The 57,777-nt window shown below is 42.5% G+C and overlaps 5 protein-coding genes across 5 annotated transcripts; all 5 read left to right on the forward strand.

Moving 5' to 3' along the window:
• Positions 1 to 2,485: 2,485 nt before the first annotated feature.
• LOC310990332 (E3 ubiquitin-protein ligase TRIM21-like) lies at positions 2,486 to 4,174 on the forward strand (the record flags this gene model as incomplete). Its single annotated transcript, XM_083977678.1, has 1 exon — positions 2,486 to 4,174. The coding sequence occupies one exon, from the start codon at positions 2,486 to 2,488 to the stop codon at positions 4,172 to 4,174; it is 1,689 nt and encodes a 562-aa protein (XP_083833804.1).
• A 9,928-nt stretch (positions 4,175 to 14,102) lies between these two features.
• On the forward strand, positions 14,103 to 15,813 carry LOC310985070 (E3 ubiquitin-protein ligase TRIM21-like; the record flags this gene model as incomplete). Its single annotated transcript, XM_083970517.1, has 1 exon — positions 14,103 to 15,813. One exon carries the CDS (start codon positions 14,103 to 14,105, stop codon positions 15,789 to 15,791), a length of 1,689 nt encoding a protein of 562 aa, XP_083826643.1. The 3' UTR covers positions 15,792 to 15,813.
• Positions 15,814 to 23,340: 7,527 nt separating this feature from the next.
• Positions 23,341 to 25,023, forward strand: LOC310990432 (E3 ubiquitin-protein ligase TRIM39-like; the record flags this gene model as incomplete). Its single annotated transcript, XM_083977790.1, has 1 exon — positions 23,341 to 25,023. The coding sequence occupies one exon, from the start codon at positions 23,341 to 23,343 to the stop codon at positions 25,021 to 25,023; it is 1,683 nt and encodes a 560-aa protein (XP_083833916.1).
• A 19,460-nt stretch (positions 25,024 to 44,483) lies between these two features.
• On the forward strand, positions 44,484 to 46,169 carry LOC310990511 (E3 ubiquitin-protein ligase TRIM21-like; the record flags this gene model as incomplete). Its single annotated transcript, XM_083977912.1, has 1 exon — positions 44,484 to 46,169. One exon carries the CDS (start codon positions 44,484 to 44,486, stop codon positions 46,167 to 46,169), a length of 1,686 nt encoding a protein of 561 aa, XP_083834038.1.
• Positions 46,170 to 55,025: 8,856 nt separating this feature from the next.
• On the forward strand, positions 55,026 to 56,952 carry LOC310985080 (E3 ubiquitin-protein ligase TRIM21-like; the record flags this gene model as incomplete). The annotated part of the gene is made up of 1 exon (XM_083970528.1): positions 55,026 to 56,952. The coding sequence occupies one exon, from the start codon at positions 55,026 to 55,028 to the stop codon at positions 56,712 to 56,714; it is 1,689 nt and encodes a 562-aa protein (XP_083826654.1). The 3' UTR covers positions 56,715 to 56,952.
• Between the last annotated feature and the right edge of the window lie 825 nt (positions 56,953 to 57,777).

The raw sequence follows: 57,777 nt of genomic DNA on the forward strand, positions 1-57,777 counted from the left end.
AAATATGCCGAATTGTGATATTAGTTATTATTGTTCAGATGATTTAGCTAAGCTAGCTAACAGCTGCTAACGTCAGCAGTCTCTTGTTGCCGTAGCAACAGTAAACATTCACGTGGAAGCTGAGATACTTGAATTTTAGCACAAAATACAAGTAAACCTATAGGAAATAATAGTTTAACAATATTTACCATTAAGTTTATTGTAATCTTTCAATTCATTTATAGTTTACTGAGTAATAGGTATAATTTGTGTGTAAATGTGTTACTTTTACTGTACTTCTCTAATGGCTGTGCTGTCTTGAGCATGTTCAGGTCACAAAGATCTGACTTTTTTGCATTGGAAAACACTAAAGTGTCCTAATGAAAACACGACAAAGCCATTTGACTATCTTGTTCATAAATGATGGTGACAGGACTTTTTTTTTTTATGATACACACACTTTCATTGATACGAATACTTGGTTTTGAGCATGTGACATGCTTTTGCAGGTTAAAAGGTTTTGCAGTTTGCACAAAAAGTATACTTGGCTACATATACTTGTCAGTACACAGATGCTGAGTACAAGTTCTGTTTGCTGTTTCTTGCAGGTCACAAATTTGGTGAGGAGTGGAGCTGGCTGGCTGCGGACGAGGAAGTAGGGCAATACATACTTGTGCACATACACATAGAATGCATATATTCAGACCTGTAATTCTTAGACTTTTTTTTCAATTCTCTATGGTTTCATAATGACTGAGTCACCTTTAATACAAGTGTTCCAGCTCTAATGCTGCTACTGTCTGTAATATGTTTCTATTTAGATTATTTGTCAGGATATTTTGTTATTATTGTCCCTGTTTGTCCTTATCTCCCCGTCTCTCTTTGCCCCCCCCCCCCCCCCCCCCCCCCCCCCCTTCACCCAATTGAGGTAGCGCCCACCTCTAGTCATGACATAATTTCTGTTGTGATTTGACACTAATGAATAAAGATTTATTGATTGATCAATTTTAGTCCTTGAGTTCATAGCTACGTGTTTTATTTGTTAACTGCTATCAAGGAATATGACTCTCCTTTGTCTTGTGCAAATCCAATTTCCCTCGGGATATGAATAAAACTGAACTCCTTTGTAGTATACGTTAGAGAAGACGCCGCAAGATTTGTGGACTTCTACGCTGTGTCCGCTGATCAGTAGCCTAGTGGGCCGGTCTGGACAGAAAATGCCCGGGCTGAATTTTTGTCCCAGTCCAGCCCTGGGAGAGAGTTGCAGTAGTCTAGCCTAGAAGTGATAAATGCATGCACCAGTTTCTCAGCATCACTCTGGGAAAGGATATTCCTAATCTTAGTGATACTACGCAGATGGAAGAAGGCGGTCCTAGTCACGTGTTTTATGTGGGAGCTGAAGGAAAGGTCTTGGTCAAAAATAACTCCAAGGCTCCTCGCAGTTGTACTCGGGGTCAGGGTGATGCCATCTAGCGATCTGATTAGAGAATGTGTCCCTGAGGTGTTTAGGTCCAAACACAATGACCTCAGTTTTATCTGAATTCAGTAGCACGAAGTTAGAGGACATCCAGGATCTAATGTCTTTCAGGCAGTCTTGCAGACTGATGAGGCGGCTTCTGTCATCTGGCTCCATGGACAAGTAGAGTTGGGTATCATCCGCATAACAGTGAAAATTGAGAGTGAGAGTGCTTCCGGATAATGTAATAATAACACATTATCTGCAGAGAAACTTGTACATTTCACCAATATTTATGCTAGTGCTATTCCCCTGAGTCCGGGGTTAGCTGTTATCAACAGCGGCTTGTTGCTACTGCTGATGCTACGGTTCGTTTCTGCGTGTCAGAAGAAAATGAGCAGCTGGATGAAGTTCAGCTTCCACAGGCTTCCTCTCCTCAACCTGGACTCACTAAAGCTTCGGCTAGTTGAGATAAAAATGGACCCGAATGCCGAAGTGGAATGATTATTATCAGAATGAGCTGTGTTGCGCTCAGAGATGACATCATCCAGGTCAGAGGTCAGTAGGTCAACCTACAGACCCCGGAAGTTGATAACAGCTAACCCCGGACTCAGAGGGGAATAGCACTAGCCTATCAGAACTAAATATTGGTGAAATGAAGGAGTTTCTCTGCAGATAATGTGTTATTTAGAGGCTGCATTCTGCTGCCCTGTAGACTCCATTATACGGATATACGCGGCTCTCGGCTGGAGCTAATTTCATCAGAACGACTTGTAATGACACCAAAGTTATCTGGGTGAGTAAATGATTGTAGTTTATGCTAGAAATAAGGTAATGTAAAAACGGTAATTATCCTTTACAGCACTGATAGTTTCAGAGAGGTAGATGCCAACAGTACAAACCTGTTTTGTTTTTTTCTTTTTTTAGTCTCCAAACTGATGATTGTAACAAGATTTGGTCAAAACGACAAAATTATTAATTAGGTTATTAGATAAGTATTTTTTATTAGCCATTTTTTCTCACTTTGACCTTTGTCCTCAGTGTGTAGACATGTCTGCTGCCAGCAACCTGAGGTCTGAAGATCAGTTCCTGTGCTCCATCTGTCTGGATGTCTTCACTGATCCAGTCACTACACCATGTGGACACAACTTCTGTCAGAGTTGTATCACTCAGCACTGGGACGTTAATGTACCATGTCAGTGTCCAATGTGTAACAAGGTTTTCTATGTGAGACCTGAGCTGCATGTCAACACGTTCATCTCTGAGGTTGTTGCTCAGTTCAGACGTGAAGCTCAACAGAAAACCAGCAGCAGCAGCTCAGAGCAACACGTTTCCAAACCAGGAGAAGTTCCCTGTGACGTCTGCACTGGAACCAAACTGAAGGCCCTGAAGTCCTGCCTGGTGTGTCTGACCTCCTACTGTGAGACTCACCTGGAGCCTCATCTGACACTGTCAGGTCTGAGGAGACATCAGCTGATGGAGCCTGTGGAGAACCTGGAGGACAGGATGTGTAGGAAGCATGATAAACCTCTGGAGCTGTTCTGTCAGACGGACCAGACATGTGTCTGTGTGCTCTGCTCTGTTTTAGACCACAAGACTCATGAGTTTGTTCCTCTGAGAGAAGAATATGAAGGAAAGAAGGCAGAGCTGCAGAAGACAGAGGCTGAAACTCAGCTGATGATCCAGAAGAGACGACTGAAGATTGAGGAGATGAAACAGTCAGTGAAGACCAGTAAAGCTGCTGCAGACAGAGAGAAAGCAGAAGGTGTTGAGGTCTTCACTGCTCTGAAGGAGTCTGTTGACAGAGGCCTGAAGCAGCTCATCAAGGAGATCGAAGAGAAACAGAAAAGCTCAGAGAAACAGGCTGAAGACTTCATCACAGAGATGGAACAGGAAATCTCTGAGCTGGAGAAGAGAAGCACTGAGGTGGAGCAGCTCTCACTCTCTGAAGACCACCTCCACCTCCTCCAAAGCTTCCCATCCCTGAAAGCTGCTCCACCCACCAAGGACTGGACACAGGTCAGAGTCCGTCCACCATTATATGAGGGGACTGTGGTGAGAGCTGTGTCTCAGCTGGAGGAGACACTCCGTGGACAGATGGAGAAGATGAAGCTGAAGATGAAGCTGAAGAGGGTCCAGCAGTTTGCAGTAGATGTGACTCTGGATCCTGATACAGCAAGTCCCTGGCTCATCCTGTCTGATGATGGAAAACAAGTTCACTGTGGTGATGTGTGGAAGGAACTCCCAGACAACCCAGAGAGATTTGATGAATGTGTTAATGTCTTAGGAAAACAGAGTTTCTCTTCAGGCAGATTTTACTTTGAGGTTCAGGTTAAAGGAAAAACCAACTGGGATGTGGGAGTGGCCAGAGAGTCGATCAACAGGAAGGGAAACATCACACTAAGTCCTCAGAACGGTCTCTGGATGATATGGTTGAGAAATGGAAATGAGTATGAAGCTCTTGATGACCCCCGAGTCGATCTCAATCTGAGGTCTGGTCTTGAGAAGGTGGGGGTGTTTGTGGATTATGAGGAGGGTCTGGTCTCCTTTTATGACATAGATGCTGCAGCTCTCATCTACTCCTTCACTGGCTGCTGCTTCACTGACAAACTACACCCATTCTTAAGTCCTTATCCTAATGATGGAGGTAAAAACTCTGCCCCTTTGATCATCTGTCCTGTCAATCAAACTGTGCAGATCAAAACATCTCATTCTTTGCAGGACTTGAATAATTTTTAATTCTGGTAACATGTAAATATTTAATGTCAATACTAAACAATGTAAAAAAACAAGAAAAAAAAAGGTGGTGACTGCCAGGGGCGTTTTTGGTCCTGGGAACATTGGGGGCTGAGCCCAGACCCTTCAGGGAGTTTGAGGGAATCCCACCTGGAAAAAAGAACTGTCTTTATGCTTTCTTGGCCTTGTCCACAGCCAAATACTGCAACATGTACTTCAAAATGTGTTTAAAAAATTTAATCATGAATAATGTAAATCATGTGACATGTTTTAGTGGAGCTCTGTCTCTGCAGCTCTCTTCTCTTCTCTTCTCTTCTCTTGGTTGGTTGGTTGGTTGGTTTACTTTATTCATTCCTCTGAAGGGAAATTGATTGTCACTCTGTACGCACAACATCCAACACACAATACTACAACATGACAAGCATTGACAACTCAGGCAGTACAATAAGTGCAATGCAATGCATTACTTAGCATAGCACACAACAGAAAACAACAATGTTCATTAAAAAACTTCACTGCACCAGGTACAAAAGACCTCCTGAATCTTTCTGAGGAACATCTCGGCATCACCAGTCTGTTGCTAAAAGAACTCTTCAGTTCATGGAAGAAAACATAGAGTGGGTGGCTCTTATTGTGCAGAATGCACCAGAGTTTCCTCCCCACCCTCTTCTCCATGACCACCTCTAAGGAGTCAGGAGGCAAACCAATGATAGAACCTGCTTTTTTGATCACTTTGTTAATCCTGTGTCTGTCCTCAGACTTCAACCCCCACCCCCAGCAGACAACAGCATAAAAAAGCACACTAGCTGTAATATTTAGTAGTCAATGAGGAGCCATCTTGAATCAGACTGAACAGTGTTTACTAGTGCTGCTTCAACATATACAACACAGTCCTTGTAACCGTATAGCCCCACCTAGTGGTGACTCCAGTACTACAACATAATACATGACATCTCCCTTTCTTTAGCTTTTGTCTTTTTTTCTTTTTCACAGTTCTGCTCAATAACCAGGTTAGAACTTACAGACACATTTCTGCTTTCTTTACTTTTTTTTTTTTTTTTTTAACACAAGTATTCTCAATAAACATATTTGAACATTACACAGTTTCTGCTATTATTCCCTGTACCTAAAAGGAACTCTAATAGGTCTACCAAAACGTGAAGTTCTTTCACGATGATCAGTGCTCACAGCCTCTGTTATCACTGATGATTTTGGTGTTTTCGGTGGAGACTTTGCAGGCATGATGTGACTTTCTTGGTAGTCCATCTGTCCTGGTTCAGTTCCTGCCGGCTGCTGTCCGCTTTCCATCAGTGGCAACGAATCGTGAACACTTTCCACAGTCTCATGTCGTGTTTGTTGTGGGGGACTTGACATTTCCTTGGTTTTCAGAATGTGTCTCCTGTTTCTTCTGTAGATTTGCTCGTTGTCAGTTTGTACAATGTACGACCTTGGCTGATCATGTCTCTTCAGTATGACAGCAGGTTGCCAATGTTTTTGCTGTCTGATTCTTACTCTTTCTCCTACGTCCACCAGAGGGAGTTTCCTTGTTCCACGGTCAAAGTAGCGTCTCTGCTTTTCTTGTCTGTACATCAATCTGCTCCGTACGTGTCTGTACACTCCTGGCTTTAACAGATTCCTTGACACAGGTATTTTTGATTTCAGCCTTCTTCCCATTAGGAGCTGTGCGGGGGAGTACCCCACCCCGTCCAATGGCGTGTTTCTGTACTCTAAAAGAGCAATGTAAGGGTCTCTGAAACTCTCCTGAGCTTTTTTCAGCAGATTTTTTACTGTTTGTATGGCTCTTTCGGCTTGTCCATTCGATTGTGGAAACTCTGGACTCGAGGTCGTGTGTTTGAACTCCCAGCTGGTTGCAAAGTCTCGCATTTCTGCACTTATCAGCTGAGTCCCATTGTCAGAAAACAGTTCATCAGGTACACCGTGTCTGGCAAAAATAGACTTGAGCGCTGTAATGATGTGTTTACTTGTAGTACCACTTAATTTTGAAATCTCTGGGTACTTTGAGTAATAGTCTACACACATGATGTACTCTGCGTTGTTGAAATGGAAAAGATCAATTCCTACTTTCGACCACGCTCTTGAAGGAACTGTATGTGGTACCAAGGGCTCTCTGGGATTGTTGTTTTTATGTTTGTTGCACACTGCACATTTCTGCACAACTTCTTCAATTTGTTTTGCCATTCCTGGCCAAAACAAGATGTCTCTTGCACGTTCCTTACTTTTCACAATTCCCATATGTGCCTCATGAATTTTTTCGAGCATCTCCTCTCTCATCTTTGTAGGAACAACCAATTTGGAGTTTTTGAACAGTAGACCATCTGAGTACGTCAACTCCTCTCTGAAAGTCCAGTACTTTTGGATTGTCTTTGGAACCTGGCTCCGTGACTCAGGCCATCCATTTTGTACTGCTTGTCTTACAAGATTAAGTTCCTCATCCTCTTTCGTTGCATTTTTGAACTGCTGACTTTTTTCTTCTGACACAGGTAACTGTTTGACTACATAGCTCACATCCAGCTCGTCCTCCTGTCCGTCCTGTGTGTGGTGTCTCAAACTGGCTCTGCTTAATGCATCCGCAATGTGCATTTCTTTACCAGGCTTGTATGACACTTGCAGGCTGTATTTCTGTAGTCTCATTAACATTTTCTGAAGCCTTGCAGGAGCTTTGTGGAGTGGCTTTTTGAATATAGTCTCTAGTGGTTTGTGATCCGACTCAACTTGAACACATCTGCCAAACAGATATTGATGAAATTTTTCACACCCATACACGATTGCCAGCAGCTCTTTTTCTATTTGAGCGTATCTTTGTTCACACTCTGTTAGTGTCCTTGAGCCGTATGCCACTGGATGTTGTTCTTGTAGGATCACTCCTCCCAGTCCACCTGAACTGGCATCAACTGACAGTGTGACAGGCTTGACAGGCACAGGAGTGTTACTCACCAGTTCCTGTAGTCGTGTGAAGCTTTTTTGTTGTTCACTCTCCCAATGCCATGTGGTTTCTCCTTCCAGCAGCTTTCGGAGTGGTGCAGATACTTCTGAGAGGTTTGGAATGAATTTTGCTAAGTACTGCACCATGCCCATGAATCTCTGAAGCTCTGTTTTGTCTTTTGGCTGAGGCATTTCTTGTATGGCTCGCACTTTATCCATGTCCGGTTTCAGTCCGTCTTTGCTTAGCACATGTCCTATGTAGCTGATTTCACTCAGTCCAATTTTGCATTTGTTTCGGTTTAGTTTCAAGTTTATACTCCTCAGTCGATCTAACAGCTTCCTTAGTCTGTTGTCATGTGACTCTCTATCTTCACCCCACACCAGAATGTCATCCATCACGTTGACGACTCCGTCAAGTCCTTCTAGATGCTGTGACAGGCATCTCTGGAATACTTCTGGTGCAGAAGATATTCCGAAGGGAAGCCTCTTAAACCTGTACCTTCCTGATGGTGAGTTAAAGGTACATAGTTTTTAGCTCTCATCATCCAATTGGATCTGCCAGTAGCCTTGGTTAGCATCCACAACTGAGAAGACCTTTGCTCTTGGCATTTCAGCCACAACTTCCTCCACAGTTTTCAGAGGATAGTGTTCTCGTTGTATTGCTTTGTTTAAGTTCTGAGGGTCAAGGCATATTCTTATTTTGTTTGGTTTCACAACCGTCACCATGCTGCTGACCCATTCCGTAGGCTCAGTTTGTTTTTCAATGACACCCAGGTTTTCCATCCTTTTTAATTCCTTTTCCACATCTTTTCTCAGGGCTACTGGGACCTTTCTAGGAGGATGAATCACTGGTGTAACAGCTGGGTTTACCTGAATACGGTGAACTCCCGGAACACAACCTAGTCCGCTGAATAAATCTTCATATTCACTCAATATGTCCGTCTGTGTTCTTTCTTCCACTGCATAGATCCTCTTCACCATCCCAAATGCAACACTAGACTCTTTTCCCAAGACTGCTTTTGTATCATGCTTTATGACTTGAAAGTCTATAATTTCTTCTAATTTAGTATAATTTCTGAACCGGTACTTCAGTTTCTTCATGTAGCTTTTTTAGTTGAGTTTGGCTCACCTCGCTAGCACGGCAAATGTCCACTGCTCTCTGTAGCGACAGCTCCAGCTCTCTCAACAGTCTGCCTCGGATCTGGTCATTTGTGATTCCACACACAACTCTGTCTTTTATTAATGACTCGGTTAATTCTCCAAACTCGCAGTCTTTTGCCTTGTTTTTTAAATCTGTGACGTACGCATCAATAGACTCTGTATTCCCTTGCGCTCTCGTGAAAAACAAATGTCTCTGGTACGTCAGATTTTTTCGAGGCTCACAGTAGTTTTTAAACAGATCTTTCAATACTTCCAGATCATCAACATCGTCGTCAAACTGAAACGTGTTGAATACCTTGATGGCGTCGTCTCCGGCAACATGGAGAAATGTGGCGCATTTTACGTTCTCCGACTTCTCTGCTATTCCGCTAGCGATGAGATATATGTCGAACTTTTGAATCCAGACTCTCCAGTTTTCAGACAGATTACCTTCTAGGCTCAATGTTCCTGGGGGTTTTTGAAGTTCCATCTTTCATTTTCTGGGTTCTTTTTGTCTTTTAAATCCCACTTCTGACACCATGTAATATTTAGTAGTCAATGAGGAGCCATCTTGAATCAGACTGAACAGTGTTTACTAGTGCTGCTTCAACATATACAACACAGTCCTTGTAACCGTATAGCCCCACCTAGTGGTGACTCCAGTACTACAACATAATACATGACACTAGCTAAAATACTTCTCTTCTCTTCTCCCATCATCTGATCACTTCTGACAGAAAATAAATATTTAAATCAAAAATAACCTTCTGATATCTTCAAATCTCACTTGTGTGTATGATGGAACATTTAGGCTTGACAAAAATAGTGACTTGAGTCATATCGTAATATATATCGATATCGACTGATATGAAAAAGATTATCGTGATAGGATTTTTTCTCATATCGCCCAGCCCTATATGATATGCTAGTGCTATTCCCCTCTGAGTCCGGGGTTAGCTGTTATCAACAGCGGCTTGTTGCTACTGCTGATGCTACGGTTCGTTTCTGCGTGTCAGAAGAAAATGAGCAGCTGGATGAAGTTCAGCTTCCACAGGCTTCCTCTCCTCAACCTGGACTCACTAAAGCTTCGGCTAGTTGAGATAAAAATGGACCCGAATGCCGAAGTGGAATGATTATTATCAGAATGAGCTGTGTTGCGCTCAGAGATGACATCATCCAGGTCAGAGGTCAGTAGGTCAACCTACAGACCCCATCCATCATGATCACTTCTTCCATCTTCTGCTGCCAGAAAAACAATGAAATGTATACACTGAATGACAACATCAGAAAACATCAAATACAAATATTTCAACAATAATTTAATGAATAACATGCATTAATCAACTCATACATCAACTGAACGCATATGCGGAGTATGAACACACACTAAAAAATCTAATCCAGCAGCTGCAGTGAAACAGTGTGTCCTGGCATGAGAAAAAGATCAATCAATCAATCAATCAATCAATCAATACAAACTTTATTGTCCCCGGAGGGAAATTTGCCTTGGACAGCCAATGCCTCCAGCAGCTGCATATCATAGAAACACAAGATTGACATAACAGTACATTTAAAGCAGAAGTAAGCAGAATATTTGTGTTATATTTGTGTCAATATAAGTCTTAAATAGTTGTATCTTCCGACAGCAATCACTTACATAGAGTGTTTGGTCTGAAACACGGGTCTGTCAGTCACTCTGCTCTGCTGTAAGCCGAGGAGAAAACTTTCCTTGTATCCTACAACCTTTATCCAATGAAGAGAGAGAACGGCATAAAGGGGCGGTCCTCTCTGTGTGTGCAGCCAAGGGATGCGCGTGAATTTGGTGACGTAGGGACGAGGGCGGGGACTGCTAACTCCATCTGCTGACAAGAAGTTAGCCAAAACGACCGAATCGCTTACTTCTGCTTTAAATAACATCAAAACATTTTCCATTCACTCCTGAGTGAGTACAGTTCATAGACCAGATATTGCACAGCCCTTGTTGCCTTGATTGCAACCAAGAAAGGAATCTACAATAAATATGAAAATAAATAAGTACTGATAAGAGTCAATAAAGTGCAGAGTGTCTTGGGGACTTCTCTTGTTAACATTTCCATGTTTCCCACACTCTGTGTCATAAACTATAAACTGTTTTCTTGTCTGTAACAACATCTATTGCACGTCTGCCCGTCCTGGGTGAGGGATCCCTCTGTTGCTCACCCTGAGGTTTCTCCAATTTTTCCCTGTTAAAAGGGTTTTCTATGGAGTTTTTCCTCAGTGGATGTGAGGGTGTAAGGGCAGAGGATGTTGTTGTGATGCCATGTAAAGCCCTTTGAGACAAACTGTTTGTAAAAACGGGCTATACAAATAAAATTGCCTTGCCTTGTCTAGCCTTGCCTTCTAAAAAATCCTAAAAACCAATGGATAAACTGTCTCCAAAAGAATAAAATCTATTTCAGATTTAGCAGGTGGTTTGTTTAAAGGGATAGTTCAACATTTTGGCAAATTGGCCCATTGCCATAATTGCTATAGTCATAGCAGTAGGTTCGTTACCTTTAATTGTAGGTGTAAGCTATTTTTAGTACAGCGGAGCGCAGCAGCAGGCTGCTCAGAGCTACGCTATGGAGGCTAAGGGAATTTCTTGGTTTCCCTTATCAAACTCATCAAATACAAAATCCCAAAACTCCACAGTGCTTTTGTAGACAAGTTGTGAGCTGCACAACCACCACGCTATGAGATAATGATGGAACGATACGAAACGGAGCCGTTTTCGAGGTAAATTCATACAAAACCGCTGATGCGCGTTGCGTTCAGGGACAGTTTTTCAGCAAGCAGTCTCCGTATTTACCCTGTATTTACCTCGAAAACGGCTCCGTTTCGTATCGTTCCGTCATTATCTCATAGCGTGGTGGTTGTGCAGGTCACAACTTGTCTACAAAAGCGCTGTGGAGTTTTGGGATGTTGAATTTGATGAGTTTAATGAGGGAAACCAAGAAATTCCATTAGCCTCCATAGCGTAGCTCTGAGCAGCCAGCTGCTGCGCTCCGCCGTACTGAAAATAGCTTACACCTACAACTAAAGGTAATGAACCTACTGCTATGACTATAGCGATTATGGCAATGGGCCAATTTGCCAAAATGTTGAACTATCCCTTTAAGAGGTGGATCGATGTTGGTTGGGAGGAAAGAGAGCTTATAGCGGTTGCTTTTACATCTGCTTGCTCTGTATCGTCTCCCCGAGGGCAATAATTCATATTCTTGATACAGAATATGTAAAGGATCGTTTAAAATGTTATGTGTTTTTTATCTGCTGACTGAATGGTTCACATAATGCAGTCATAATGCTAATGTCATCAACTCTGTGGAAACACTGTGTATGGTTGTGTAAAATGTATGTGTGTTGTTTGTCCAAAATTTATGGAGCCTTTTGATCCTGATTCAAATTTCTTTAACTCACTAAATCCAAAGGCTCTATCTTGTGATTATTTGTTGTTTGACGTTTGAGCTTCTCAGCTTCGTCACAAATTCGTTATTTGGATCTGCCTGACTAAACAGTTTTTTATCTTATAAAGTCACAGAAAGGACAGGAGAACACAAAATGCATTTCATTCTCCACCTCTTGGATGTCTTGTATTGTAACTTCTGTCAAATGGAGCATGAGTCTGCAATAAAGACATGAATGAATGAATGAATGAATGAATGAATGTTATTGATATCAGGGGCGTCACCAGACCTTTTTCTGGAGAATGAGTCCCAGTTTAAATGTCATAGACTATAAACTATATTTAATGTTTAACGAATAAGTAAAGTCAGTTCAGACTGAGTTGTGGCCCATTAGAGCTTCATGGCTGGAAGCGACCCTGATCGATATTGACCAAACGTGATCATGATTAGGATTCTTGTCATAGCTCCAGTCCCTTGTATTCTACTTTGTGTTTTATTTTGAAAGTCATCCCCTTCCTTGAGGTTTGTCCCAGTCAGATGTGATTCCTCCCTGAGTCCAGTAGAGGTCAGTATGACATCACACACCAGAGACCAGTGAGTCAGGCGGGTGGAGCAACAACAGAAACTTAAACGGGTTCTGAATCGAAAGTAAAATAGTTTCAGAGCAACAACCGAGACAGATCTCTGTGTTTCTGTCCCAAGACAAATAAAATAAAGTTCATCAGGATTTTGCTCTGATACTGGTGAGTAGAACTGAGAATATTTACTGTGATTCAACAAAGAGAAGTGAGTCAATCTCTGTTGGTTTGTGATTTAGTCAAAAAGCAACAAGATGTTTCCTCATTTTGTAGCTACATTTGCATTCAGGATAACTTATATAACTACGACCAGACAGCCAAGCTCAGTCTGTTCAGAGGTTGTTCTTTAAATGTGGGATTTCTTTTGGAAAATGTCCAAATTGATGCAGTGAAAGTTATTGATTTCTAGTGGCTCTGGACTCAGATTATCAAACACTATGGATCCATATTTGTTTACAGCAACTCAGTGTTTAGAAACGTAACTATAAGGCATAAAGGTGAGGACATTTGAAACGTCTACTTTGAAAATGATTGATTTTTATTACTTCTGTTATCTGAACTCAAAGTCCAGGGGGTGGAGTCATTTAAAGGGTAATTGCCGTTTTTTACAATCTGGACCTTATTTCTAGCATAAAATATGATCATTTCCTCCCCCAGATAACTTTGGTGTCATTACAAGTCGTTGTGATGAAATGAGCTCCAGCCGAGAGCCGCGTATATCCGTATAATGGAGTCTACAGGGCAGCAGAATGCAGCCTCTAAATAACACATTATCTGCAGAGAAACTCCTTCATTTCACCAATATTTAGTTCTGATAGGCTAGTGCTATTCCCCTCTGAGTCCGGGGTTAGCTGTTATCAACATCCGGGGTCTGTAGGTTGACCTACTGACCTCTGACCTGGATGATGTCATCTCTGAGCGCCGCCCGGCTCATTCTGATAATAATCATTCTGCTTCGGCATTCGGGTCCATTTTTATCTCAACTAGCCGGAGCTTTAGTGAGTCCAGGTTGAGGAGAGGAAGCCTGTGGAAGCTGAACTTCATCCAGCTGCTCATTTTGTTCTGACAAGTCGGAAACACGCAGAAACGAACCGTAGCATTAGCGGTAGCAACAAGCGTGGCGCTCAGAGATGACATCATCCAGGTCAGAGGTCAGTAGGTCAACCTACAGACCCCGGATGTTGATAACAGCTAACCCCGGACTCAGAGGGGAATAGCACTAGCCTATCAGAACTAAATATTGGTGAAATGAATTGATTGATGGATTGATATCTTTATTTCGATCATGTAAACGACAATGTAAAAAAATAAGATAAAATAATAATATAATAAGGAAATAAGTGAACAGCAAAATTGTATACACAAAAAAGTAACATCTTAGAAGCAACGCAGTTTACATTAGCGAAAAGGAGTAGGAAGAAGTATAAACTTATCTAATCCTACCCCTATATGAAGGAGTTTCTCTGCAGATAATGTGTTATTTAGAGGCTGCATTCTGCTGCCCTGTAGACTCCATTATACGGATATACGCGACTCTCGGCTGGAGCTCATTTCATCACAACGACATGTAATGACACCCAAGTTATCTGGGTGAGTAAATGATCGTATTTTATGCTAGAAATAAGGTCCAGGTTGTAAAAAAAACGGCAATAACCCTTGACAGCACTGATAGTTTCAAGGTAGATGCCAACAGTAGACACCTGTTTTTCTTTTGTTTTGTTTTTTGTCTCCAAACTGATGATTGTAACAAGATTTGGTCTAAACCACAAAATGATTAATTAGGTTTTTGGTATGTATTTTTTATTAGCCATTTTTTCTCACTTTGATCTCTGTCCTCAGTGTGTAGACATGTCTGCTGCCAGCAACCTGAGGTCTGAAGATCAGTTCCTGTGCTCCATCTGTCTGGATGTCTTCACTGATCCAGTCAGTACACCATGTGGACACAACTACTGTCAGAGCTGCATCACTCACCACTGGGACGTTAGTGACAGGTGTCAGTGTCCATTGTGTAATAAAGTTTTCAAAATAAGACCTGAGTTGCATGTGAACACATTCATCTCCGAGATGTTTGCTCAGTTCAGACATGAAGCTCAACAGAAAACCAGCAGCAGCAGCTCAGAGCAACACGTTTCCAAACCAGGAGAAGTTCCCTGTGACGTCTGCACTGGAACCAAACTGAAGGCCCTGAAGTCCTGCCTGGTGTGTCTGACCTCCTACTGTGAGACTCACCTGGAGCCTCATCTGACACTGTCAGGTCTGAGGAGACATCAGCTGATGGAGCCTGTGGAGAACCTGGAGGACAGGATGTGTAGGAAGCACGATAAACCTCTGGAGCTGTTCTGTCAGACCGACCAGACATGTGTCTGCATGCTCTGCTCTGTTTTAGACCACAAGACTCATGAGTTTGTTTCTCTGAGAGAAGAATATGAAGGAAAGAAGGCAGAGCTGCAGAAGACAGAGGCTGAAACTCAGCAGATGATCCAGAAGAGACGACTGAAGATTGAGGAGATGAAACAGTCAGTGAAGATCAGTAAAGCTGCTGCAGACAGAGAGAAAGCAGAAGGTGTTGAGGTCTTCACTGCTCTGCAGGAGTCTGTTGACAGAGGCCTGAAGCAGCTCATCAAGGAGATCGAAGAGAAACAGAAAAGCTCAGAGAAACAGGCTGAAGACTTCATCACAGAGCTGGAACAGGAAATCTCTGAGCTGGAGAAGAGAAGCACTGAGGTGGAGCAGCTCTCACTCTCTGAAGACCACCTCCACCTCCTCCAAAGCTTCCCATCCCTGAAAGCTGCTCCACCCACCAAGGACTGGACACAGGTCAGAGTCCGTCCACCATCATATGAGGGGACTGTGGTGAGAGCTGTGTCTCAGCTGGAGGAGACGCTCCGTGAACAGATGGAGGAGGTGAAGATGAAGGCTGAGATGAAGAGGGTCCAGCAGTTTGCAGTGGATGTGACTCTGGATCCTGATACAGCACATCCTTATCTCATCCTGTCTGATGATGGAAAACAAGTTCATCATGGTGATGTGAGGAAGAAACTCCCAGACAACCCAGAGAGGTTTAATCCTAGTCTATGTGTTTTAGGAAAACAGAGTTTCTCTTCAGGCAGATTTTACTTTGAGGTTCAGGTTAAAGGAAAAACTGACTGGGATGTGGGAGTGGCCGGAGAGTCGATCAACAGAAAGGGAAACATCAAACTGAGTCCTCAGAGAGGTTACTGGACGATATGTTTGAGAAATGGAAATGAGTACAAAGCTCTTGCTCGCCCCCCAGTCCGTCTCAGTCTGAGATCTGGTCTTGAGAAGGTGGGGGTGTTTGTGGATTATGAGGAGGGTCTGGTCTCCTTTTATGACATAGATGCTGCAGCTCTCATCTACTCCTTCACTGGCTGCTGCTTCACTGACAAACTACACCCATACTTCAGTCCTTATCTTAATGATGGAGGTAAAAACTCTGTCCCTCTGATCATCTGTCCTGTCAATCAAACTGTTCAGATCAAAACATCTAGTTCTTTGCAGGAGTTGAATGATTTTTAATTCAGGTGACAAATGTAAATATTTAATGTCAATACTGAACAATAAAAAAATACCCTTGTAGGGAAGTTTGAGAGAATCCTACCTGGAAAAAAGAACTCTGCCTTTATGCTTTCTTGACCTTGTCTACAGCCAAATACTGCAACATGTACTTCACTTGTTTAATTTCAAGTTTAATCATCAATAATGTAAATAATGTGTCTTAGTGGAATTCTGTCTCTTCTCTTCTCTTCTCTTCTCTTCTCTTCTCTTCTCTTCTCTTCTCTTCTCTTCTCTTCCCCCGTCATCTGATCACTTCTTCCATCTTCTGCTGCCAGAAAAACAATTAAATGTATACACTGAATGACAACATCAGAAAATATCAAATAAAAATATTTCAACAATAATTTAATGAATAACATGCATTAATCAACTCATACATCAACTGAACGCATATGCGGAGTATGAACACATACAAAAAAATCTAATCCAGCAGCTGCAGTGAAACAGTGTGACGTGGCACGAGAAAAAGATCGATCAATCAATCAATCAATCAATATAAACTTCATTGTCCGCGGAGGGAAATTTGCCTTGGACAGTCAATGCCTCCAGCAGTTGCATATCATAAAAACACAAGATAGACATAACAGTACATTTAAATAACACCAAAACATTTCCATTCACTCCTGAGTGGGTACAGTTCATAGACTAGATATTGCACAGCCCTTGTTGCCTTCATTGCAACCAAGAAAGGAATCTACAATAAATATGAAAATAAATAAGTACTGATAAGGGTCAATAAAGTGCAGAGTGTCTTGGTGACTTCTCTTGTTAACATTTCCATGTTTCCCACACTCTGTGTCATGAACTATAAACTGTTTTCTTGTCTGTAACAACATCTATTGCACGTCTGCCCGTCCTGGGTGAGGGATCCCTCTGTTGCTCACCCTGAGGTTTCTCCAATTTTTCCCTGTTAGAAGGGTTTTCTATGGAGTTTTTCCTCAGTTGATGTGAGGGTCTAAGGGCAGATCTGTTGTTGTGATGCCATGTAAAGGCCTTTGAGACAAACTGTTTGTAAAAACGGGCTATACAAATAAAATTGCCTTGCCTTGTCTAACCTTGCCTTCTAAAAAATCCTAAAAACCAATGGATAAATTATCTCCAAAAGAATAAAATCTATTTCAGATTTAGCAGGTGGTTTGTTTAAGAGGTGGATGGATGTTGGGAGGAAAGAGAGTTTATAGCGGTTGCTTTTACATCTGCTTGCTCTGTATCGTCTCCCCGGGGGCAATAATTCATATTCTTGATACAGAATATGTCAAGGATCGTTTAAAATGCTATGTGCCAGATTTACCACTGTGCCTTCATAAATTGACTGAAGGGTCGGGTACTCTTTAGTGCTAATTATTTTCATAGCTGTTTTCACCGGTTTCAGAGCGTGTTAATGTGAAGTCATGTTATGTAATGTGATGTGGTAATTCGTGTCAAATAAACATTAAATATAAAACATATTATCTAGATATCATTTTAATTTGATTATTCAGCTGTAATCCACATGGTACCAATTTAAAGAGGAACTAAGATGGATTTTTCCTGTGGTTATGCCACATTTTTACATTAATTAAAAAGGCCGGCAGAGGTTTAGTCAAAATAATAGTCCAACCTGCTTTTTGTCATTCTCATATTTATTTTTAGAAACATGTTTTTGTATAACTTTTTTTTAAAGTTTTATGTTGGTGCACTTTTTGAGCTCCTTCTCCAGATTTTTCCACAATTGCACCCACAGACTGTAATGCACATACTTTTCAGAGCTGTTCTGACATCAATTCTCTTGAAATTCAATTCCCCTCTCAGATTATACCCACCCCTTGTTTAAAGGTAGAGTTAGTAAGTTTGTTCACTGCAGTTTGCAAACACGACACCAGGCCCCTCTGCTCAGGCTCAACTGTGCACACCCTGGTGTTTACCAATCTCTTAGGACCAACTGACCCGTGTTCAACTGCTTTTTACATGGAACCCCTCTCCACTTCAACTTTTAAAGTTTTAATTTAAATATTTTCTGCTTCCACCAACATCTGAATCCGCTGCGGGTGAGCATGGAAGCTTCCCCGGTGATATTGGCCGGCTCTGACTGGGGGATCCTGAGGCATTCCCAGACCAGGCTGAGGATATAAACTCTCCACCTACTCCTTGGTCTGCCCCGTGACCTCCTCCCAGCTGGACATACCAGGGCCATCCTCACCAGATGCCCAAACCACCTCAACTGGTTCCAATGGGTCTACTCTCAGTGTCTCATAGATGACTGAACTTCTCACCTTATCTCTACGGCAGGGTGGGGTCTGAGCAAAACCCATTTTGGCCGATTTCAATGACCTCGTTCTTTGGGTCATGACCCATTGCTTATAATCAAAGGTAAGGGTAGGAAGACCAGTAGTTTGTGGCAATACCACTCTTGCCGCGCTGATTCTCCGGCCAGTCTCACGCTCCAGTGTTCCCTCACTCGTGAACAAAGCTCCAAGATACTTGAACTACATCACTTGGGGCAAAACCTCATTCCCAACCAGAGTAGACAGTCCACCTGTTTGCTGCTGAGAACCATGGCCTCAGACTCAGAGGTGCTCGTCCTCATCTTATCCGCTTCCCAAAAGGGTGCAAATCAGTCCATTGAGTGCTGAAGGTCATAGGCTGATGATGCTATCAGGATGATGTCCAAACAGGATCCTTTGAAGAACATGAACCACATAATGATAGTCCCACAACTACTACCAGTGACCAAGGGATCGATATTGTTCGGAGAAGTTTCGTTCAGATAGAGGACTTCAACTTCCCACAGAGCCAAACACACCTTTACCAAGGACAGATATGAGGATGAAAAATGGAGAAAAAATATGCATACGGTTATTGTATTCAAAATCATCTGGCGCAGTTTTATGCTTTGGCTATACCATATTTGGCAAGCGACATCACAGTCTCACTGCACCACTAAGCACCTTGTTGCCTTCCAAAAGTCCTTCTCCGTAGTTTCTCTGAACTCCTCCTACATCAACTGCTTTGCCTCCCTCATGGCTGAGTTTGCCGATCTTCAGGCCTGTCAGTACCCTGCAACTGCCTCCAGAGTCTCCTAGGACAACAACTCCATCTTCATCCATCTCCTTCTTCAGTTGGGTGGCTTCCCTGACCACCAGTGTCGGCCACAATGTTCGATAGTTACCGTTCCTTGAGGTATATGGCCCTAAGACCACAGCTCACAGCTGCAGCTACTTTGGCTTTGAACATTGACCATTCTGATTCGGAGTCCCTTGCCTCCACAGGGATGACAGAGAAGCTCTGTTGGAGATAGGAGTTGAAGTTCTCTTGGGTAGAGGCCTCCTCCAGATGTTCTGTTTACCCGCACTACCACCAGGTCTGTCTAGAGGATTCCCCTTCCACCTGAACCAAATCATAACCAGTTATCAATCAATTGAAAACTCAGTTCCTTTATTCACCTGAGTGTCCAGAGCATGTGGCCTCAGGTCAGATGATACGATAACAAAATTAACCATTGACTTTTTTCCTAGGGTACTCTGGTACTGTGTTAATGTCTTAGGAAAACAGAGTTTCTCTTCAGGTAAATTTTACTTTGAGGTTCAGGTTGAAGGAAAAACGGACTGGTTTGTGGGAGTGGCCAGAGAGTCAATCAACAGGAAGGGAGACACCCCACTTAGTCCCGTGGATGGTAACTGGACAATATGGTTGATAAATGGAAATGAGTATGTAGCTCTTGTTGATTCCCCAGTTGTTCTCAATCTGCGGTCTGGTCTTGAGAAGGCGGGGGTGTTTGTGGATTATGAGGAGGGCCTGGTCTCCTTTTATGACGTGGATGCTGCAGCTCTCATCTACTCCTTCACTGGCTGCTGCTTCACTGACAAACTACACCCATACTTCAGTCCCTCTGATAATTATGGAGGTATAAACTCAGCCCCTCTGATCATTTGTCATATCAAAGTTCCTGATCACTGACAATAGTCTACATTGCTGAATGTGTGTGAACAAAAAAAATACATAATAGACACAGTCTTTACATTACAGCAGTGTCACAGGCGTAAATATAGTTTCTAAATGCAACATTTTAAAATTAATGTTGTTTTTACTTCAAGTTTTCTGTTTCCTGTCATGATGTCATGATGCAGTGAAATTGCATGCTCACATCACTGGACACTATCCACTAAATATCTTTTGAATCCTACGTTTTTTTCTGGCATATATATTCTTTTAAGCAATTTAAGCAAAGGATTCACAAAATTATTCATCAATTTTGGCCAGAAGATCTCTTTTTGAGGTGTATATCTGCTTGGCTTGCATCAGCCAGGCTTCCGGCCTTGCAAACTCAATCCTCACCTGATTCTATTTTACCATGCCGCCTAAAGGAAGCTCCAACAACAGCTCAGAGGAGACCATCTACATGGCTCAGGTGCGTGAATTACTTGAGCAGCAAAAGGACTTCTATAAAACACTCATTGAACAACAGGAGAAAAATTTCAGATCATGTGTTGAAATTTTTATTGACTCATCAAACAAAAGAGTCGGGGAGTTGCTGAAAGAAGTCCAAGACCTCAAGGTTAGCCTGGAATTCACCCAAAAGGAATTTCAGGACTACAAAAATTATTGCAAGACATGGTGTGATACCTGTAAAGAAACTAAGAGTGATGTTGAAACAGTCTGCAAAAGCCTCATCTCACTCAATGACAAAAGTGATTACCTGGAAGGACAGTCAAGGCGTAACAATATTGTCATTGATGGCATTATTGAGTCAGCTAACGAAAAATGGTCTGATTCTGAGGACAAAGTGAAGAAACTACTATCTGAGAAGCTCCAGATTGACCCACGCAAGATTGAGCTGGAGAGGGTCCACAGATCGGGGAAGCCGTCACCATCCTCCACCAGGCCTAGGCCTATCATTGTCAAATTTCTACGTTATAAGGACAAATTGGAAGTCATGAGCAAAGCCAAAGCCCTGAAAGGTACGAACATTTTTATCAATGAAGATTTTCCTGAAGCTGTCCGACAGAAGCGAAACCTGCACCAGGTCAAAGAAGTAACAATGCCCTAGCATCAAAGCATTAGAAGCCATGTACTGTATGCATACACATTTACATATATTCACATCCAGAGTACGCTTACACTTGCCCTGACATGCATACACACATACACTCACAACACCCCCCCCCCCCTCTCTCTTTCATTTTATTTATTAACCTCAACATGTTGTTCAGTATTGTTTTGTACCCATTAGCACTCTCACTCTCATGTCCATAATGCACCAAAGCTCTATTTGTTATCACTGTCAGACTCAAACTTCCTCCTCCATCATCCATTGCTCTTGTTGTAAAATGTGTTACCACCTGAGATGCACACCTGTCAGTGAACATGAAATGGACAAATGGAGTTCTTGGACTTGTGTAAACTGCGTTTCTATGTTTCCTTATCATGATGTCAATGATGATGGTCTGATGGCTGATATAAATCCTGATTACAGAAGGACAATTACTTTTGATCATATGGTCTTTAATCCTTTTGAATTGAACCCACAGAGTGATACAACATTTATGGAGCCTTTTGATCCTGATTCAAATTTCTTTAACTCACTAAATCCAAAGGCTCTATCTTGTGATTATTTGTTGTTTGATGTTTTAGCTTCTCAGCATCGTCACAAATTCGTTATTTGGATCTACCTGACTAAACAGTTTTTGTCAGTCACAGAAAGGACAGGAGAACACAAAATGCATTTCATTCTCCACCTCTTGGATGTCTTGTATTGTAACTTCTGTCAAATGGACCATGAGTCTGCAATAAAGACATGAATGAATGAATGAATGAATGAATGAATGAATGAATGAATGAATGAATGAATGAATGAATGAATGAATGAATGAATGTTATTGGTATCAGGGGCGTCACCAGACCTTTTTCTGGAGCATGAGTCCCAGTTTAAATGTCATAGACTATAAACTATATTTAATGCTTAAAGAATAAGTAAAGTCAGTTCAGACTGAGTTGTGGCCCATTAGAGCTTAGTGGCTGGAAGCGACCCAGATCGATATTGACCAAACGTGATCATGATAAAGATTCTTGTCATAGCTCCAGTCCCTTGTATTCTACTTTGTGTTTTATTTTGAAAGTGGAGTCACCTCCTTCCTTGTGGTTTGTCCCAGTCAGATGTGATTCCTCCCTGAGTCCAGTAGAGGTCAGTATGACATCACACACCAGAGACCAGTGACAGGTGAGTCAGGCGGGTGGAGCAACAACAGAAACTTAAACAGGTTCTGAATCGAAAGTAAAATAGTTTCAGAGCAACAACCGAGACAGATCTCTGTGTTTGTGTCCGAAGACAAATAAAATAAAGTTCATCAGGATTTTGCTCTGATACTGGTGAGTAGAGCTGAGAATATTTACTGTGATTTAACTAAGAGAAGTGAGTCGACCTCTGTTGGTTTGTGATTTAGTCAAAAAGCAACAAGACGTTTCCTCATTTTGTAGCTACATTTGCATTCGGGATAACTTATATAACTACACCCAGACCTACAGCCACGCTCAGTCTGTTCAGAGGTTGTTCTTTAAATGTGGGATTTATTTTTGAAAATGTCCAAATTGATGCAGTGAAAGTTCTTGATTTCTAGTCACTCTGGACTGAGATTATCAAACACTATGGATCCATATTTGTTTACAGCAACCAGTATTTAGAAACGTACCGGTAACGATAAGGCATGAAGGTGAGGACATTTGAAATGTGTACTTTGAAAATGATTGATTTTTATTACGTATGTTATCTGAACTCAAAGTCCAGTGGAGTCATTTAAAGGGTAATTGCCGTTTTTTACAATCTGGACCTTATTTCTAGCATAAAATACGATCATTTATTCACCCAGATAACTTTGGTGTCATTACAAGTCGTTCTGATGAATTATCTCCAGCCGAGAGCCACGTATATCCGTATAATGGAGTCTACAGGGCAGCAGAATGCAGCCTCTAAATAACACATTATCTGCAGAGAAACTCCTTCATTTCACCAATATTTAGTTCTGATACACTAGTGCTATTCCCCTCTGAGTCCGGGGTTAGCTGTTATCAACATCCGGGGTCTGTAGGTTGACCTACTGACCTCTGACCTGGATGATGTCATCTCCGAGCGCTGCCCGGAAGTATAAACTTATCTAATCCTACCCCTATATGAAGGAGTTTCTCTGCAGATAATGTGTTATTTAGAGGCTGCATTCTGCTGCCCTGTAGACTCCATTATACGGATATACGCGCCTCTCGGCTGGAGCTCATTTCATCACAACGACTTGTAATGACACCAAAGTTATCTGGGTGAGGAAATGATCGTATTTTATTATAGAAATAAGGTCCAGATTGTAAAAAACGGCAATTACTGCCAACAGTAGACACCTGTTTTTCTTTTGTTTTGTTTTTTGTCTCCAAACTGATGATTGTAACAAGATTTGGTCAAAACCACAAAATGATTAATTAGGTTTTTGGTAGGTATTTTTTATTAGCCATTTGTTCTCACTTTGATCTTTGTCCTCAGTGTGTAGACATGTCTGCTGCCAGCAACCTGAGGTCTGAAGATCAGTTCCTGTGCTCCATCTGTCTGGGTGTCTTCACTGATCCAGTCAGTACACCATGTGGACACAACTTCTGTCAGAGCTGCATCACTCACCACTGGGACGTTAGTGACAAGTGTCAGTGTCCAATGTGTAACAAGGTTTTCAAAATAAGACCTGAACTGCATGTCAACACTCTGCTCTCCGAGGTTGTTGTTCAGTTCAGACATGCAGCTCAACAGAAAACCAGCAGCAGCAGCTCAGAGCAACACGTTTCCAAACCAGGAGAAGTTCCCTGTGACGTCTGCACTGGAACCAAACTGAAGGCCCTGAAGTCCTGCCTGGTGTGTCTGACTTCCTACTGTGAGACTCACCTGGAGCCTCATCTGACACTGTCACGTCTGAGGAGACATCAGCTGATGGAGCCTGTGGAGAACCTGGAGGACAGGATGTGTAGGAAGCACGATAAACCTCTGGAGCTGTTCTGTCAGACCGACCAGACATGTGTCTGCACGCTCTGCCCTGTTTTAGACCACAAGACTCATGAGTTTGTTCCTCTGAGAGAAGAATATGAAGGAAAGAAGGCAGAGCTGCAGAAGACAGAAGCTGAAACTCAGCAGATGATCCAGAAGAGACGACTGAAGATTGAGGAGATGAAACAGTCAGTGAAGATCAGTAAAGCTGCTGCAGACAGAGAGAAAGCAGAAGGTGTTGAGGTCTTCACTGCTCTGAAGGAGTCTGTTGACAGAGGCCTGAAGCAGCTCATCAAGGAGATCGAAGAGAAACAGAAAAGCTCAGAGAAACAGGCTGAAGACTTCATCACAGAGCTGGAACAGGAAATCTCTGAGCTGGAGAAGAGAAGCACTGAGGTGGAGCAGCTCTCACTCTCTGAAGACCACCTCCACCTCCTCCAAAGCTTCCCATCCCTGAAAGCTGCTGCACCCACCAAGGACTGGACACAGGTCAGAGTCCGTCCATCATATGAGGGGACTGTGGTGAGAGCTGTGTCTCAGCTGGAGGAGACGCTCCGTGGACAGATGGAGAAGATGATGGAGGCTGAGATGAAGAGGGTCCAGCAGTTTGCAGTGGATGTGACTCTGGATCCTGATACTGCACATGCTGCACTCATCCTGTCTGATGATGGAAAACAAGTTCACTGTGGTGATGTGGGGAAGAAACTCCCAGACACCCCAGAGAGATTTGGTTGGTGTGTCTGTGTCTTAGGAAAACAGAGTTTCTCTTCAGGCAGATTTTACTTTGAGGTTCAGGTTAAAGGAAAAACTGACTGGGATGTGGGAGTGGCCAGAGAGTCGATTGACAGGAAGGGACAAATTACCGGCAGTCCTCAGGACGGTTATTGGAGGATATTGTTGAGAAATGGAAATGAGTACAGAGCTTCTGGTGACCCCTCAGTCCGTCTCAATCTGAGGTCTGGTCCTGAGAAGGTGGGGGTGTTTGTGGATTATGAGGAGGGTCTGGTCTCCTTTTATGACGTAGATGCTGCAGCTCTCATCTACTCCTTCACTGGCTGCTGCTTCACTGACAAACTACATCCATACTTCTGTCCCTGGCCTAATCATGGAGGTAAAAACTCTGCCCCTCTGATCATCTGTCCTGTCAATCAAACTGTTCAGATCAAAACATCTAGTTCTTTGCAGGAGTTGAATGATTTTTAGGGGGACCAATGTAAATATTTAATGTCAATACTGAACAATAAAAAAAAAAAGGTTCCTACTGTGGTGACTGCCAGGGGCGTTTCCTGGACCTGGGAACATTGGGGGCCCATACCCTTGTAGGGAAGTCTGAGGGAATCCTAACTGGAAAAAAGAGCTCTGCCTTGCTTTCTTGACCTTGTCTACAACCAAATACTGCAACATGTACTTAATTTGTTTATTTTCAAATTTAATCATCAATAATGTAAATAATGTGTCATAGTGGAACTCTGTCTCTTCTCTTCTCTTCTCTTCTCTTCTCTTCTCTTCTCTTCTCTTCTCTTCTCTTCTCTTCTCTTCCCCCGTCATCTGATCACTTCTTCCATCTTCTGCTTCCAGAAAAACAATGAAATGTATACACTGAATGACAACATTAGAAAATATCAAATAAAAATATTTCAACAATGATTTAATGAATAATGCACTCATACATCAACTGAACGCATGTCCGGAGTATGAACACATACAAAAAAATCTAATCCAGCAGCTGCAGTGAAACAGTGTGACGTGGCATGAGAAAAAGATCAATCAATCAGTCAATCAATCTAAACTTTATTGTCCGCAGAGGGAAATTTGCCTTGGACAGTCAATGCCTCCAGCAGTTGCATATCATAAAAACACAAGATAGACATAACAGTACATTTAAATAACATCAAAACATTTTCCATTCACTCCTGAGTGAGTACAGTTCATAGACCAGATATTGCACAGCCCTTGTTGCCTTCATTGCAACCAAGAAAGGAATCTACAATAAATATGAAAATAAATAAGTACTGATAAGAGTCAATAAAGTGCAGAGTGTCTTGGTGACTTCTCTTGTTAACATTTCCATGTTTCCCACACTCTATGTCATAAACTATAAACTGTTTTCTTGTCTATAACAACATCTATTGCATGTCGTCTGCCCGTCCTGGGTGAGGGATCCCTCCTCTGTTGCTCACCCTGAGGTTTCTCCAATTTTTTCCCTGTTAAAAGGGTTTTCTATGGAGTGTTTCCTCAGTCGATGTGAGGGTCTAAGGGCAGAGGATGTTGTTGTGATGCCATGTAAAGCCATTTGAGGGCTGTTTGTAAAAACGGGATATACAAATAAAATTGCCTTGCCTTGCCTTCTAAAAAATCCTAAAAACCAATAGATAAATTATCTCCAAAAGAATAAAATCTATTTCAGATTTAGCAGGTGGTTTGTTTAAGAGGTGGATGGATTTTGGGAGGAAAGAGAGCTTATAGCGGTTGCTTAAAAAAAACATAAACAACATATTCTAGATATCAACAATGTTGATACATTTTAATTTTATTATTCAGCTGTAATCCACATGGCACCAATTTAAAGAGGATCTAAGAAGGATTTTTCCTGTGGTTATGCCACATTTTTACCTTAATTAAAAAGGTCGGCAGAGGTTTAGTCAAAATAATAGTCCAACCTACTTTTTGTCATTCTCATATTTTTTTTTAGAAACATGTTTTTGTATAATTTTTTTATAAAGTTTTATGTTGGTGCAATTTTTGAGCTCCTTCTCCAGATTGTTCCACAATTGCACCCACAGACTGTAATGCACATACTTTTCAGAGTTGTTCTGACATTAATTCTCTTGAAATTCAATTCCCCTCTCAGATTATACCCACCCTATGTTTAAAGGTAGAGTTAGTAGGTTTGTTCATTGCAGTTTGCAAACACGACACCAGGCCCCTCTGCTCAGGCACAACTGTGCACACCCTGGTGTTTACCAATCTCTTAGGACCAACTGACCCGTGTTCAACTGCTTTTTACATGGAACCCCTCTCCACTTCAACCTTTAAACGTTTTCATTTTAATATTGGTAACACTTTATTTTAAGGGGTCCTTGTTCCTGTGTATCTACCTAATTACAGTGTAATTACCTAAGTAACCGTATGTAATGTACTTACATTGTAAATACATAGTGTATTTTGGTGTGCTTACAGGTCCTTGTTACACTTGTAATAAGAAATGCCAAAGTGGCCTCTCTCTTTGCACAAGCATTTCTTATTACAAGTGTAACAAGGACCTGTAAGTACACCAAAATACACTATGTAATTACAATGTAAGTACATTACATACGGTTACATAGGTAATTACACTGTAATTAATTAGGTAGATACACAGGAACAAGGACCCCTTAAAATAAAGTGTTACCTTAATATTTTCTACTTCCACCAACATCTGAATCCGCCGTGGGTGAGCATGGAAGCTTAGGGCATCCCTTTCCCCGGAGATATTGACTGGCTCTGACTGGGGGATCCTGAGGCATTCCCAGACCAGGCTGGGGATATAAACTCCTTAGTCTGCCCCGTGGCCTCCTCCCAGCTGGATATGCCAGGGCCATCCTCACCAGATGCCCAAACCACCTCAACTGGTTCCATTGGGTCTACTCTCAGTGTCTCATAGATGACTGAACTTCTCACCTTATCTCTACGGCAGACCCCACCCATCCTTCTGAGGAAAACCCATTTTGGCCGATTTCCATGACCTCGTTCTTTGGGTCATGACCCATTGCTTATAATCATAGGTAAGGGTAGGAAGACCAGTAGATCAAGAGCTTTGCCTTTTGGCTCAGCTCTTTGTTTGTGGCAATACCACTCTTGCCGCGCTGATTCTCCGGCCAGTCTCACGCTCTAGTGTTCCCTCACTCGTGAACAAAGCTCCAAGATACTTGAACTCCTGCACTTGGGGCAAAAACTCATTCCCTACCAGAGTAGGCAGTCCACCTGTTTGCTGCTGAGAACCATGGCCTCAGACTTGGAGGTGCTGATCCTCATCCTATCTGCTTCCCAAAAGGGTGCAAATCAGTCCAGTGAGTGCTGAAGGTCACATGCTGATGATGCCATCAGGGTGATGTCCAAACAGGATCCTTTGAAGAACATGAACCACATAATGATAGTCCCACAACTACTACCAGTGACCAAGGGATCGATATTGTTCGGAGAGGTCTCGTTCAGATAGAGGACTTCAACTTCCCACAGAGCCAAACACACATTTACCAAGGACAGATATGAGGATGAAAAATGGAGAAAAAATATGTATACGGTTAGTGTATTCAAAATCATCTGGCGCAGTTTTCTGTTTTGGCTATACCATATTTGGCAAGCGACAGTCTCACTGCACCACTAAGCACCTTGTTGCCTTCCAAAAGTCCTTCTCCGTAGTTTCTCTGAACTACTCCTACAATAACTGCTTTGCCTCCCTCATGGCTGAGTTTGCCGATCTTCAGGCCTGTCAGTACCCTGCAACTGCCTCCAGAGTCTCCTAGGACAACAACTCCATCTTCATCCATCTCCTTCTTCAGTTGGGTGGCTTCCCTGACCACCAGTGTCGGCCACAATGTTCGATAGTTACCGTTCCTTGAGGTATATGGCCCTAAGACCACAGCTCACAGCTGCAGCTACTTTGGCTTTGAAGATTGACCATTCTGATTCGGAGTCCCTTGCCTCCACAGGGATGACAGAGAAGCTCTGTTGGAGATAGGAGTTGAAGTTCTCTTGGGTAGAGGCCTCCTCCAGATGTTCTGTTTACCCGCACTACCACCAGGTCTGTCTAGAGGATTCCCCTTCCACCTGAACCAAATCATCACCAGTTATCAATCAATTGAAAACTCAGCTCCTTTATTCACCTGAGTGTCCAGAGCATGTGGCCTCAGGTCAGATGATACGATAACAAAATTAACCATTGACTTTTTTCCTAGGGTACTCTGGTACTGTGTTAATGTCTTAGGAAAACAGAGTTTCTCTTCAGGTAAATTTTACTTTGAGGTTCAGGTTGAAGGAAAAACGGACTGGTTTGTGGGAGTGGCCAGAGAGTCAATCAACAGGAAGGGAGACACCCCACTGAGTCCCGTGGATGGTAACTGGATAATGTGGTTGATAAATGGAAATGAGTATGTAGCTCTTGTTGATTCCCCAGTTGTTCTCAATCTGCGGTCTGGTCTTGAGAAGGTGGGGGTGTTTGTGGATTATGAGGAGGGTCTGGTCTCCTTTTATGACGTGGATGCTGCAGCTCTCATCTACTCCTTCACTGGCTGCTGCTTCACTGACAAACTACACCCATACTTCAGTCCCTCTGATAATTATGGAGGTATAAACTCAGCCCCTCTGATCATTTGTCATGTCAAAGTTCCTTATCACTGACAATAGTCTACATTGCTGAATGTGTGTGAACAAAAAAAATACATAATAGACACAGTCTTTACATTACAGCAGTGTCACAGGCGTAAATATAGTTTCTAAATGCAACATTTTAAAATTAATGTTGTTTTTACTTCAAGTTTTCTGTTTCCTGTCATGATGTCATGATGCAGTGAGATTGCATGCTCACATCACTGGACACTATCCACTAAATATCTTTTGAATCCTACGTTTTTTTCAGGCATATATATTCTTTTAAGCAATTTAAGCAAAGGATTCACAAAATTATTCATCAATTTTGGCCAGAAGATCTCTTTTTGAGGTGTATATCTGCTTGGCTTGCATCAGCCAGATTTCCGGCCTTGCAAACTCAATCCTCACCTGATTCTATTTTACCATGCCGCCTAAAGGAAGCTCCAACAACAGCTCAGAGGAGACCATCTACATGGCTCAGGTGCGTGAATTACTTGAGCAGCAAAAGGACTTCTATAAAACACTCATTGAACAACAGGAGAAAAATTTCAGATCATGTGTTGAAATTTTTATTGACTCATCAAACAAAAGAGTCGGGGAGTTGCTGAAAGAAGTCCAAGACCTCAGGTTAGCCTGGAATTCACCCAAAAGGAATTTCAGGACTACAAAAATTATTGCAAGACATGGTGTGATACCTGTAAAGAAACTAAGAATGATGTTGAAACAGTCTGCAAAAGCCTCATCTCACTCAATGACAAAAGTGATTACCTGGAAGGACAGTCAAGGCGTAACAATATTGTCATTGATGGCATTATTGAGTCAGCTAACGAAAAATGGTCTGATTCTGAGGACAAAGTGAAGAAACTACTATCTGAGAAGCTCCAGATTGACCCACGCAAGATTGAGCTGGAGAGGGTCCACAGATCGGGGAAGCCGTCACCATCCTCCACCAGGCCTAGGCCTATCATTGTCAAATTTCTACGTTATAAGGACAAATTGGAAGTCATGAGCAAAGCCAAAGCCCTGAAAGGTACGAACATTTTTATCAATGAAGATTTTCCTGAAGCTGTCCGACAGAAGCGAAACCTGCACCATGCAGGTCAAAGAAGTAACAATGCCCCAGCATCAAAGCATTAGAAGCCATGTACTGTATGCATACACATTTAGGTAACCCTTTAATTTCCAGGCCGTTAATTACGTCATAATATCAAGAAATTACCCAGAAATAATGATTAATTGCGTAGTAATGTCAAGAAATAGCCTAGAAATAACGGTCAATTTCATAGTAATGTTGAGAAATATAACCAGGAAATAACTTTTAATTGTGTAGAAATAGCCCAGTAATAATGATCAATTGTGTAGTAATGTTGAGAAATATAGCCCAGAAATAACAATTAATTGCATGGTAATGTCAAGAAATATAGCAAAGAAATGACACTCTAGTAATATAGACAAGTTGTAGTAGTAGAATTGCAGTGAATTACTGCTAAGTATTGGGTAATTACAGAGTAAATAGCCTGTTGTTTCCATGATACAGTCAAGTACTTTCAGTGTGATTAACCTGATGTAATTGTAATTTCCACAGTCTTACCTTATGGTTAGCTGCAATATCTGTTTCCCAAAAGCAAATGGTAGATCTGGCAACTGCTGGAAATGTCACCATAGTTAACCTATAATTACCTTTCTGCTGCCTGCAAAGTGTAGTGGACTTTGTTCCTTAGAAACGTATGGGTAGTTTCAGCATAACTAACATGGTTATGAGAACTTCCACTGTAATAGTCTTGCCCAGTGGAAATGTCACCGTAGTTAACCCATAATTACCTTTCCACTGCCTGTAAAGTGTAGTGAGCTTTGTTCCTTAGAAACGTATGGGTAGTTTCAACATAACTAACATGGTTATGAGAACTTCCACTGTAATAGTCTTGCCCATAACCCATTTGGATGAAAGATGGTAGATGTGGCAACTGCTGGAAATGTCACCGTAGTTAACCCATAATTACCTTTCTGCTGCCTGCAAACTGTAGTGGGCTTTGTTCCTTAGAAACGTATGGGTAGTTTCAACATAACTAACACGGTAATAAGATCTTACACTGTAATAGTCTTTCCCAGTAACCCATTTGGATCAAATGTATAAATATTTTCCAACAAAGATAAGCTACGTACCATGAAATGTCACAACATTAACTCTTTTTAGGAACATAGAAGCCATTTCCAAATAATGGAGGAGATAATTACCTTCACATTTTATATTAAGTGTACAATATTCCTGCTATAACCTATCCACCTTTTTCTGAACTTCATAGAAGAAAGGCAAAGTAGATTAAAGTACATGAATGGGATGTTGTCCTGTTAAATCTCAAAACTCATATTCACATGTTCCCATGAAGAAAATACAATGAAGCTGTTTTCAGTTGTTTTTAATAATTTTTAAAGCGTATTGGAACATTCCCAGTAGAGTTATTCCCTTTCTGATACCAGTATTGGAAATGCCTCCGATACCACCAAAAATGTTGGCATCGGTATCAGCAGTAGGCTACTGGAGTCCAGTTGTAGCCGGGACGGTCTGCAGGCCCCGACTACTGCGTTGTGTTCTGTGAACAATAACACGGGACGCAGGGCTGGGTTCACACTCAGGTTTATTCCTGTATGATGGCAACATAAAACAAAAAGGATGTGAATTAAATGGTCATCTTCTCCATAAAAGTCCTCTCTCAGTCAGGAACAGTGCAGACTGACAAATGCAGCACTATTTCTCCCAAAAAACTATCACATTTCTTCACATGGTAAAACACACAAGTAAACATCTCTAACATAACAATGGAGGCTGAGCAACCACACACATACCTGTATGATGGCCACATAAAACTAAATGGATGTGAATGAAATGGTCATCTTCTCCATAAAAGTCCTACCACACAAAAAATAAAATACATTTAGCATGACGGCTAGTACATGGAGGACGCATTGACACATGCACACCACACACACACACGCACACACACACGCACGCACGCACACTCACGCACACACACAGGGAGAAATCGCGGCAAAATAACTGTCTCTCTCTTGCTCAAAACAGCTCTTAAAACACACTACACGACAGAAAACACCATTCCAAACAGTTTTAGATTAACATTTGTTCATTAAATTGACAATAAAACTCAACAGATATAACTTTTAGGTCCCGGAGCCTCAACAACATACCTCTCGACTTTCACTCAAGAACAGCAGACTGACGAGAGAGAAGGGAGCGACGTGCGTCATATCCGCAGACTTTCAGAATAAAAGATCGGGTTTGTAAAGATGAAAGAAATACAAAAATAAAACCACAAAAATTTGAATGATACAGTATTAACAATAACAATAATCCATATTTGAAGTAAAAAGAAACCAAAACACATCATCTGATGGATTTTGGTGAAATTAATAACAATAAAATAAACACCAAAATGTGTAGTAGTTTCCTTTTTCTGTTTATCTGTGGCCCACAACATCATTTTAATTATTATTTTAATAATTATTATTCTATTCTAGCTGCATGTTGTATTTATAACCCACAGATAAACACACGTGGTATCGGATCGGTGCCTGTAACAAAGGAAACGACACATTTTATTGTTATTAATTTCACCAAAATCCATCTGATGATGTGTTTTAAGTTCTTTTTTACTTTAAATATGGATTATTGTTAATACAATTAAATTTTTGTGGTTTTATTTTTGTATTTCTTTCATTTTTACAAAACCGATCTGCGGATATGACGCACGTCGCTCCCTTTCTCTCCCGTCAGTCTGCGCTGTTCCTGACTGAGAGAGGTATGTTGTTGAGGCTCCGGGACCGAAAAGTTACATTTGTTGAGTTTTATTGCCAATTTAAAGGTGCTTGAGGCAAGAATAAGGAATAAAACTCACTAGCGATACAACGGCCGTAGCGGCCGTCAGGGTTACTGCAGCCATATCAGCCAAGCTGGTGCGGGAGCGCGCATCAACTCTCCACAGCAGCAGCTGATGCTGTGACACTGTGGCTGAATTGGAAACGGCGTAACGTTACTATACCAGTGTTTTACATTAATCAGCCGCCACAGTTTGGTTTGTGTCCGCCGCAGCAGTCTCTCACAGAAAAAAAGAACATTTTTCACTATCCCTCATCTCTGCCAGTCAGCCCCTCTACCTGCTGTCTCACGACACAGACACAGACAGACAGACAGACACACACACACACACACACACACACACACACACACACACACACACACACACACACACACACACACACACACACACACCGCCTGTTAATAAACAGTAAATGCGCCATGCCGCGCTCATTGTACAGTGCTCAATTTACCGCGCCACCCGGAGGTTGACCGCCCGGGCATCAGGTCAGCACCGGCCGCCGCCGCCGCCGCTGCCTCTGTGAGCCGCTGGTGCCGCTCGGCTGCTCTAGTGGCTCTGCACTGCTCCGAACACGTCGGAGAATTTCCTTACAGGCGTTGTTTGGATAAACTGACCACGGATGAATCAATCGGCTCATTGTAAAACTATTTATTTATTTATTGAAGTAGCCTAAATATGGTGATTTTTGTACGTACAGAGCCCCAAGGCTGCGCTGCTCACACACACCTGAAGCTTCACTTTTCATTCAAATGAACTAATCCGACTGCCACAGTGCCACTGTTAGATTTCATCCAGCATTTATCTCCTCAAAACAATTAAACCAGCCGGCAGAAAACCTCTAAAAACCTGTGGGTGAGTTACTCGGCTCGTTTTCTTCCCTGGGAGGAGGAGGACAGAGGACAGAGGCTGCCCAGCCGATGAGCTCAGCTCCCCGGCTGCAGCCTCTGTGACGAGCCGCTGCTGCTGCTGCGTGTGTGTGTGGCTCTGCACTCCTCCGAAAAATGTCGGAGCAAATCTAGTACTTACAGACGTTATTTGGATAAACTGACAACAGATTGGGACACTAAACCGTCACTTTCTCGCATGAAAAAATATTAAAATGTAAGAAAGTGACGTTATTTCTCTACTCGCTGCTCACGTAACTGTTCAGGCTGCAAGACATCCGCCGACCGCTGGTCGCAAGCGGAGGAAAGCCGAAGCTGTCGAGGACGCGCATGCAGCGTCATTTGACGTCACATCCGCGGACAGCGCGGGAAATTCGGACCCAGAATTGCAGCGCATTATGCAGCACACAGCCTGTTCAAGGCAACGGAGAGATACGCGAGTGGGCTCATTCTTTTTGGTTTTTAACGCTTCATCGCCCATCAGCAGTAAAAAACTTAAAACGCATGTGCATTTCTTGCCTCATGAACCTTTAATGAACAAATGTTAATCTAAAACTGTTTGGAATGGTGTTTTCTGTCGTGTAGTGTGTTTTAAGAGCTGTTTTGAGCAAGAGAGAGACAGTTATTTTGCCGCGATTTCTCCCTGTGTGTGTGCGTGAGTGAGTGTGCGTGCGTGCGTGTGTGTGCCTGCGTGTGTGTGTGTGGTGTGCATGTGTCAATGCGTCCTCCATGTACTAGCCGTCATGCTAAATGTATTTTATTTTTTGTGTGGTAGGACTTTTATGGAGAAGATGACCATTTCATTCACATCCATTTAGTTTTATGTCGCCATCATACAGGTATGTGTGTGGTTGCTCAGCCTCCATTGTTATGTTAGAGATGTTTACTGTAATGTAATAGTTTTTTGGGAGAAATAGTGCTGCATTTGTCAGTCTGCACTGTTCCTGACTGAGAGAGGACTTTTATGGAGAAGATGACCATTTAATTCACATCCTTTTTGTTTTATGTTGCCATCATACAGGAATAAACCTGAGTGTGAACCCAGCCCTGCGTCCCGTGTTATTGTTCACAGAACACAACGCAGTAGTCGGGGCCTGCAGACCGTCCCGGCTACAGCTGGACTCCAGTAGCCTACTGCTGATACCGATGCCAACATTTTTGGTGGTATCGGAGGCATTTCCAATACTGGTATCAGAAAGGGAATAACTCTACTGGGAATGTTCCAATACGCTTTAAAAATTATTAAAAACAACTGAAAACAGCTTCATTGTATTTTCTTCATGGGAACATGTGAATATGAGTTTTGAGATTTAACAGGACAACATCCCATTCATGTACTTTAATCTACTTTGCCTTTCTTCTACGAAGTTCAGAAAAAGGTGGATAGGTTATAGCAGGAATATTGTACACTTAATATAAAATGTGAAGGTAATTATCTCCTCCATTATTTGGAAATGGCTTCTATGTTCCTAAAAAGAGTTCATGTTGTGACATTTCATGGTACGTAGCTTATCTTTGTTGGAAAATATTTATACATTTGATCCAAATGGGTTACTGGGAAAGACTAGATCTTATTACCGTGTTAGTTATGTTGAAACTACCCATACGTTTCTAAGGAACAAAGCCCACTACAGTTTGCAGGCAGCAGAAAGGTAATTATGGGTTAACTACGGTGACATTTCCAGCAGTTGCCACATCTACCATCTTTCATCCAAATGGGTTATGGGCAAGACTATTACAGTGGAAGTTCTCATAACCATGTTAGTTATGTTGAAACTACCCATACGTTTCTAAGGAACAAAGCTCACTACACTTTACAGGCAGTGGAAAGGTAATTATGGGTTAACTACGGTGACATTTCCACTGGGCAAGACTATTACAGTGGAAGTTCTCATAACCATGTTAGTTATGCTGAAACTACCCATACGTTTCTAAGGAACAAAGTCCACTACACTTTGCAGGCAGCAGAAAGGTAATTATAGGTTAACTATGGTGACATTTCCAGCAGTTGCCAGATCTACCATTTGCTTTTGGGAAACAGATATTGCAGCTAACCATAAGGTAAGACTGTGGAAATTACAATTACATCAGGTTAATCACACTGAAAGTACTTGACTGTATCATGGAAACAACAGGCTATTTACTCTGTAATTACCCAATACTTAGTGTGACAGTTGAGGTTCCTGTCACTATGCCTCCAATTGATCATGTGCCCTGGCTACTTGGCCAAGGGGATGTCCCTTTGGGTGACTGGCAAGCGCGCGTGACTCTTACCCGGGAGGTGTGGGTTCAATCCCCGCCCGGGCCCTCTTCACCTTGCCACATTCTGGCGTTGTTGGCTCTTTCTCAAAGTTTTTCCCTCGTAGCATTGCCACAACTTGGCGTTGTTGGCAGGATCCATGTAGCACTAGGGGTGGGTCCATGGATTCCTAATGTGTGGCAGCCTGCGCGGAAGCACGAGGACGTGCTTGTGAAAAGAGGGGGAGAGATGTGACAGTTGAGGTTCCTGTCACTATGCCTCCAATTGATCATGTGCCCTGGCTACTTGGCCAAATGGATGTCCCTTTGGGTGACTGGCAAGCGCGCATGACTCTTACCCGGGAGGTGTGGGTTCAATCCCCGCCCGGGCCCTCTTCACCTTGCCACATTCTGGCGTTGTTGGCAGGATCCATGTAGCACTAGGGGTGGGTCCATGGATTCCTAATGTGTGGCAGCCTGCGCGGAAGCACGAGGACGTGCTTGTGAAAAGAGGGGGAGAGATGTGACAGTTGAGGTTCCTGTCACTATGCCTCCAATTGATCATGTGCCCTGGCTACTTGGCCAAGGGGATGTCCCTTTGGGTGACTGGCAAGCGCGCGTGACTCTTACCCGGGAGGTGTGGGTTCAATCCCCGCCCGGGCCCTCTTCACCTTGCCACATTAGCAGTAATTCACTGCAATTCTACTACTACAACTTGTCTATATTACTAGAGTGTCATTTCTTTGCTATATTTCTTGACATTACCATGCAATTAATTGTTATTTCTGGGCTATATTTCTCAACATTACTACACAATTGATCATTATTACTGGGCTATTTCTACACAATTAAAAGTTATTTCCTGGTTATATTTCTCAACATTACTATGAAATTGACCGTTATTTCTAGGCTATTTCTTGACATTACTACGCAATTAATCATTATTTCTGGGTAATTTCTTGATATTATGACGTAATTAACGGCCTGGAAATTAAAGGGTTACCCACATTTACATATATTCACATCCAGAGTACGCTTACACTTGCCCTGACATGCATACACACATACACTCACAACCCCCCCCCCCCCCCTCTCTCTTTCATTTTATTTATTAACCTCAACATGTTGTTCAGTATTGTTTTGTACCCATTAGCACTCTCACTCTCATGTCCATAATGCACCAAAGCTCTATTTGTTATCACTGTCAGACTCAAACTTCCTCCTCCATCATCCATTGCTCTTGTTGTAAAATGTGTTACCACCTGAGATGCACACCTGTCAGTGAACATGAAATGGACAAATGGAGTTCTTGGACTTGTGTAAACTGCGTTTCTATGTTTCCTTATCATGATGTCAATGATGATGGTCTGATGGCTGATATAAATCCTGATTACAGAAGGACAATTACTTTTGATCATATGGTCTTTAATCCTTTTGAATTGAACCCACAGAGTGATACAACATTTATGGAGCCTTTTGATCCTGATTCAAATTTCTTTAACTCACTAAATCCAAAGGCTCTATCTTGTGATTATTTGTTGTTTGATGTTTTAGCTTCTCAGCATCGTCACAAATTCGTTATTTGGATCTACCTGACTAAACAGTTTTTGTCTTATAAAGTCACAGAAAGGACAGTAGAAAACAAAATGCATTTCATTCTCCACCTCTTGGATGTCTTGTATTGTAACTTCTGTCAAATGGACCATGAGTCTGCAATAAAGATATGAATGAATGAATGAATGTTATTGATATCAGGGGCGTCACCAGACCTTTTACTAGAGCACGAGCCCCAGTTTAAATGTCAGTTTATATTTTAATGCTTAAATACTAAGTAAAGTCAGTTCAGACTGAGTTGTGGCCCATTAGAGCTTAGTGGCTGGAAGCGACCCTGATCGATATTGACCAAACGTGATCATGATTAGGATTCTTGTCATAGCTCCAGTCCCTTGTATTCTACTTTGTGTTTTATTTTGAAAGTGGAGTCATCCCCTTCCTTGAGGTTTGTCCCAGTCAGATGTGATTCCTCCCTGAGTCCAGTAGAGGTCAGTATGACATCACACACCAGAGACCAGTGACAGGTGAGTCAGGCGGGTGGAGCAACAACAAAAACTTAAACGGGTTCTGAATCGAAAGTAAAATAGTTTCAGAGCAACAACCGAGACAGATCTCTGTGTTTGTGTCCCAAGACAAATAAAATAAAGTTCATCAGGATTTTGCTCTGATACTGGTGAGTAGAGCTGAGAATATTTACTGTGATTCAACTAAGAGAAGTGAGTCGATCTGTGTTGGTTTGTGATTTAGTCAAAAAGCAACAAGACGTTTCCTCATTTTGTAGCTACATTTGCATTCAGGATAACTTATATAACTACACCCAGTCTGTTCAGAGGTTGTTCTTTAAATGTGGGATTTCTTTTGGAAAATGTCCAAATCGATGCAGTGAAAGTTCTTGATTTCTAGGCAAGGCAAGGCAAGGCAAGGCAATTTTATTTGTATAGCCCGTTTTTACAAACAGTTTGTCTCAAAGGGCTTTACATGGCATCGTAGCAACATCCTCTGTCCTTAGACCCTCACATCGACTGAGGAAAAACTCCATGGAAACCCTTTTAACAGGGAAAAACAGGAGAAACCTCAGGGTGAGCAACAGAGGAGGGATCCCTCACCCAGGACGGACAGACGTGCAATAGATGTTGTTACAGACAAGAAAACAGTTTACAGTTTGTCACAGAATGTGCGGAATATGGAAATGTTAGCAGGGGTTGATGAGGGCAGTCTCTGGTGAGGGGAGGGGGGGGCAGGGAGAGCCGGTCAGCTCGATGGGAGGACTGGGTGGCAGACTGGTCCATGGGAAGGGAGGGGAGGCCGGTCTAACAGCAGGGGAAAGGGTGGGAGGGGGGCGATGCAGGCGGCGGCTGGTGCAGAGAGATGGAGCTCCGGTGGATCTGCGGAAACACAGAGAGAGTGCGAGACACCAAGGCCAAACTACAAAGTACAACAGAAAATGACAGTTCAAAAATATACTGAGGAGAGGAGAGGAGAGGAGAGGAGAGGAGGAGAGAGGAGAGGAGAGGAGAGGAGAGGAGGAGAGAGGAGGGGAGAGGAGGAGAGGGGAGGAGAGGGGAGGAGAGGAGGAGAGAGGAGGGGAGAGGAGGGGAGAGGAGAGGAGAGGAGGAGAGGGGAGGAGAGGAGAGGAGAGGAGAGGAGGGGAGAGGAGGAGAGAGGAGGAGAGGAGAGGGCTCTGTGTATCCAGATGTGTTCCCAGCAGTCTAAGCCTATAGCAGCGTAGCTATAAAATGGTTCAGAGCTACCTGAACCTAGTCTGGGGCCGTTGACCCGCTGTTTTGGGAAGGAAACGGATCCAGGGCGAGAGAGACAGACCTTTCCTTCAAAATAAAAGCACCAAGCTAATAAAATGCGGTAAAACTCTTTAATTTAAGGAATATAATTTACAAGAAAGTCCCCGAGCCATTAAGTTAACATTTTGCTTTTATTGTATTGCAAGTTAATGTTTATTTTATAAGTTTTATGTTGGTGAACACTTTTATTTTGGTGAATCTGGTGATTTCGGTATCCGCTACAGACAGGAACCAGAATGCAGACTAATTCAGAGGTAACAGACACCAGGCTCTTCGCTTGTCTGAAGAGCCTGGTGATGCGAGGCTAACCTGAACCAGCCCTAACTAAAAGCCCTGTCATAAAGGAAGGTCTTAAGTCTAGACTTAAATGTAGTTAGAGTGTCTGCCTCTTTGACCCATGGAGAGAGCTGGTTCCGCAGTAAAGGAGCCCGGTAACTGAAGGCTCTACCTCCCAGTCTGTTTTTAGAGATACTGGGAGTCACTAACAGACCTGCGTTCTGGGAGCGGAGTGCTCTGGTAGGACAGTAAGGAATGATTAGTTCTTTCAGATAGGTTGGAGCTTTATCATTAAGAGCCTTATAAGTCAGCAGAAGGATTTTGAAGTCTATTCTAAATCCTACAGGAAGCCAGTGGAGAGAAGCTAAGGTGGGAGAGATGTGCTCTCTCTTCCTAACTCCTGTCAAAACTCTCGCTGCGGCATTCTGGACTAGCTGGAGACTCTTTAGAGAGTTTTTCGGACATCCTGACAGGAGAGAGTTGCAGTAGTCTAGCCTAGAAGTGATAAATGCATGCACTAGTTTCTCAGCATCACTCTGGGAGAGAATATTCCTAATCTTAGTGATACTGCGCAGATGGAAGAAGGCGGTCCTAGTCACGTGTTTTATGTGGGAGCTGAAGGAAAGGTCCTGGTCAAAAATGACTCCAAGGTTCCGCGCGGTTGTACTCGGGGTCAGGGTGATGCCATCTAGAGTAGCGATCTGATCAGAGAAAGTGTCCCTGAGATGTTTAGGTCCAAACACAATGACCTCAGTTTTATCTGAATTCAGTAGCAAGAAGTTAGAGGACATCCAGGATCTAATGTCTTTCAGACAGTCTTGCAGATTGATGAGCCGGCTTCTGTCATCTGGCTCCATGGACAAGTAGAGTTGCGTATCATCCGCATAACAGTGAAAATTGATTGAATGCTTCCGGATGATGCCACCTAATGGGAGCATGTAAAGAATGAAGAGGATTGGCCCTAAGACTGAACCCTGCGGTACACCATGCGTAACTCTGCTATACTCTGAATGGTCGTTATTAACATTAACAAATTGAAACCTGTCAGATAAGTATGACTTAAACCATTTCAGGGCAGGTCCTTTAATCCCTATTTCATGATCTAGTCTCTGCAGCAGGATGCTGTGGTCGATGGTGTCGAATGCAGCACTGAGGTCCAAAAGTACAAGAACAGAGACGAGACCTCTGTCTGAAGCTATAAGAAGATCATTAGAGACTTTGACAAGTGCTGTTTCAGTGCTATGGTGTTCTCTGAATCCAGATTGGAAGGCTTCAAAGAGCTCGTTGCTGTGCAGGTGTTCATGTAGCTGCTCCAGGACGATCTTCTCAAGGATCTTAGAGATGTAAGGAAGGTTGGATATAGGCCGATAGTTGGCTAGGACATCTGGGTCAAGAGAAGGTTTTTTAAGTAAAGGGTTAATGACAGCCACCTTGAAGGCCTGTGGCACGTAGCCTGTGGCTAAGGAAAGATTGATTTGGTTCAGAAAAGAAATGTTAATTAAGGGAAAGACATCCTTAAGTAGTCTTGTCGGGACTGGATCCAGCAGACATGTGGCTGACTTGGAAGAAGTAATTGCAGAAGTTAAGTCTGACAGGTCGATGGGAGAGAAGCTGTCCAAGTGTGTACCAAGTCTGGGAGGTGCTTCTATGGGTACTGTAATCTGTGGTCCGTTACTAGCAATTTTTGTTCTAATATTAACTATCTTTTCGGTAAAGAAAGTTAGGAAGTCGTTACTGCTGAGAGTTGGAGGGATGGATGGCTCAACGACACTATGATTCTTGGTCAGCCTGGCCACAGTGTTGAAAAGGAACCTGGGGTTGTTCTTATTCTTTTCTATTAAAGATGAATAGTAATTGCTTCTAGTATTACGGAGTTCTTTTTTATATATTAATAAACTATCCTTCCAGGCTTGACGGTCTTCCTCATGTTGGCTGGAATGTGTTTTCCTTTCCAGCTGTCTGGTCTTCTGTTTCAGAGCGCGCAGATTTGGGCTGTACCAGGGAGCTATTCTTTTCTGGTTGATAACTTTCTTTTTCAGGGGAGCTACAGCATCAAATGTCCCAAGGAGTGCTGCTGCAGCGCTATCCACAAGATAGTCCACCTGTGTGGGGGTGAAACCAGCATAACTGCCCATAATATGGTTACAGGATGTGGCACCAAGCTCTGCTGGAATAAGCTCTTTAAATCTAGAAACAGCTGTGTCAGATAGACATCTACTGTAGCGGGATTTTTTCCCAGGTAGGATATAATTTGTCAAAGTAAATTCAAATGTTATTAAAGAATGGTCAGACAAGACGGGGTTCTGAGGAAGAACTGTGACATGGTCAGCTTCTATTCCATAAGTAAGTACTAAGTCAAGGATATGATTAAAAGTGTGAGTGGGTTTGTTTACCCTCTGAGAGAAGCCGACTGAATCCAAAAGTGACTTGAACGCAGTAGCCAGACAATCATCATCGACGTCCACATGAATGTTAAAGTCACCTACTATAATGACTTTGTCTGAGCTCATTGCTAAATTTGACAGAAAGTCAGGGAATTCTTCTAGAAACTCAGAATAAGGTGCAGGAGGACGATACACTACAGCAAGTAAGAGTGGTTTTTCTGCTTTCCAGTCTGGGTGAGAGAGGCTGACAGTAAGGCTTTCAAATGTATTATATGAACTATTATGTCTAGGGTTGATAATCAGATTTGACTGATAAATAGCAGCCACTCCTCCTCCTCGGCCTGTGTTACGAGGCACATGACAGTTAATGTAACTAGGAGGGGTAGATTCATTCAAACTAACATATTCATCTTGCTGCAACCAGGTCTCAGTGAGTGTTAATATGTCAATATGGTGACTTGTAATTAAGTCATTCACTAGGAGAGACTTGGATGGGAGAGAACGAATGTTGAGCAAACCACATTTAATAGTTCTATTAGGTTGGCTTGCTGGAGCAGTGTTTTTGATTTTAACTAAGTTGCTATAAACAACTCCTCTAGATTGGGGTTTAGGCTTAGACAGCCTCGAGGCAGACACAGTTTCTATAGGCTGGGTGGGTGACAACAAGAGGGACCCAGCAGAGGGGCGTGTTAAACTGCGGCTCTGCCTGCTGGTCTGAACTCTGGGTGCTTGTCAGGGATTAGCACGGCTAATAAAGTTCCCTATGTTACTAGATAGGAGGGATGCGCCATCCAGAGTAGGATGGACGCCATCTCTCCGAATCAGACCAGTCTTTCCCCAAAAGGAGGTCCAGTTATCTATGTAAGCCACGTCGTTATCTAAGCACCACCTAGACATCCAGCGATGGAATGAACGCATGCGACTAAACATATCGTCACTCACTAAGTTGGGCAGTGGGCCAGAGAAAATTACGGAGTCCGACATTGTCTTTGCAAAGTTGCACACCGAAGCCATATCTAGTGGCTCAGGACTCAGATTATCAAACACTATGGATCAATATTTGTTTACAGCAACCAGTATTTAGAAACGTACCGGTAACTATATGGTATGAAGGTGAGGACATTTGAAACGTGTACTTTGAAAATGATTGATTTTTATTACGTCTGTTATCTGAACTCAAAGTCCAGTGGAGTCATTTAAAGGGTAATTGCCGTTTTTTACAATCTAGACCTTATTTCTAGCATAAAATCCGATCATTTCCTCACCCAGATAACTTTGGTGTCAGTACAAGTCGTTCTGATGAAATGAGCTCCAGCCGAGAGCCGCGTATATCCGTATAATGGAGTCCACAGGGCAGCAGAATGCAGCCTCTAAATAACACATTATCTGCAGAGAAACTCCTTCATTTCACCAATATTTAGTTCTGATAGGCTAGTGCTATTCCCCTCTGAGTCCGGGGTTAGCTGTTATCAACATCCGGGGTCTGTAGGTTGACCTACTGACCTCTGACCTGGATGATGTCATCTCTGAGCGCCGCGCGGCTCATTCTGATAATAATCATTCCGCTTCGGCATTCGGGTCCATTTTTATCTCAACTAGCCGGAGCTTTAGTGAGTCCAGGTTGAGGAGAGGAAGCCTGTGGAAGCTGAACTTCATCCAGCTGCTCATTTTGTTCTGACAAGTCGGAAACACGCAGAAACGAACCGTAGCATTAGCGGTAGCAACAAGCCGAGATGACATCATCCAGGTCAGAGGTCAGCAGGTCAACCTACAGACCCCGGATGTTGATAACAGCTAACCCCGGACTCAGAGGGGAATAGCACCAGTGTATCAGAACTAAATATTGGTGAAATGAAGGAGTTTCTCTGCAGATAATGTGTTATTTAGAGGCTGCATTCTGCTGCCCTGTAGACTCCATTATACGGATATACGCGCCTCTCGGATGGAGCTCATTTCATCAGAACGACTTGTAATGACACCAAAGTTATCTGGGTGAGTACATTTTTGTATTTTATGCTGAAAATAAGGTCCAGATTGAAAAAAGACGGCAATTACCCTTTACAGCACTGATGAAGAAGTAGATGCCCACAGTACACACCTTTTTTTCTTTTTTTAGTCTCCAAACTGATGATTGTAACAAGATTTGGTCAAAACCACAAAATGATTAATTATTATATTATATTTATATTATATAAGAATTAGTATTAATGGTTAATTAGGTTATTAGATAAGTATTTTTTATTAGCCATTTTTTCTCACTTTGATCTTTGTCCTCAGTGTGTAGACATGTCTGCTGCCAGCAACCTGAGGTCTGAAGATCAGTTCCTGTGCTCCATCTGTCTGGATGTCTTCACTGATCCAGTCACTACACCATGTGGACACAACTTCTGTCAGAGCTGCATCACTCAGCACTGGGACGTTAGTGACAGGTGTCAGTGTCCAATGTGTAAAGAGGTTTTCTATTCAAGACCTCAGATGAAGATCAACACTCTGTTCTCCGAGATGTTTGCTCAGTTCAGACGTGAAGCTCAACAGAAAACCAGCAGCAGCAGCTCAGAGCAACAAGTTTCCAAACCAGGAGAAGTTCCCTGTGACGTCTGCACTGGAACCAAACTGAAGGCCCTGAAGTCCTGCCTGGTGTGTCTGACCTCCTACTGTGAGACTCACCTGGAGCCTCATCTGACACTGTCAGGTCTGAGGAGACATCAGCTGATGGAGCCTGTGGAGAACCTGGAGGACTGGATGTGTAGGAAGCACGATAAACCTCTGGAGCTGTTCTGTCAGACCGACCAGACATGTGTCTGCATGCTCTGCTCTGTTTTAGACCACAAGACCCATGAGGTTGTTCCTCTGAGAGAAGAATATGAGGGAAAGAAGGCAGAGCTGCAGAAGACAGAGGCTGAAACTCAGCAGATGATCCAGAAGAGACGACTGAAGATTGAGGAGATGAAACAGTCAGTGAAGATCAGTAAAGCTGCTGCAGACAGAGAGAAAGCAGAAGGTGTTGAGGTCTTCACTGCTCTGAAGGAGTCTGTTGACAGAGGCCTGAAGCAGCTCATCAAGGAGATCGAAGAGAAACAGAAAAGCTCAGAGAAACAGGCTGAAGACTTCATCACAGAGCTGGAACAGGAAATCTCTGAGCTGGAGAAGAGAAGCACTGAGGTGGAGCAGCTCTCACTCTCTGAAGACCACCTCCACCTCCTCCAAAGCTTCCCATCCCTGAAAGCTGCTCCACCCACCAAGGACTGGACACAGGTCAGAGTCCGTCCACCATCATATGAGGGGACTGTGGTGAGAGCTGTGTCTCAGCTGGAGGAGACGCTCCGTGGACAGATGAAGGAGATGATGGAGGCTGAGATGAAGAGGGTCCAGCAGTTTGCAGTGGATGTGACTCTGGATCCTGATACAGCACATCCAGAACTCATCCTGTCTGATGATGGAAAACAAGTTCATCATTGTGATGTGAGAAAGAAACTCCCAGACAACCCAGAGAGATTTTATAAATGTGTCTGTGTCTTAGGAAAACAGAGTTTCTCTTCAGGCAGATTTTACTTTGAGGTTCAGGTCAAAGGAAAACCTAAGTGGACGGTGGGAGTGGCCAGAGAGTCGATCAACAGGAAGGGAGAAATCAAACTGAGTCCTCAGAATGGACTCTGGACGATATGTTTGAGAAATGGAAATGAGTACAAAGCTGGTGCTGGTCCTGATGTCCCTCTCAGTCTGAGATCTGGTCTTGAGAAGGTGGGGGTGTTTGTGGATTATGAGGAGGGTCTGGTCTCCTTTTATGACGTAGATGCTGCAGCTCTCATCTACTCCTTCAATGGCTGCTGCTTCACTGACAAACTACACCCATACTTCAGTCCTGGTCTTAATGATGAAGGTAAAAACTCTGCCCCTCTGATCATCTGTCCTGTCAATCAAACTGTGCAGATCAAAACATCTAGTTCTTTGCAGGACTTGAATGATTTTTAATTCAGGGGACCAATGTAAATATTTAATGTAAATACTGAACAATAAAAAAAAAAATTGGTTTCTGCTGTGGTGACTGCCAGGTGCGTTTCCTGGACCTGGGAACATCGGGGGCCCAGACCCTTGTAGGGAAGTTTGAGAGAATCCTAACTGGAAAAAAGAACTCCGCCTTTATGCTTTCTTGACCTTGTCTTCAGCCAAATACTGCAACATGTACTTCATTTGTTTAATTTCAAATTGAATCATCAATAATGTAAATAATGTGTCATAGTGGAATTCTCTTCTCTTCTCTTCTCTTCTCTTCTCTTCTCTTCTCTTCTCTTCTCTTCTCTTCCCCCATCGTCTGATCACTTCTTCCATCTTCTGCTGCCAGAAAAACAATGAAATGTATACAGTGAATGACAACATCAGAACATATCAAATAAAAATATTTCAGCAATAATGAATTTTTCTATATATCTATATCCACATGAATAACATGCACTAATCAACTTACACATCAACTGAACGCATGCTGAGTATGAACACATACTAAAAAGTCTAATCCAGCAGTTGCAGTGAATAACACTAATAATAATAAAATACTTTGTATCTCATAAATAATGACATTTTGTAAAATGAGTGACAATACTTTTATACTTTTCTTTCTGTAAGGCAAGGCATCTTTATTTATATAGCGCATTTCATAACAAGGCAACTTAATGTGCTTTACATAAAGACCATTAAAACAATTTAAAAAGAACAGCATAACAGCTACACATCAATTCTCAGGGAGCACTGGCACTTTTTTGTCTTTCATTGTAACTTCTGTTAAATGGACCATGAGTCTGCAATAAAGATATGAATGAATAAATGAATGAATGTTATTGATATCAGGGGCATCACCAGACCTTTTACTAGAGCACGAGCCCCAGTTTAAATGCCATATAGACTATAAACTGATATATTATAATGCTTAAAGAATAAGTAAAGTCAGTTCAGACTGAGTTGTGGCCCATTAGAGCTTAGTGGCTGATCGATATTGACCAAACGTGATCATGATTAGAATTCTTGTCAGTGTCAGGCGTGTTGGTTTATTTGAGAGAGGACAAACAACGACGTTCTAGTTAACTATTTATTGAATTGGATCATTTAAAAAAAAGAAGATGAACCAAAACTGTTACAGACGCATAATATATTTCAAACTACTATGTGTGTGGAATTAATTCTATTGGTCCAAACCTGGTGGGGAGGAAGTTTGATTTAAACTTAGCCCTCCCATCACTGGTCCCAGCCTCTTGGCACACAAATCATCCAAGCGCCCTGAAAGAGAAACCTCCCTATTCTATCACCGGCCCTACTCGGGTAGCTATAATTTTCTCACTTCTGACACTTTCAAGGACACCTGCATCGTTCTTCGCCCTATCCTCCCTGGTTTGTATCAGCTTTGGGCCTCTCTGGTCATAAAACTGTTACAAAGGAATGTTTTCTTCTCACAAACAAGATCTCCAGTGTCTCCCCTTAACATCTAAGAGTAGGGCCTAATACACAAGTCTATCACACATAACATACTTTAGTATTTAGTTACCAGTTATAATTACTCAACAAATTTAATAGATTGGCTTGAATAAACTTGTTTTCTACATAACACATAATCATAGTAAAAAAAACATCTGATTGTCTTTGTTTCTTCATAATATAAAAGTAATAAAACACTCTAAACATCCTGGCCTTTCTCTCCACTGCTCCATCAGCTCTCACCAGGATATTTCAGCTCAGTTATCACATTTGTTCAATAGTCATCACATTATTTAAAGGGTAGCTTAATCTATGGAGGATAACTTTATTCAGTAAACATTAAGTGTCAAGTTCTAACCAGTAATCATCAGCTTAAGGATAAATGTTCAGTGCTCATTAAGAATCTTCAGTGTAAACATAATCTCAGTGTAAAACATAGATGTAAGACTTCAATCAGTAGATATAATGTCAAACATTAATCAGTAGAAATAATAATCAGTGTTTAAAGAAAATTCAACCTAACATCAGCTCCAGTCCCTTCTACTTCGTGTTTTATTTTAAAAGTGGAGTCATCCCCTTCCTTGAGGTTTGTGCCAGTCAGATGTGATTCCTCCCTGAGTCCAGTAGAGGTCAGTATGACAACACACACCAGAGACCAGTGAGTCAGACGGGTGGAGCAACAACAGAAACTTAAAGCAGAAGTGAGTGATATATTTGTGTTAATATAAGTCTTAAATAGTTATATCTTCCGACAGCAATCACTTACATAGAGTGTTTGGACTGAAACACGGGTCTCTCAGTCCCTCTGCTCTGCTCTGAGCCGAGGAGAAAACATTTATCGTATCCTACAGTTTTTATCCAATGAGGAGAGAGAACGGCATGCAGGGCTGTGTGTGCAGCCAAGGAACGCCGTGAATGTGGTGACGTGGCGACGAGGACTGTTATGGTGCGTTCAAGGAAACTCGTATTTTTCCGACCATGAAGTGGTACCAGTTCGATCTGGTACGAGTTCACAGGTCGGAAGTTACGAGTGGCCGTTATAGTGACTTTCACCGGTAAAACAGGTTGGAAAAACACGAGTGGGTTGCCTGAAACGCTACAAAGTTGTAAGTTGTGACTTGAAGCTGTAATTTACGATTTCAAAAGCCTGCCTGGAACGCAGCATTAGCGAAAACGACCGGACCACTTACTTCTGCTTTAAACTAAAATTGAATTGAAAGTGAAAGTGTTTGAGAGCGACAGCAGAGCCTCGTGGCACATCTCCCTCTGTGTTTCTGTCTGAAGACAAATAACATAAAGTTCATCAGGATTTTGCTCTGATACTGGTGAGTAGAGCTGAGAATATTTACTGTGATTCAACAAAGAGAAGTGAGTCGATCTCTGTTGGTTTGTGATTTAGTCGAAAAGCAACAAAAACAATTCTGTGTAAAACTCAGAGACACGTTTCCTCATTTTGTACATTTGCATTCTATTCAGGATAACTTATTTAACTACAACCAAGACCCACAGCCACGCTCAGTCTGTTCAGAGGTTGTTTTTTAAATGTGGGATTTCTTTTGGAAAATGTCCAAATCGATGCAGTGAAAGTTCTTGATTTCTAGTCACTCTGGACTCAGATTGTCAAACACTATGGATCCATATTTGTTTACAGCAACTCAGTATTTAGAAACGTAACTATAAGGTATAAAGATGAGGACATTTGGAACGCGTAATTTGAAAATTATTGACTTTTATTACGTCTGTTTCCTTAACTTAAAGTCCAGTGTAGTCATTTAAAGGGTAATTGCCGTTTTTTACAATCTGGACCTTATTTCTAGCATGAAATACGATCATTTACTCACCCAGATAACTTTGGTGTCATTACAAGTTGTTGATGAAATTAGCTCCAGCCGAGAGCCGCGTATAAGGCAAGGCAAGGCAATGTTATTTGTATAGCCCGTTTTTACAAACAGTTTGTCTCAAAGGGCTTTACATGGCATCGTAGCAACATCCTCTGCCCTTAGACCCTCACATCGACTGAGTAAAAACTCCATGGAAAACCCTTTTAACAGGGAAAAATCGGAGAAACCTCAGGGTGAGCAACAGAGGAGGGATCCCTCACCCAGGACGGACAGACGTGACATAGATGTTACAGACAAGAAAACAGTTTACAACAGAGAATGTGAGAAACATGGAAATGTTAAGCTGAAGAAGGAAGCTTCTGTTAGGCAAGGGAGGCAGGGAGAGCAGGCCAGCTCAATGGGAGGACTGGATGGCAGACTGGTTCATAGGAAGGGAGGGCAGGCTGGTTTAAAGGGATAGTTCACCCAAAATTCAAATTGCACTCATTATCTACTCACCCTCATGTCGACTAAGGGCTGGGAGAAGTTTCAGAGTTATTTCAAGCTTGTTTTGTAGCGGAAGCTCCTCTTCCCGGTTCGTCACATTTGGACGAACCAGGGTCCGTCCTCTTCCCAGTTCGTCCAAATTTGACAAACCGGGAACAGGAGCTTCGAGAAGCTTCCGCTACAAACAAGCTTGAAATATAGACTTATTTAATTTTTTTCGGGACAATTTCGCATTTCGGGGCTTCAATACAAGACGGACCTTACATACGAGCAGCATGGAGGTAGTTGGATGTTTTTTGGTGTGTCTTTTTGTTACGAAGACAGTTGGTATCCATTTGCAACCGTTATATGGACATGCACTGCTACGCCGAGACCCCCTGTAACTCAGAGAAGGCACGGATAACTCTGAAACTTCTCCCAGCCCTTAGTCGACATGAGGGTGAGTAGATAATGAGTGCAATTTCAATTTTGGGTGAACTATCCCTTTAAGCCTAGACTTAAATGTAGTTAGTGTCTGCCTCTTTGACCCATGGAGAGAGCTGGTTCCACAGTAAAGGAGCCCGGTAACTGAAGGCTCTACCTCCCAGTCTGTTTTTAGAGATACTGGGAGTCACTAACAGACCTGCGTTCTGGGAGCGGAGCGCTCTGGTAGGACAGTAAGGAATGATTAGTTCTTTCAGATAGGTTGGAGCTTTATCATTAAGAGCCTTATAAATCAGCAGAAGGATTTTGAAGTCTATTCTAAATCCTACAGGAAGCCAGTGGAGAGAAGCTAAAGTGGGAGAGATGTGATCTCTCTTCCTAACTCCTGTCAAAACCCTCGCTGCGGCATTCTGGACCAGCTGGAGACTCTTTAGAGAGTTTTTTGGACATCCTGACAGGAGAGAGTTGCAGTAGTCTAGCCTAGAAGTGATAAATGCATGCACCAGTTTCTCAGCATCACTCTGGGAGAGGATATTCCTAATCTTAGTGATACTACGCAGATGGAAGAAGGCGGTCCTAGTCACGTGTTTTATGTGGGAGCTGAAGGAAAGGTCTTGGTAAAAAATGACTCCAAGGCTCCTCGCCAGGGGCGGATCTACGTTCATGGGAGATCCGAGACTTAGCCCAGAGGGAGGAAAGACAAAGATCTGCCTTTTTTTTGTTGTCTTTTTTGCTGACTATGATAGGCCTACTGGAAATTTCAACATATCAACTTTAGGTAGACAAAAGCATTGTGCTGAAGGATCCACAGGTGTTACATCATAAAAAAAGAAAATATAAAACATGATCATAAGCTACTCAAATAAAAATGATATGGCAGTGCATATAATCCTGATTGACATCAGCCTCCCTACCCACAGCATTATGCTTTAAAAAAAGGAAAGAATCTGAATTTAAACTTAATTTGTCTGACTTACATTTACACAATTCACAAAAAGTTAGGGGTATTTGATAAGAATATCCCTATAAAAAAGTTCATGCTACAGTGATATTCTATCATGAAAGCCTTTTAAGTAGAAGGATGCAACGGTCATTTCTTTATCTCAAACAAAAGCTAACAACACTGGTGGCTAGCACAACACAAATCTCAATGTCTCAATAACTTTGTGTTGTCTTGGTCTCATGATGTCAACATTTGAACATGGTGGAGAGGAGAGGGAGAGAGAAGAGGACTATACAAATTGTCATTGAACCAGAACATTTAGTGGTTCAATGACAACTGAACCACTAAATCAGATGGTGCTTGTGATTTTTGTAGTTAATCACCTTGTTAGAGAACAGCATGTTATTCAATAAGGACTGAAACATTGAACAACTGGACATAGAAGGTTAAATTAAGTTCACCTGTAAAGGTTATAGTGCATTTTAGGTGCATTCTGAAATTTAATCCAAAAGCCAAACATCCCTAACTTTTTGTGAGTAGTGTATCTCATATAATGCATAGATCTATGTGATATGCAGCCTGTCTGGCTCCATACAGCAGCCTGGCATCTGGCATAGTAGAGTCAGGCTGCATCTGACAGCCCAGTGTGACGTAGGCTATGGCCAACGGCCTTTATGGGAGGCAGGCATTTATCTGAGGGAAGCCTTTATTTCTAAATCCCTCCTTTTATTTTTACACATAGCGACCAAGCTCATCGTTCATTAACTCATCTTCATCTTCTTCACGTGCTTTTCTCCTCGCTGCGCTGTTGGACCTGGGTCTCTGTCTCCGTTACGCTGTATCGCTTCAATCCCATTCAAGTCGCATATTACAGCGTGGGCTGCGGTCCGTCTTCTGTCCATGAATCTATTATAATACATCCATGCTCGGTCCCGAGCGGGCTCCAGACACAGAGCAGAGAGACCCATGGCCCGACAGTGGAAAGCTGTCCCTCTCTGAAGCAGAGGACGAGGCTTCACTCCCGTCAGTCTTCACAGACAGTCCACACATGAGTTTTTTTTTTTTTGACCCGGCTTGTAGGTATAGGGCCGGCCTTTTTTTGTTTGTGTAATGATTGAATACAGGCCATTATTTGATGAAATGCGGTATGCTATTATAAAGTAACTTAAAATCTTTACAGTAATCACTGATAAGTGTGTGTCTCTACCCCGAACAGTTCCGACGTCCATGAGGCTTCACTTCAGACTGATGCGGTCAGTGGAGGGAGACTGACATAAACTGCGTTGAGGTTTTTTTTGCCCCTACTGTAAAACATTCGGGGCTTTGGCAAAAACATCCGGGGCTTGAGCCCAAGTAGCCATCCCCTAATCCCGCCCCTGCTCCTCGCAGTTGTACTCGGGGTCAGGGTGATGCCATCTAGCGATCTGATTAGAGAATGTGTCTCTGAGGTGTTTAGGTCCAAACACAATGACCTCAGTTTTATCTGAATTCAGTAGCACGAAGTTAGAGGACATCCAGGATCTAATGTCTTTCAGGCAGTCTTGCAGACTGATGAGGCGGCTTCTGTCATCTGGCTCCATGGACAAGTAGAGTTGGGTATCATCCGCATAACAGTGAAAATTGAGAGTGAGAGTGCTTCCGGATAATGTAATAATAACACATTATCTGCAGAGAAACTTGTACATTTCACCAATATTTAGTTATGATATTAGGGCTGGGCGATAAAACGATAACGATATATATCGCGATATAACTTTACTCAATAGCAATATGAAACGTGGTCGATAGAAAGTCGATAGGTTTCATTCATTCATGTTTTGACAGAAAATACAAACAGCCAATGAAAACGAGAGTTGCGCCGCGCTGGACCAACGGCTGAGCCAGCAGGTTAGGTTGACACAGCACAGGAAGACATTCAAGACAACACAACAACACGTGGTAATGTTTGGGCTGCTGCAGCCGTGTGCGTCAGCAGCGCGACATCGCCGGAAAAAAAAAGAGAGAGGATGAGTGTTGCCTCGAAAGAAAAAATGAAGGAGAACTTGGACGAGTGACCGCGAAAAGACGCGTGGTACGTCATGTTTACATTAACCCCGAGATACAGTACTGTAAACAACCTAAACTTTAACAGCGGAGACACCAGGCAGTCGGAGCGGGTCGAGCTCCGGCCGCCGTCACACATCAAAGGGAGCGCAGTCACGGCGTGGCCGCTCTGCTGCTGCTGCTGCTGCTGCTGCTGCTGCTCACACTGGAGCGACACACAGACGCACCGCAACTGTTGTGCCGACCTAAACACTGGCGAAGCAAGCGCTAACAGCGGCGATTACTCTTCCTTTTTCTTTTTCAGTCGGGTTTAGACTGGGAATGATCGCTAATTAGACGGACCACGTCAGGTCCGGGTTTTAATGTTCATGTCCGTTTATAACTGCAGCAGCAGAGAGATGGAGCAGCTCCTGTTTGGGGAGCGTGGCTCTGACTTAGCTCCTGTCTGATGTAATGTTAAAGAACGCCTGAACAGCAGAGTGATAATGTCTGTAAAAGTCCCAGTGCTGTTATACTGTATATCAGCACTCATGTAATGTCTCCTGTCCAATCAAATTATTTGGTTGGTATAACTGTTGTATAAATATATAATACCAGTTTTATTTATCTGAAACTGTTATTACTCATTGCTTTTATTATATGTTCATCATTACATCAGCATGTTTAGTTTAGTTTGACAGAAAATAAATATTTAAATCAAAAATAACCTTCTGATATCTTCAAATCTCACTTGTGTGTATGATGGAACATTTAGGCTTGACAAAAATAGTGACTTGAGTCATATCGTAATATATATCGATATCGACTGATATGAAAAAGATTATCGTGATAGGATTTTTTCTCATATCGCCCAGCCCTATATGATATGCTAGTGTTATTCCCCTCTGAGTCCGGGGTTAGCTGTTATCAACAGCGGCTTGTTGCTACTGCTGATGCTACGGTTCGTTTCTGCGTGTCAGAAGAAAATGAGCAGCTGGATGAAGTTCAGCTTCCACAGGCTTCCTCTCCTCAACCTGGACTCACTAAAGCTTCGGCTAGTTGAGATAAAAATGGACCCGAATGCCGAAGTGGAATGATTATTATCAGAATGAGCTGTGTTGCGCTCAGAGATGACATCATCCAGGTCAGAGGTCAGTAGGTCAACCTACAGACCCCGGAAGTTGATAACAGCTAACCCCGGACTCAGAGGGGAATAGCACTAGCCTATCAGAACTAAATATTGGTGAAATGAAGGAGTTTCTCTGCAGATAATGTGTTATTTAGAGGCTGCATTCTGCTGCCCTGTAGACTCCATTATACGGATATACGCGGCTCTCGGCTGGAGCTAATTTCATCAGAACGACTTGTAATGACACCAAAGTTATCTGGGTGAGGAAATGATCGTAGTTTATGTTAGAAATAAGGTCCAGATTGTAAAAACGGTAATTATCCTTTACAGCACTGATAGTTTCAGAGAGGTAGATGCCAACAGTACAAACCTGTTTTGTTTTTTTCTTTTTTTAGTCTCCAAACTGATGATTGTAACAAGATTTGGTCAAAACGACAAAATTATTAATTAGGTTATTAGATAAGTATTTTTTATTAGCCATTTTTTCTCACTTTGACCTTTGTCCTCAGTGTGTAGACATGTCTGCTGCCAGCAACCTGAGGTCTGAAGATCAGTTCCTGTGCTCCATCTGTCTGGATGTCTTCACTGATCCAGTCAGTACACCATGTGGACACAACTTCTGTCAGAGTTGTATCACTCAGCACTGGGACGTTAATGTACCATGTCAGTGTCCATTGTGTAACAAGGTTTTCTATGTGAGACCTGATCTGCATGTCAACACGTTCATCTCTGAGGTTGTTGCTCAGTTCAGACGTGAAGCTCAACAGAAAACCAGCAGCAGCAGCTCAGAGCAACAAGTTTCCAAACCAGGAGAAGTTCCCTGTGACGTCTGCACTGGAACCAAACTGAAGGCCCTGAAGTCCTGCCTGGTGTGTCTGACCTCCTACTGTGAGACTCACCTGGAGCCTCATCTGACACTGTCAGGTCTGAGGAGACATCAGCTGATGGAGCCTGTGGAGAACCTGGAAGACAGGATGTGTAGGAAGCACGATAAACCTCTGGAGCTGTTCTGTCAGACCGACCAGACATGTGTCTGCATGCTCTGCTCTGTTTTAGACCACAAGACTCATGAGTTTGTTCCTCTGAGAGAAGAATATGAAGGAAAGAAGGCAGAGCTGCAGAAGACAGAGGCTGAAACTCAGCAGATGATCCAGAAGAGACGACTGAAGATTGAGGAGATGAAACAGTCAGTGAAGATCAGTAAAGCTGCTGCAGACAGAGAGAAAGCAGAAGGTGTTGAGGTCTTCACTGCTCTGAAGGAGTCTGTTGACAGAGGCCTGAAGCAGCTCATCAAGGAGATCGAAGAGAAACAGAAAAGCTTAGAGAAACAGACTGAAGACTTCATCACAGAGCTGGAACAGGAAATCTCTGAGCTGAAGAAGAGAAGCACTGAGGTGGAGCAGCTCTCACTCTCTGAAGACCACCTCCACCTCCTCCAAAGCTTCCCATCCCTGAAAGCTGCTCCACCCACCAAGGACTGGACACAGGTCAGAGTCTGTCCACCATCATATGAGGGGACTGTGGTGAGAGCTGTGTCTCAGCTGGAAGAGACACTCCGTGGACAGATGGAGAAGATGAAGCTGAAGATGAAGCTGAAGAGGGTCCAGCAGTTTGCAGTGGATGTGACTCTGGATCCTGATACAGCAAGTCCCTGGCTCATCCTGTCTGATGATGGAAAACAAGTTCACTGTGGTGATGTGTGGAAGGAACTCCCAGACAACCCAGAGAGATTTGATGAATGTGTTAATGTCTTAGGAAAACAGAGTTTCTCTTCGGGCAGATTTTACTTTGAGGTTCAGGTTAAAGGAAAAACCAACTGGGATGTGGGAGTGGCCAGAGAGTCGATCAACAGGAAGGGAAACATCACACTAAGTCCTCAGAACGGTCTCTGGATGATATGGTTGAGAAATGGAAATGAGTATGAAGCTCTTGATGACCCCCGAGTCGATCTCAATCTGAGGTCTGGTCTTGAGAAGGTGGGGGTGTTTGTGGATTATGAGGAGGGTCTGGTCTCTTTTTATGACATAGATGCTGCAGCTCTCATCTACTCCTTCACTGGCTGCTGCTTCACTGACAAACTACACCCATTCTTAAGTCCTTATCCTAATGATGGAGGTAAAAACTCTGTCCCTTTGATCATCTGTCCTGTCAATCAAACTGTGCAGATCAAAACATCTCATTCTTTGCAGGACTTGAATAATTTTTAATTCCGGTAACATGTAAATATTTAATGTCAATACTAAACAATGTAAAAAAAAAAAAAGAAAAAAAAGGTTTCTACTGTGGTGACTGCCAGGGGCGTTTTTGGTCCTGGGAACATTGGGGGCTGAGCCCAGACCCTTCAGGGAGTTTGAGGGAATCCCACCTGGAAAAAAGAACTGTCTTTATGCTTTCTTGGCCTTGTCCACAGCCAAATACTGCAACATGTACTTCAAAATGTGTTTAAAAAATTTAATCATGAATAATGTAAATAATGTGACGTGTTTTACTGGAGCTCTGTCTCTTCTCTTCTCTTCTCTTCTCTTCTCTTCTCTTCTCTTCTCTTCTCTTCTCTTCTCTTCTCTTCTCTTCTCTTCTCTTCTCTTGGTTGGTTGGTTGGTTGGTTTACTTTATTCATTCCTCTGAAGGGAAATTGATTGTCACTCTGTACGCACAACATCCAACACACAATACTACAACATGACAAGCATTGACAACTCAGGCAGTACAATAAGTGCAATGCAATGCATTACTTAGCATAGCACACAACAGAAAACAACAATAATTAACAACAATGTTCATTAAAAAACTTCACTGCACCAGGTACAAAAGACCTCCTGAATCTTTCTGAGGAACATCTCGGCATCACCAGTCTGTTGCTAAAAGAACTCTTCAGTTCATGGAAGAAAACATAGAGTGGGTGGCTCTTATTGTGCAGAATGCACCAGAGTTTCCTCCCCACCCTCTTCTCCATGACCACCTCTAAGGAGTCAGGAGGCAAACCAATGATAGAACCTGCTTTTTTGATCACTTTGTTAATCCTGTGTCTGTCCTCAGACTTCAACCCCCACCCCCAGCAGACAACAGCATAAAAAAGCACACTAGCTAAAATACTTCTCTTCTCTTCTCCCATCATCTGATCACTTCTTCCATCTTCTGCTGCCAGAAAAACAATGAAATGTACACTGAATGACAACATCAGAAAACATCAAATAAAAATATTTCAACAATAATTTAATGAATAACATGCATTAATCAACTCATACATCAACTGAACGCATATGCGGAGTA

This window comes from Trachurus trachurus (assembly GCF_905171665.1).
Source record: "Trachurus trachurus genome assembly, chromosome: 1".
NCBI lineage: Eukaryota > Metazoa > Chordata > Actinopteri > Carangiformes > Carangidae > Trachurus > Trachurus trachurus.